Source organism: Euprymna scolopes, chromosome 22, assembly GCF_053919585.1.
Source record: "Euprymna scolopes isolate OS-2025 chromosome 22, ASM5391958v1, whole genome shotgun sequence".
Taxonomy (NCBI): Eukaryota; Metazoa; Mollusca; class Cephalopoda; order Sepiida; family Sepiolidae; genus Euprymna; species Euprymna scolopes.
Window position 1 is genome coordinate 33,395,855 of NC_136503.1, and position 72,089 is coordinate 33,467,943.

The following is a 72,089-nucleotide window of genomic DNA, read 5'->3' on the forward strand; positions in this document are numbered from 1 at the left end:
TACGAATTTTTGCCTATTTTTATTTAACATGATGTACAAACCAGCAGAATACATACTGTCTTTGTGCAATAGCAGCCGCAAAAGCTGTAGTGAACCATGAAGGTGAGTGGGGCTTGCTATTATATTTCCATGCGGAAACATGTGCTCCAATGCTCGTTTTTAACCATTCAGTTTTCTCATACGCACACTTTTCAGAAAGAAGGGAGAAGATATCAGTCCATGGAGCAGTTTAAGTTTTTATAAAGTAGTTACCGCTTGTTTTATTTTTGGAACATTTATTGAATTAGATGTAATTAGAAAATGGCGAAACCATAATTGTGTATGAAAATCGAAACATTTTTACTTCGCTTTCTTTTATCAATGGATTATCGATGGTTATTGCTTTGGGCGTTCACATGCTTGAATGACTGATGTGTTGATAAGAAAAATAAAATATCGATTAAAACTTCATAAATATATCAATTAGTACTGCTTAACTGCGTCAGCTTGACAGCATTTTCTTTGAATGTGTTCGTGCTCTCGTAGTGTTGCATGGAGCCTCCCCTTCAAGTGATTCAACGAAATAATGGAACCCGCGTCGATTTCTATAGTTTCAATGTTTGTTCTCGGATATATTCCATATATATGTATATATATATATATATAGATATATATAAAAGTTTGAAATTATATTTGCATCGTAAAACGGACGGATTGAAGTACATGCATTTTTAACAATACAATTAAACTTTAAAACATTTCTGTTTGATACCAACACAGCCACTTGTTTTATATTATTCGAGGAAAATAAGGAAAAATACAATATTTCCATTTTTAAATTCTAATTCTTCATCAATTTAATGGAGGTTGTTCCGCTTTGTAAAGAGAAGAGAAAACATGCACCACATTCATCTACAATAACAATGTATTTCCTGGCTTTTATAGCCAAGACATCGGCTTTCAGTGCCGGAACCGAAATGGGCGCAATGTCGGCGTCCATTTTACTCATCCAGAACATTGCCTCTATGCACATGACTCCACTTTGGAAGCAACTGATTTTGGCGGGAGCTATGCCCAGCGCCGCCATTTTCTCTGTGATCGGAGGTTGCTTCAGCGACAAATTTGGTCGCAGGAAATGCGCAATGTTTTCCTGTTTCTGTTACATTTTAGGGACAATCATCACAGTTGCGGCCAACAGCAGGGAGGTACTGTTGATCGGACGTTTTATAACTGGAGCCGGAGTAGGTACGTGCATTTTTTAAAAATATTTGTAAGTATTTTCTAAGATGAGGAATTTTCATTATTATTTAGGACTAGCTGTACTTATATAGCGTTGGATTCATAATATTATTTTATTAAAAACTCTTTTTAATAAACTTTGCAAGTTATAAACTCCGTGTAAGGGAGATAACTTTTATTTATTTTTCAAGTAAAAATAGTACCTCCCTTATATTTTACGGTTTGAGGATTATAATGTCAGATGCACAATATTATAACACTCTTCTTTATAGGAATAAGTATTAAAAATTTATTAAATAATTTTTAAATTAATTTTAAGATAAAAATAAATTAAACAAAAAAAAAATGAAAACAGTTTTGGAAAAAAAATAGTTTCAAAAATTTTAATGGGAAGAGATATATTTAAGTGTATGCCAGACTTATTGATTAATTAATGGTTATCATTTTTGAGCCATGTGAGGTCAGTTAATCCAATTCCCGCCTTCACAGTAGTAAGGTGAGACATATAAGTTTCTATTCTATCAATACATATCTAAATCTATAGCAGAAATCTTAGAAAAAGATATTTTCTAACCTTATCGTTCCAAAAGGAATTAAGTAAAATTATATTCAATTCAAAATATATTCAGTCCGTAATGGAATAACGTTATAAATAGATAGTCACCGTTAATGCTAACTAGTAGGGGGCGCCCGGCCATGCTGGCCAGAAAATACGCTTAAATATATTTTAATTCATGCAGAATTAGTATTTATTATTAAAGAGCCAATTCTCGATAAATATATATATATATATATATATATATATATATATATATATATATATATATGAGAACAATAGGAATGGCAAATTGATTCACAAAGGCTATATATTGGTAAATATAAATTGGTTCATTTATTCAGCAAGGGAATACAAACAATTAGTTGGGGAATGGAATCATCAGATGAGAAGCATTAGGCTTCGAAATGCCTTGCCATAAAGAATTCCTTCTATCCCCAACTAATTGTTTGTATTCTCTTATAGAATAAATGAACCAATCTATATTTGCCAATATATAGTTTTTGTGAATTCATTTACCATTCCTATTGTTCTCCTATATAAGCTCCAATGATACTTGTCGAGCTTTATATTGTCCCGCTAAGTCTCCTCTTATAGAATTGAGCTCACTCTTTTCTTCTAATGCACTAATCTATATATATATATATATATATATATATATAATATATATATATATATATATATATATATATATATATATATACTAGCATGAGTACCCAGCGTTGCTTGGGTTTACATACAGTTCCGTTTGGAACACACCTGCTACACTAATCATTTTCATCATGGGTAACATGGATACCCTCACAACAATTCCATAACTAAAAGAACGGATAAAAACATGTAAATTTAATCGTTCCTTAAAAGAAGAAGTACCTGATACCCTTTCCACCAGATATTTCGGCAGAATGGATACAGATAGAAGAAACTATTTCCCGGATATTGAGTATTATAAATACCCACCCTAAAAATAAATAATTAAAAATAAATCATTAGAACTTTTGTTTCACTAAAGATAACAGTGAATGCCCGCGTGATCGCAAAAATAAATAAATAAATAAATAAATAAATAAAAATAACCAAGTAGATAGAACTCCTAAAAAAATGAAGATCTATCAACAATTAATTTCAAAACAATTAAATTAAATTTTTCATCATTTTATGCATCTAATGTAATCTCCCTCCAAAATAACAAAAATGAATTTGTCATATGTTGGGTTCATTTTGTTTATAAAAGTGTAAGGTGAAAGTACAGAATGGTGTCATAAAAATTAATTAAATTTATAATTATTTTATGTTTCAAATGTAATTCCCACGCCCACCAAACAAAAAAAAAACTGTATTTGTCATGTTTTGCCCCATCCATCTCGATCGCTAAATTTGAAAAAAAAATGCTAGAGATGATATATCTCGTTGAATGCTGTGGCCAAAAATGGGTGTTCATTTTTACGTTAAATTTATATAGAAAAGTGATACCCCCACTTTAAAATGTTAATTTTCTTTTTTTCGAAATTACTTCTTTCATATTATTTATAAAGATTGTTTAAACGTATTAGGGCCCAAAAAAGTAGGTCCTAATTTTTTTAGGGGTTAAAAGACGCTGAGTCACGTCGTAAAATTTACCTTTTTTTTTAATTAGAAATTAAGTTTGTAATCGATGAGATTAACGTGAAAAAAAAGAAAGAAAAGTGTAAATTGTGGAATTCAGAGAGGGCAGTAGATTCTATTTTTTTAGGTATTAAACAACGATGGGTCACATCGTAAAATTTGCGATTTCTGTATAGCTGTTTAAAGAATAATAAAAACAAACAAATGAAATGATCGGAAGATTCTAAGGGGCAAATAACTCTAAAAGTTTTTTAAATATTCGATGTTGAAATAATAATTCCCAAAAATATAAATGTTATCAATATAATTATTGTTTAAAATGTATTAAAAATAATTTTAAATAAAACACTGAAAACAATTCTCTCGCTAGAAACATTAATTAAGATACCGCTATTTAATAAAATCGATTTTTCTTAATGTCATATGCAAATGACATAATCTTTTTATTGTATCTAGTTTCCAAGAATGAAGCTATATATAGAAATAAATGAAAGAGTAAAGTAAGGAAACTTTTGTATATATTAATCAAATTGGGAACAAACAAACAAACAGACAGGATTACGGATTTATATATATAATATATATATATATATGTGTGTAGCTTTAATTTCAAAAGTTTAAAAATAAATGACTTCGGTGCCATTAGTAAGAATCGAAATAAAAACCTTTAAGCACTAGCCGTATTCGCTACCGTTCGGGCTAACAGATAGATTAGGAAGTTATAAAATACAATTATTATTTATGCATGCAAAAACTGGTTGAAATGTCGGCAAGTTGAAATGAATATTTTAAATTTCAACTTGCTGACTTCTGTACGCGTTATTCATTCAGCTAAACAAATATTTTACTCGTTATAAACCATCCTTTCTGTATAAATAATATTCTCTGTTAATGTCACTGTACTGTCATTAGTAGTGTAAGAGTTTATCGGTTAAATATTTACACACTGACAAATTTACACACGTCTACTGTTTTATTTATATAGATAAGACTACGCTTCTTGGCTTTAATAATTACAGCTTCTTAGTCCCGTACACCAAGTAATAATATGCCTTGTTTGGTATAAACAAGAGGCAAAACATGCCTTTGAACGTAGTCGGTGGCAGCCAACTCACAATTTTTCATTTTTCCCAGATACACACTATCATAGACAATTGCTTATCTTTATCTCGACGAAGTCCTTCGGAGGGCAGTTTCGAAAATAGGCCTTACTCTTTTTGCACTTTATCTTTGTGGTTTATGTTGGCGTAACTGTATTGCGGCAAAATTCCCGAAAATGGAGTACTGTTACCGCATCTGCTGAGGCGCTGCTCAGAGCACACTTTCGTGCCTTGATATGATTCAAAACCACGTACGAAATCTAGTAGCTGATGTCGTTTCTACTTCCTGCAACCCTGTTTCTCACAAAAGATACGTGGCGAGTCTATCTCTATATTTTGAATAAAAGGAATAATTTGAAATTCTGAAAATGTTATCCACTACGATAAGACCACTTAGCAGAGTCCACGACTCTTTCAACTGTACAACAGAAGTTTAACAATCTAATCGGTTAAGAAATAGCAGATCAGTTAGCACCTCATCTCTATAACAATAGGCAAACCATCATATTATCTAATGTACGACGTGGCTTCAATAAGTTTCAAAATATTTTTCGTTAGGGCAGTTTTCTTGATAGTAAGCATATGAAACACTGGTCCCCTTCAAAGTAGTCTTCTCCAGCTGAAATGCACGTATTGTCCCGTTCCGATAACTTCTGAAAGCCCCATGGAAATCATCTTGTATGAGCGTGTCAATGACCCTTGTCACAACCTCTTTCATCTCCTCAATTGTATCATAACATTTCATTGAGGTTGGGAAATAACCAAACGTTACAGGGAGATCTGAACTATAGAGAGAGTGAGAAATTGTCATGATGGCCATCTTCATCAAATAGTCTGTGACAAGGATGGAGTTGTGGACGTGCAGCCCCTGTTCAGTTTCTCGTAAATAAATGTGTGTACAGTTCCCACACTGACATCAAACTGTTCACGTATATTGTCTCTATAGACACACGACGTTCCTTGTTCAGAAACTTCTTTATTTGACCAATCAACTCAAGTTTTTTGACATTCTTATTCCTTCCACATCTCTCATCATCCCTCACAAAATTCCTGCCTTAATTGAATTTCTTACGCCACTCAAAAGCATGCTCGATTCATACAAGATGGTCCAAAAATAAAAGCATTATAAAGAATTGCGTACGTTTTTTGTGGCTTTTTATCCAAATTTAAAACAGAATTTTTTTTTCATATCGTTCTTCTAAAGTTTCCTCACGTCCAGATTGTATTTTTGCAGTCAACCAGTTCTGACAATCAGGCTTTAGTAGGGTGTATTCCAATTTCTGTTGTAGATGTTCATTTGAACCTGAAATCATAAAATTTGGCCACTCATTTCATACGCTGTATAGCAATAACACATCGAAATTTTCAAGCGGCTACGACAATTTTAATGACTGTACAAAAAAGTCTGGAAACTTATTCAATGCACCTGATATGGCGGTCAAAAGATGTTTTCAGGAAGTGTGTAAGCAGTTAACTAATTAGTCTGTAAAGAATATTGTAAATTCATCATTTTCTGTCGTGTATAATTACTTTAAAAAAAAAACATTATTAACTTATAAATGTTATACACCTATAAAACTAATTTAGAAGTCAAATTGTTTAATGATATACACGGGTGTTAGTCCTTCTCTCGAAAAACTGTCGCTCCATTTCTATTTAAGAGCTTTTCTTTATGATTATTTATATATTCTCACAGACGAGAATTGAACTTTCTAGCAAGGATTAAAAATATCGGTAGCTACTTTGTTATCAAAATGCACATACAGTCTAAGATTGCTATGGAAGTACTGTTGCTGTTTAGAGTGATCTCTTTATGCAAGTCAGAAAGATGATGTCAAGGTAAAATACATTCCTAATTGAATATACCTTTACTTAATTCATTTTGTAATGACAAAAATATAAGAGTTTGTTACTATTGTTACTGTTACGATTAGCATTTAGAGTGATCCTTATTATGTACGCCAGAAAGATAAAGTCCAGTTAAAGTATATTTTTGATTAGATACCGAATTCATTTTGTAACGAACAAGTTAAAAAATATATTTAATTAAATATAACTTAACTACATTCATTTTGTAACGATCAAGTTAAATATATATCTTGTATTAAACATAAGTTTACGTAATTCATTTTACTGACGGGACTTGTGGAAATTCCACAGGGGACTGATTCATATGTAATATATTGATGTTGGCATTCTGTAGATGTTCAGTGTAAATGGAGACGCTCTGATATTATTGTAGCTTTTTTGTTAAAACTGTAAAAGAATTTTTTTAAGCTAGTAGGGACACCAGACATAGCCCAGTCGTAAAGTACGCTTAAATATGATATTTTAATTCTTGCAGATTTCGTACATGTTATTATAGAGTTAATATTCTATCGATTTGTATATATTATAAAGTTGTGGAAAAATGCCCTGTTTTACGATTGTTGTAGAAATGGAAGGGGAATGTTAATTTCGTTCTGTTTTAAATTCGGTACATTTTTACATTACGTCCAACTCATCGTTCACATCCGACGCATAAACTTTCATAGGTTTTGGGGTATACTGACAAGGTTGGGGGTGTCTATTCTGAAAGCCGTTCTTTGTTTAATCGTTGTAAGCATATCCGAAAACCTATAAAAGTCGACATTTCCTATGTGAACGATGTAAAAAAAATCAAATTGACTTTTTTCGTGTAAAAATTAAATGATTTCGCTTTCGTTAGTAAAATGTAATTTTTATGAAAAAATCTTTCGGTTTTTTTCTTTTATATATATAAAAAGTACGATTGTTGAATGTTATTCTTTTGATTACTTTCGTTTTTTTTTGGGGGGGGGGCACAATAAAAAAAGATTAAAACAAGACACCGCCAAAAATGGCCGAAAAATCAAGTTGTTGTTGTTTTTTTAAGCGAAATTACATTTATTAAAATCCATTATTTCTGAGTAACTTGTTTTTTTCCAGACAGATAAAATCTTGAATTTTATCATATAGAAAACAGAATAATGTAAAACTTTTTCTACTATTTTTAATTAAATTTTAAATGTTAAATTTTCCCCAAAAGTTAACAATTGGCATTTTTTGTCTTGCACAAAAAACGTACATAAATATTTTAAAAAAACAGGTTTTTGAAATAATTAATTTATTTATTTGCCGTCTAACTAAGATTTAGGATGATTTTCCATGAGAATATGCAAAAATATTATAATATAAGTACCTGGGTTTCAAATAATTCCACTTATTCATATAGGTAACCAGTTACTTCGCGTCGATCTAAAGTCTAGATCGACAATGTTTACGTTTGTATTTGATAAAAAGCAAACTATGGAAGACCAAACAGGCAAAAAAAAAACTTATTTTTCATTGACGAAAATTTCAATGTATTATTAACGCTGAGGCTGGCCAGTACCAGTGACCATTTGTATTAGTTTAGTTTTTAATGTGTATGTGTGTGAGGGCCAGGCTCCCAAAAATGGGGGGGGGCAATTTAAAGCAGAATAAAAAAAAATATTTCAGCGCGTTTGGTCCACCGTAGTCGAAAGGCGGCAAACGTTTTCAAACGGGATCGAAAAAATGATGCTATTTTTAACACAAAGGGCACAATATTTATCGATTTTTTTATCGATTCTTCAAAGCATGCCATGTTTAATAATGGTCATACATTATTCGGCTCGCTAAAAAAATTGTAAATTTATTTATCAGAGATTTAAAAATGGCTTTTTTCGTATAAATATTAAAAAAAAATTTTTTTGTTTTGCTTAATTATTTTACTTAACGTATTCACCGAATTTCACACTTCAAAACTCAAAAGCGGGATAATTAAACACAATCGAAGTTCTGATATTCAGACGTCAAAATAAGGTATGCAAACAATTATTTTTTTAATCTATAATTCTGTCCCTTACAACAACACAATATGTTGTGTTCAGTTTCAGATGATTATTTTAAGCATATTTGTACCCCCTCAAAACAAGGGGGAATTTTGTAAGAAAAAAAAGTATATATATATAAATATCGCTTATGAAAAATAAGTACAGTGTTATAAAGTTCATTCTTCTCTTAATAATCGCTGAAAATTTCGAATTGATCGGATAATTACCTGATTTTTGGTAGATTTTTAAAAAGACGATCCGTCAAAAAGTACTTACCTGCCGCCCTCCCAGTTTTGGCGGTGCCTGATTAAAACGGAATGAAATTTAAATTTCCGTTGCATTTTTACAACAACCTTTAAACAGAGCATTATCCGCAAGTTTTATCCATGGAGCGGGCATTTATACGAGACGATATTAAAACATGACGGAGAAGCTTGAATTTTATATTACTACTCGTCATCATCTCTGGTCCGTATTGAAGGGTTTCTTGTCCTTTTTTTTACATTTTTCGTTTTTGCAAGTATTTATCTATCGGTGATGAATATTCTAAGTAACGTGCTTCCAGTGATAATAATAAACAACTTGCTTTTCTGGTTCGAAGAAGACATGGTTGTGAGCCTTATAATGGAAGCAAACATATTTTTAATTTTTCGAAAACTGTTCTCACAGACATCGAAAATCGAGTTTTATCTAAGGGATTAGATTTTTGTATTCCCTCCACTAGTATAAATAAATAGAGAACACTCGCTTCTTTTGATGTTTTTTATTAAATATAATACTCTCTATTTCCTGGAAAATATTTCTGGAATGAAATGGAGTTTGGTTGACTTAGCACACTCCTGTTGATCACAGCGACTTTGTTTGGAATAAAACGCAATTAAAAATCTATCAAAGCGTTGAAATCAAATGCCGATATTTATATGTGTAAACTAGACAAAGGATCAGGAGTTGTGATTATGGATAAATCCGATTACATGGAGAAAATGCTATTTATTCTTTACGATGCTTCTAAATTCCGGAAACTTGTTCCTGTCGAGTTGACGGATAATACTTGCAAAGACGAGGCAAAAATCAAAGATTCTATTTGCATTATTTAAAAAAAATGTTTTTTGTAAAAACGTTTGTGGCTAGATTTGACCCTTTGGGTCACAACGTCCCAGATTATATGGTCTCCCTAAAATCCATAAGCAAGGTGTGCCACTGAGACCTATTTTATCTATGATAGATTCTGCTCAACATTCTTTGGCTCAGTGGTTTGTCGAAATATGGCAGCTTGTGCGAGAATTATACAGCACGGACTGTATTCCTGATTCTTTTCGGTTTGTTGAATATCTACGTGGGTTATATTCGAATGCAGAGACATCCTTTATGTGTTCTTTCGATGTCTCTGGTCTCTTTACTAACATAACGTCAGATTAGACGATACATATTTGTACCGACACGCTTTATGGTGGTCGCCTGACTTCTTTACGCTTTTCCAAAGAGATATTTATTGAACTCAGTTTAATGTGCACCAAATCAGTGGAGTGTAGCTTTGGTGGCATTATGTACTGTCAGGTCGATGGGGTTTCAATGGGGAGTCCGTTGGCCCAAATTTTAGCTGATATTTTTGTCGGTTACTGCGAATCCGTTTTGTTTAATTCTGAAACAATACCCACCACATATTTCAGATATGTTGACGACACTTTTTCTATGTTTTTATCGCAAATTGAAGCGTTAGTATTTTATAGGTTGAATTCCTTGCATGGGACTCTTTAAGTTCACTATGGAAAGTGAGAAGAACAATTCTCTTCCCTTCTTGGATGTTCTTGTTGAACGTTCAAGAGGGGGCTTTCTCACTATTATTTATAGGAATTCTACTTTTACTGGCTTATATGTGAACTGGTCGTCCTTTGTACCCAAATCACGTAAGGTTGGCTTAATTAATACGCTGATGCACAGAACTCTCATGATATGTTCACCTAATAGATTAGACTCCGAACTTGATAAGATCAGGGAAATATTTATCAATAATGGTTATCCTTTAGACCTGATTGAAGACTGCATTGACAAGAAGGTTGATGATTTTAAATCCCCTAAAATGTTTAGACCTGCGAAGTGTCCGGTTTATTTAAAATTACCGTTGATTGGGGACAAGAGTATTAAATTGTCAAAACAGATTGTTAGAAGTGGTTATAAGTACTTCTACTCTGTTTCCTTGCGTTTGGTTTACACTATGTGACCTTCTTTTCCGTCTTTTCGGAAAGATAGTTTGCCTTACACCCAAATTAGTAATATTTTTTATCAATTTAAATGCCAGTGCGATGCTGATTATGTCGGGCGAACATCGTTTCATTTGCTAACACGTATAAACCAGCACGTTCCATCTAAATCAGACAGGGGAGGGTAGGATCTGGTAGTCTTCCTCCTTCCGTAGCCTTGGACTCTGCTATTAGGCAGCATTTGGTTGACAAATATAAAATAGAGTGGTTCGAGGTTTTACACAGAGCAGACTCCAGTGTTAATACGTCTTTTACGTAGCTCGCCGCGTGGAGAATTATCAAGCCACGTGGAGTTATTCGTTTATTTAAAAGTAAGCCTTTCTTTTGAAGTCGCTGTCGTTATTGCTTTTATGCGTTGTTGTTGTTGTTGTTGTTGTTGTTGTTTTATATATTGACTGTTATTGTTAAAATTTTCATTTACTATTATTGCCGTTTTTAACGGGCTTCGACTATGGCCGTGGCAGGCCTTACGCCGCCTCCATTAGACAATTATGAAACAGGGATGGAAGTTGCTCTTCCCACCCCTACAAATTCGGAATGGAACAAGCCGCCGAAAGTAACAATTAATGTCACTGAATTCGTCGAAAAGGCTAAAGGATACGAGCATCTTGTTGTCGACAATGGTTTCCTCGCGGACTTACCAAAGTTGGGGATTATTAGAAAGAACAGCCTTGTCGTCTTCGTGGTCGACAGGAAGACTAAAAATGTGATTAGAGCAAGCTCGGAAATTGTCCTAAAGCTGCTGGCGACAGTGGGGCATAGACCCCAGCGTATCATAAAATGTAAAGGTTACAATACCTGGAATGCCCTTTTTTCCACGGAAGACGAGTGCGTTAATATCTCCCAAACAGAGATTATCACACCAGAATACGTTTACGCACTGAATACATGGGGAAAAGAAGGACACCAGTTTCTGTCTTCAATGTACCGTTCATGTGAAGGGTGAGCACCTGCGCGCATTCCTCCTTAAATTTGGTGATATAGTGGCAGTAACAAATGAGGAGTACTGGGTATTTGGACGTTTGAGATTTTACTGGACAAAGAAAGGTTTACCAAAATCCCTTACCACTTGGCTGTGGGGACGAGAAACTCCCCATTATCGTTGCGGGAAGGCTGCCGCTTTGTTGGGCGTGTGGTGAGGTAGGACACATCATGATGGAGTGTCCCCAAAGGAGACCGCAACCAAACCCAAAGACTAGAGTGGGACAACATTTAGTCCGTGAGGAATCCCCGCCCTCTTCCCAAAGAAATTGCTAAAGAAGACGTTACCCCGGAGGATCCTGATCGTGAGCCCTGGCAAATTGTATCCTGGAGGATGACCGCCTTACTCTAGACCAAATACGGGAGGAGGCCATGTTAATAAATGACCCGGATAGGGATAAATATGTCGAAGTTGTTAACCTCAAAAAGAAATTGGATGTTTTAAGATTGGACACTCCTGAACCCCGCATCAATCCACAATCAACTCTCCCCTCCAAAATTCCACAATCCCCAGTGAAACCGTCGACATCCAAAGACTGTACCCAGTCCCCTACAAAACCAAAACTTTGTTTACCTTCAAGAGTTATGCCCCCGCTTGTCACGGCCCCCATACCGCAGAAGCTCCCCAAATTAATCCCCCTTAATCCTGTAAAAAGAATAAAATCAGCCCCTCCACTGTTCTGGATATTTTCGTGACTCCGTTGAATACTCCGCATGCACCCCCCGCCAAGTCCCTGCCAGTGGCGCAGACTTTTAAAAACACTGAAAAGCTCACCCCTTCCCAGAAAAGAGCGCGGATCTCCTCCTTGGAAAACAAAAAGAAAAGGGCACTTCACCTTCTCGGTAAAAACATTTTTTCGGTCAACGAGCCACAGATTTACAATACGCATTACTTTAAAAATGCTGATCTGATGAAACTAATCGATTTGAGGGAGGTGGCTGGAATGCCAGTCGAAGACCTCTGCAATTTTCCGAATGCAAAACGAGTATTGACTGTCATCCGGAAGAGAGAGGAAATTAATGATTTGTGGGTAATGCTGGAGGAGACAAAAAAGCTTTTGAACTTTTACCTCCTCTAATTATATTCAAAGACTCTGACATCAGAAATTTAAGGAAATGTTGTGTTGGGCGGGTCCCAGTAAAGATGCATCCTTCCCTGTATAGGATAGCTAAACTAACCTATCTCTTGCATGTTGGTGGTATCTCCCGTGACGGGCTCATCGATGCGCAGATGGGTATCTATTCACTCGGGAAAGCCATCGGCACGCTGACGACGGCGATGTTTGTTTCTGGAACGCAACCCTGAGGCACCATAATGGATCTCAAGCTTACCAATATAAATGTGCGAGGGCTGACTCGCGAAAATTTCGACTAAACTTGGATCTGCAGCACGTCGGAGTGGATGTCTGTTGTGGCCATTTGAGTGCGCTGTCTAGGAGCTATACCGCCTTCTCAGCGTACTTTAATTCTCGCTCGAGAGGTGTTTCTTGGCTAGTGAAAAGGTCTTTGGATGCGTCGTGTGACCCGTGATTCATGGATCCGGAGGGAAGACTGTGCGTTTTGGATGTTACCATAAACGTGATGTAGTGTGGACTTGGACAGGTAGCCGCGGCTCCGGTACGGTACAACTTTCGAGTTATATCGACAGGTTCTTAGGCGAGTCGATGTAAGTGTATTAGATTGCCCAAGTTTCCATAACATAGTTTACTCGGATCACCGACTTGTTCACATTCGGCTAAACTTAGATAGACCTAAGCCTAAGTTGGCCGGTTATTGGAAGCTCAGCCCGTCGTTGTTTGATGTGCAGGGCTACTGGGACGGGTTACTACTAACTCTACAGTGGGAATTGACGGGAGCTGTTATTAGAAATAGATGGTGGGCCAATCTTAAGGATGCCATTAGGTCCTTTTCTGCCAATTTTAGCAAACGACTCAACCAAGAATCTAGGGCAGCTAAAGCGACACTAGAGTCTAGTTTAGGTCGGGCGGTGGATGAGGGGTATATTGTTAATGTAAACATAATTAAGGCACAGCTTGCCTCCTTGACAGAAAAGGAACACAAAACTTTAGCGATTAGGGCTACGCTATAAAGAATGCCCCAGGACGTAACAAACATGGCTGCTGAATTGCGTGTAGAGGAGCTTCAACAAGCGGCCGATCGACACATCCCGCAAGTAACATTGCCGGATGGACGAACCATGACCACAAACGAAGGCGTTCTGGAGGCATATAGGTCGCACTTTCAGGAGCTTTTTACCAGGGAACCCGGTCTGTCATTGGAACAGTTCGACACCTATTTGGCTGACTTTCCTCGCCTGTCAGCGACTGAAACGGCTAGATGCAAAGGAGAATAACGGAGGATGAGGTCATCGAGGTCTTGAAGTGGGTTGTTCTTAAGAAGTCTCCGGGGATCGATGGTCTGCCTTACGAAGTGTATTTGAGGATGTGGCACATCTTTGTTCTCTTGCTGGCAGTTTTATTTAACTCATGGTTGAAGAATGGCTCAATCCCCAACCACTTTACCATGGGTATCTTGAAGCTGTTACGCAAAAAGAAAGATGGTGGGTGTGGGTTAGATAATTATCGGCGCTTAACAATGCTTAATACAGAGTTGAAAATTTGGGCCAAAGTTCTTGCTAATCGTCTGCAGATTGTCCTGGCTGGCCTAGTTAGCCCTGAGCAAACTTGTGACGTGAAAGGCAGGACAATTCAGGATAATCTTCCTTCTATACGCTTGATCATAGAAAAAGTCGACACTGAAGCCGCGCTGATCAATTTAGGTCAGTCCAAAGCCTTCGATAGGATGGACCATCGTTTCTTGGAGACAGTTCTATCAGCGGCTCGTTTTGGCCCGCAGTTTTGCCCTGGATTCACCTCCTTTATGCTAATCCCGCGGTTCTGGTAGAAGTGAATAGAAGGAGATCGAAGCCTTTCAGTTTATCCTGATTCACTCGTCAGGGATGTCCATTATCACCATTGCTCTATGTGCTTGCGTTAGAGCCTTTCCTGCGTAGGTTAAGGGTGAATCCGGCTATACACGGTATCACTTTGCCGGGCGCTTCTGCCACGGTAAAATACTCTGCCTGTGCCGATGAGATTAGTGTTGTTGGCACAGAAATCAGATTATACGAGACAGTCGCAGGGGCCAAAATTAACTCCGACAAGTCCTGTGGCTTGCGAATTAGTGCCTGGAGAGGAGTCTCCCTTCAAGGGCTCTTCAGCTGGAGTGACGGGCCTTGCAAGATACTCGGTATCTGGTTCGGCCCAGATCTTAAGCTGGAGAAGAATTAGTCAGAAGTCCTGAAAGCTGTGCGCGCTGCCGCTAGTCGGTGGATCTGCAGAAATCTTTCATTAAAGGGGAGAGCAGAAGTGTGTGTTTCACACTTATATCCAATATTCACATACCTTCTTTCCATCCTTCCACTCTTGTTGAATACACTTCTCCATTTGTAACGGGCTCTGTTTAAGTTCTTATGGCTTGGAAAGGCCCATATGGTCCGTCGTGAGCTTTGTTTTCTCCATCCTTCTGAGGGCAGTCTTGGTGTGCCAAACGTGGAGATTCGTCAACATACACTTCGTCTGTACTTCCTTGATCGAATGTGTCTGCAAGTTGATGGAAATGGTGGCTTCTGGAAGGAAGACACCCAAAAAGCCTTCCTGACGTTGAGAAGTTTGCACTTGAGTGAGAGAGAGGCTCACAGATTACCCAAAGGTGAATGTTCCTTCTATCGAGAGTGTCGCCGTGCTTTGAAGCTCCTTCTAAAGGCAAAAGAACACCTTTCTGACACCCTGCTGTTGTCCCGAAAAGCATTATATCAAGTATTAGTAAGGGAATTCGTTGGAGAGGATACAATTGAGGGGCTCCCTTTGACGAGGGGGGCAGCATAGCTCGATCTGGCCTTGGGCGCCTGGGTCGGTGTGTCTCACTAACGACGAGCCATCTTTGGCCTGGCTGTAATTCGAAATGCTCTCTGGATCAGTAAGAGACTTCACTCAGCTGGCTTGGCAAGTTCACCTATTTGTAAATGGTGTATTTGTAAACGGTGTGGTGATGAGGACAAGACTTTAAATCATGCCTTCTGCTATTGTCGCATCATTGCGCAACTGAGTGAGTTTTTTGCTGGGCTCGTGGTTCGCATCCTGGGCGTGCCGTCTTTCAACCTGGAACCTATTAATGTTTGTAACAACAGGGTTCCGACAACTGATCGGCTTAGAAGACAAATATGTCTAACCTTGCTATCAGTAATGAGAAGTGTAGTATGGAGGTCTCGCATCAAAGTGGTTTATGGAGCTGAGGACTTTGCTCCTCTCGACCTTGTTCGAATTTTTCGTTTTTATTTGAAGGTTCGTATTAGAGTCGAGAGGGTTAGCCTCTCTTTGTCAGAATTTGCTGAAAGGTGGGTGTCTGTTGCGCGTGTCTGTCGCATAAGGGGTGTAAGACTTGAGTGGTATTTGGACGTGCCTTAGGCTGGAGGATTTTGGGTCCCAAAAACAAACGTCAACCTTGACTCGGTTCTCAAAGTCAAATATATAGTTTAGCTAAAGTTCTATTTTTAGACACTTCAACTTAATAACTTAGCTAGTATGTGAGAGGTATCTTCAATCCCCCCCTTTTTCCGACCCCCAAGTAGGTGGCAGACGATGCGATTTGCCAGAGATGTGGCTTCCCTTGCGATATTTTCGTAAGAAATGTTAGTAATGAAGCGATCGGACCCGCATCACCTTTGTCGACTGGAAAATCCATGTATCTGCCACAGTTTTATAAGGAGGGGTGTCTTATTACTAACACCATTCCCTTTCTTTTCATTGTAAATATAACGTTTAATTTTATAATTCACCTCCAGCCCCCCCCCCTTTTTACATATTGTATTACATTGGGTTTAAGTAGGTTAGTCATGGTATGAGTTTTTGGTGATTGAAGAAGGATGTATACGCTGATGGATGTATAGTATAAATGAGATATTGTGATGAGAGTAGAGTGAAAGTAGGATCTAGCTAAGTTAGCTTAGGCAGCATTAATTAGTCAAGACCGACCTTTCCCCCATTCCCCAATTTTTCGGGCTTGTGCCAAATTTTTCTTTAAAAATCATGTATTTTTATTGGAAATAAATAACCACAGAGCAGACGCCAAAAACCATTTAAAGATTTTGGAGTCTGTCTCTATTGCGGTTCGAAAACCTTCTTTATGCCAACGAAACAACGAAAATATGATTTCTCTTTGGTGAACTTTGACCCATTTCTCCCTCGTTTTTTCTCCCTCGTTGTGCCAAGTTTAGTCGCTTTTAAACGCCGTATTTACAGATAAAATCTTTTTTTTTAATCGTTTTTTTTTCTTAATTTTGCACATCCAAATTCCCCTGTAGTGCTCTTTAATTTCGCCAATAATATTGTTTTGTATGCTATCGATTTTTTCCTGTCGAGATGATAGCCGAAAGAGCTCTCAAGAAATTTCCGCACATTCTATTTAAATCTTTATATAAATTTTGTACCTCTGAACATTTATATATATATATATATATATATATATATATATATATATATATATATATATATGTATATATAATATAATATAATATAATATATATATATGACTTGTGTACATCAGCTTGAATTGAAACCGAATTGATATATATATATATATATATATATATATATAATTATTTACTATAATAATTATTAAATACCTACAGATACTAGTGTTTCATCCTTTTGGAATCATCAGTGCCGGGTGTCACGATTAATACGAGTCGATAGATTCGAACCCGGCAACAGAAGCCATCTCTGGCTTGATTACCAAGGACCTAATTCATTCGGATACCGTTAACCGTGATAAATACTGTTGAAATTTTAACATTTATTCTTTTTAAATGTTTTTAACGTCTGTTAGGGTGGTCTAATCATTATATAATGATTAGATCACTGTGACAGATTTTAAAAACATTTAAAAATATATATATAACTTGAGTTCTTCAACTATAATCGAAACCGAAACTAAAACGTATGAAGAATTCTACATAAAACAATTTATAAAAAAAATAGATTACTGGAGTACTATCAGCTATGATCGAAACCGAAACCAAAACTTCTTGGTAAAATTATTTTAAAAAAATAAATTACTTACGACTAAGTGTTTCTGTGCCCTGTTTCGGGTGAATTGACAATAAAAAACTATATTCATTTTGTAAAGAAAGTATTTAAATATATCTTGTATTAAATATAACTTTATGTAATTCATTCAGTAATAAAAAAGTCTTAATATATTTTTAATCAATAACTCTACAAATTCATTTTGTAACGAGCAAATATAAATAGATCTCTAATCAAAGATAACTTTGCAAATTTATTTTTAACTTACGGGCAAGTTAAAATATATCTTGAATCAAATATAATCAAACTACATTCATTTAGTAATTGTCTGTATTTTTGAGATGAGGTGTTTTCATTGATTGAAATTGTCGGACTGACTTCCTCATCTTGGTTGTTATTGTCACAACGTTTCGGCCGTTTTGCCCTCCGTTTTGAGAACATGACCAAAAACTGCATATACTCCATCCCATGCAGTTACAGAAAGGTTTACAAGGGTGAAACATGCCGCCCCCTTAAAGTAAGGGCGGAAGAACACCGAAAAGCGGTAACTAAAGGGGAGACGGAAAAATCGGGTATAGCCAACCATGTCTGGATTGAGAGGGGGGATCATCGCCCCCTATGGGATGAAGTAAAAATAATAAACAGAGAGACCCACTGGAAAGTGAGAAAACTTAAAGAAACAGCTTACATGCTCGGACATAACAACCTACTGAGCAAACCAAGCATAGAGCTGAATGCAATTTGGACACCTCTGATAGAGAGAGAAAACCTTGAATAACAACATAGGTTTAACATTAACAAAAACCAACTAAGAATTGTCCTAGTGACATATGGCCGAGTGGTCCTAGACGTTGTATCAAAGTTTACAGTTACCCGAAGGTGCTGAGTTCAATCCTGAACGAAGGCAGTGAAAAAAGTAACATTGAAAACAGAGAATCAGCAACTATGTCCCAAAGCCTAGTTGGAGTCCGAACATGGTACCCCCGTAATAATAATAAAGGGTTGGGTTCGAGACTCCTAACAAACGGTTCCCCAGTTCGATACAAAACACCTGACGAAGGCCGGAGGGCAAAAACGGCCGAAACGTTGTGACAATAACAACCAAGATGAGGAAGTCAGTCCAAAAATCTCACTACATTCATTTAGTAAAGAACAGGTTAAAAATATATATTGTATTTAATATAAATTTACTTAATTTAACATTTTCAACGGAGAATAAACCCTTAGAAAAATATATATTTATTTACACATAACTTTGTGTTTTCACAATAAATAAGCAAAATACCTTCTATTCTGTACGTACACAATTTTCTGTTGTATATCGATCTTTATTACTTGTCTAAGTCAATTTTTTAAATTATAAACATTGTTGTGGATCCTTCTCTCCAAAAACAGTCGTTCCACAGAGCTGCTTCCTAGATGACTACAACGTGGTAGTTCCAAGTCCAAAACTAATAAATTCCTATTAAGCCATCCTCTTAAACAATCAAATTCTGTCAGTGAATCATTAGCACCTTACCTCTCAAAAAAGGAGCTATTCCTTCCATCACGAATAAAAGCTATAATTTACGGACCTCAGTTTCGAATTCTGAACATTCACCATTTTTTGTTTCGTATCATTCATTTATCAGAAATTTATTGAATTATAAATTACTAACAGGATGACTCGACGCTTTCCAGGATTAAATAAAGATTAACGAATGTTTCACCTTCCCACATTTTAATTGTCATCGAAATCGGTAGATATCGCTCATGTTTCAATAAAATCAATTAATTACCTTTTCTAGTGTGGGAACCGCTGCGGTTGCATCTCCGCAATGGCTTAATTTACAATACATTGTAGTTTGAATTGCACTGTAGAAATCCTACAGTTGGATTTTTTAAAAATAAAGTACATTTGTGTGAAATTTCAAAACAATCGGCCCAGCCATTTAGCAGTTCATAGGGAACAAACACAAACACACAGACAAAAATTATTTTATATAATAGTAGAGATTTACATTTATATAAAAAAATACAAATTGTTTAATTATATAAACTTGTTGTTGATTTTTTTATATATGCCAGGTCTCTCTACCTGCACGGCGGTAATGTCTTGAATTTAAATTCAAAATGCACAAGTCAAGTATCATGGTTTAATTGTGCTCTAAACAGAAACATTCATTTAAAACTCGTCCCTGTCACATCAAAAGACTGTTGGTGATGTAAACTTTCAGACTATTTTCTTCTTTTACACATCGTACTAAACAATTACTTTTTTTAAATTATTACATTTTCGCCCCAAACAAGGCACATTGCCACTTTGGTGTAGGGGACTACTATCAGGGGCGACAACTACTGGGGTACTATGTAGGGATTTCGGCAGCAAGATGTCGTTCACATTGCGCTTGAACTTCTGCACATCAGTACAGTTGGGGAAGCAGGGACCTGGAATGGAATTCCAAAGTCTAGCGGTCCTGGGGAAGAAACTACTTGAGTAGAAAGATCATATATGAAATTATTTTATCACCGAAAAATTATTGTTTATTTTATATGCCGGGCCCTTCCGCTTCTGCAGTAATAAAACTTCTAAAATTTACTTGCGATGTTAAGCTGTAGAAGGCATAAACTTTAGTCAAAGTCGCCTGTTTCCTTGTTTCATCGGATTTTTTTCAATTATTGATACTTATCGAAGTCATTCCCATACAAAACCTATCTACGAACGTCGCCAGGCACATAAATACATTTGTATGAAATTTTAAAACAATCTGCCCAGCCATTTAGTAGTCTATAGCGAACAAACTCCTACACAGACAAAGTTTCTTTTTATATGAAAGTAATGATTTTCTCCGAAAACTGTCGCCCCGTGTTAATGTTTATCTTCGGGATTATTAAAAAATTATAATGAACTAGAATTGAACATTTTTTCGGTGATAAAATAATTTCCATATATGAGAAATGGAACAATTGAGAACACGGATTTAAATGTGTTCGCTGACATAAGTGGTTAAAACTGAAAAAAAAGTATTAATAAAACAATCAGGAAATATTGGAAAACGTGAGAAACAATTGAAAAGGCTGGGAATATGAAAAAAAATGAAGGTAAGAAGAGTTGAATGGTGTGTGTAAAATTAAAATTGTTTAAAATAATCTAAGCGTGGGCAAGTCCAATAGGTGAACGCCCGAATTAGTTCAAGCTGGTGCTGATGTTGATGCGAGACGATTGAGGTTTGTTCTGTTCTATTTCACTAGTTCACATAGAAAGGCACCCCTACTAGTGAACTAAAGTAGAATAGTCGGCAACTGATCAATATAAACAACATCTCTCGTACGAACTACACGATACATTAAGAAATAATCCTTCTAAACTAAGGATACTTTTGTTTATTTATATATTCATTCCAATCCAGAATGCCCGTCTTTAAGAAGAGCTGCCGATATATTAAAAACTGATATTACGTCTAACTTAGTAGCTAACAAGATCCTGACCAAGTATAGAGTTGTCTCCCTTTATCAACTTATCTCCATCTCTATTATTATTTAAGAGTCACTTTGTGTGTATGTACGAATTTCTTCCTCATAACCCACGAGGGACGAACTCACACACATATAATGGTTGAGCCTTTATTTTACAAATTTCACACTAAGGCTGTGTATATGTCTGGCAGTATTATTAAATATGTTTTGTACATAAAGCTATCCGATAAGTATCGAAAATTGAAAAAATCCGATCGTAGAAAGTTTTTCTTCTCTTATAGAAATTTTAAAGGTAAATATTTTACGTTAAACCAGCCTGTAAATATTCCTCTTTTTATCTATAAAAAAAATTAAATTTAAGATCGTCAACCCAATTATCACCTGACATTATACTGTAATTAAACACATACGGAATTTGATGACGACATTATCATTTTTTTTCTTTTGAAAATTAGTCGATCGGGCAAATTATTCTACGTAATATATAATAACCAATAGAGGATTGATTCTATAATACACATGTACGCAATTTTCATAAATTAAAATATCATGTTTAAGCGCATTGTATGACCGGACAATGCCGGGCTGCTAGTTAGCAAAAACATAAAAAAGAGTGTCGCGTTGTCTAAATAGAGTTTTTCGAAGCGGTAATAAACATTTAGAGTTATAGCTATGTTTATATATTTTAATCGATTCGAAAACACTCAAAAATATCAATAAAACTTAATACAGTAGATGTTACTAGTAGATACCAGTAGGCGGTATAATACATTTGACATACCAGTTTCCGTTTGACTACCAAAGTTAAGCACCGTTGATCTTCATCGGTAATATGAATGATAAAATGGGTGATCATTTGTGAATATCAGGTGTTATGTGTGATCTCCGCTTATCGGCATTATTTCCAGTCGTCACAGACCATTGGAATCAAACACTGCCGACTCAGGAGATTAGCTGTTAAGGATCGCGCAAATTTTGCCTCACAGTTACACGTGTGTCATCCGTCATCCGTCCAGGATGATCAGATGGTCATTCTTATTCTGAGCAACTAAGCCAATAAGACTTATTAGAGGCGTTCAAAAATGTATAAACAGTTTGTATTATTTCGGCCACTGATCTTGTCTTTCATGTTATTCTCAAAACATTTCGGCCTCTGTAACATTCTTCGAGTGCATCTGATCGGAATTAAAAAATAACGCCCCTTATTTTTTTTAACTCAGAATTATAATGATGAAGAGCTACGAAGACGGAAGTATATCATTATAACAAGAAATCTTTTGTGCTCCAGAATTGATTATTTACATTTTCACCACCCTTCTCGGTACACTTTTACCAACATCTTTTGATGCCGCGGTTGTTAAAGTCCGGCGCACATTTTGCCACTCACATCTCTGTTACTTCTCTGAAATCGACGAATCAATCTTCTAACTGAGCAGACATCAACTGCATCGGCTTCGTAAATTTTCAACAGGCGCCGGTAGATGTCGATCGGTTCAATTTTTTTTCAACATGGAAGATTTCAGTGACGCATCTCTGCTTCTATGACAGGAATTGCTTTCTTAGAATCTCACATTGTCAATATCTTCAATAGAGATATTAAACTTTCAGGTTATGGATGCATAAGTTTGGTCATCATAACAATTGAATTTGTAATCCATTCTGATCCATTCGGACATAATTTTAATAAATAGGAGACATTATTTTTTTAATGTCTCTTGTATTTTTAATGTATAGCTATAACTTGTGTACAGAACAGGACAATTAAAGTTTATACGCTCGTTGTATTTACTATAGTATCCACTGATAACAAGCGTTATAAAATACTTCTAGGGGCAACAAACTACTGCGAACATATACTAGTATGTATAAAATCATACAGATACACAAACACAACTACACAAACACAAATACACACACACACACACACACATATATATATATATATATGTGTGTGTGTGTGTGTGTGTGTGTGTGTGTGTGTGTGTGTGTGTATTTGTGTTTGTGTATTTGTGTTTGTGTATCTGTATGATTTTATACATACTAGTATATGTTCGCAGTAGTTTGTTATATATATATATGGAGAGAGACACACACACACATGTACATAATACATACTGTTGCGTTGTGAAAATACGATAAAAAAATAAATGAGTCTGTATTCCAGAGTGATAAAAGCTGAGGGAAATACACAATGAATCAACCAATAAGGTTTAATGTAATAACGGTACACGTATAAGGGTCCACAAATTAAACACTAAGATTCATACGTGGGGAAGTCCGTACATCTACTTTCTTTCCGTAGTAAGTCAAATGCTATAGTTCGCTGTGTGAAGTCGTATTCTGGATGATAGCTCAACGTAAGGGGTAACAGGTGCTTCTATTAAAACATCTCACCTGAGCGAAATTCTTCGTTTGAATATTACTTATCGCTTTAGTTCTTTTTCAAATAAAAACGTATACTTCTCTTTCTTTTTCTGTTATCTGATTTTCTCTCATTAATCGTAGTTTTGCCCTTTTTTTCGGATTAGTTTTAGGCTTTGATGTCGTTCGCTGAGTGACGTCGTGGTTATAATGAGTGATGTCTCAAGAGATCACCGGTGTTTCCATTACAACACGTTTCTCTGTGCGAAGGTTTTCGTTTGAATTTGGTTTCTCACTTTAGCTCTTTCTTTCGATTTAAAAAATGTAATTCTCTTCTTTTTTTGCTGTTACTCGTCTTCCTCTCATTTTATTTTCATAACTTTTAGGCTTTGATGTTACTTACTACGTATTTATAACTGGTGATATCCATCGGTACTTAAGTATTTGGGGAAGGTTCATATTTAAATGTGTCGAACAGCACTTCCGTCGGAATTTCGTTTCTTTTCACCGTTCGTACTTGATTTATATGACTTTTACATTCCTTTCATTATTTACATAATTTTCCTTATCTTTTGAATAAGTATACTGTCTTCCTAAAAAGTTTTCCAGCACAATATTTGTGATTAAATGCTTTATCGCTCACCTTGCAGCTTTTTAATTTTTTCTTTATTATTTTTGAACAAATTTTCTTAGAAATTGATCGCACTTAACGTCCAAACATCATCTTAAATTGCGCAACTATATAGTTATTTGGTATTATCCTAAAAATAGTCAAAATTTGCTGAATACTTTTTTATTTAATATCCATTTTTTTCGCAAAGTTCACATAAAGGTATCAACAAACCTTTCAACCTGACCATAAGATCTTAGTTTATATGTCAAAGTCACTACACGTTCAATTTCCAATGATTTATAATATTGTTCAAATTCTTTTCCAGTGCACATTGTCTAATTATCATTTACTATGGTCTTTAGTAAACCAAATCTTTTGAACATTTCGTCTAAAGCTTTTATTGAATTTGCCGCGGTAGAGTGTTTATGTTTATAAATTTCTGACCACTTTGAGCAACTATCTACTATTACTAGGTAGTGATATCCTTTCAATGGACCCACGTAATCAATATGTAGTCGTGTCTATGGGACATCAGTTTTAAGCCAGGGATAAGCTTTTACTGGTGGTTTTTTGGCGGCTAATTGAAAACCTTTGCAACAAATACCTTGGTTCATATTTGGCGTTCATTCTATACATTCTAAGATGACCTAAACGAAAATCTTTTAAAATGATTTTCTGAAAGACACGAGCAATAACTACTTTATCTACATACAGTAATGTATCATCACAAAATTGAAACACATTCACTCGTTTTTTTGTGTTGATATATTCATTTTTTTTAAATTTTACTACGTACCCATCCATACTCGTTGATTACTTAATATCTTCTACCATAACTGGCAACTCATTAATTATATTCACGAGTATTTCCGCTACTTTTCTTCTTTAAGCGCAATCACTGTGTCTTCCAATAATCTTGGATTCTTTGGTTCAGTTTTTTACAATAGAAAATATAATATTTTGAAATCATATTTCACTAAGATAATACTCCATCTTAATATATTGCTCGCTGTATAAGACGGTAATCCCTTCTTTAATGCAAAAATGACACAAAAGATTATGATCCGTTTACAAAATAAACGAACTAAAGTAAATACATATATATGAAACTTTTTAACTGCGAAAAGTATAGCTAAACTCTCTATGTTTTATTTTAGCAATAATATTTCTTTGAAACTAGCGCTCTCGAAGCAATTAGTTTAGTTGATCCGTCATTTAACATATGCAAAAGTAATACACCGAGTTGGTTTTCGCTTGTGCCTTATGAGACAATGAATTTTTTATCTTATCATAGTGAGCTAATGCTAGATCTGATATCAAATACTTTTTTTTTTCGAATGGATCTCGGCATTTTTTGACCAACACTATTCTTTATTTTTCTGTAATAATTCATTTAATGACGCCCCAAGTCGTATAATTTCAGAATGTATAGATTGTAATAGTTTACAAATCCAAGAAATGAGTGTAACTTTATTTTATTGTCTGGAGTGTGCATATTGTTATTGCTTTACGTCTGCTAGGTTTGGGCTTTTTTCTTTATTAATTATTTGTCCTAGATATTCTATTTTATCCAAGCATAAATTACATTTCTCTGACGAAACTGTAAGCCAGTATTCTTTGATTCTCATGAATATTTCCCAAACGGGGATCTTATGTTCCTCTATACTTTTACTTTTGATGAGAATATCGTCGAAATATGCCACCGCGAAATCTAACACAGCCGACATGTTATTCACTATTTGTTGGGGGGGATTAGCGCTACTTTCAAATCAAAATGTATTCCTTTTATCAGTATAATCTGTTGTGAGTATTAGGCGTTAAATATTTCGTGCATTGTTCGGCAACGTTCGCTTGCAAATACGTCTCTTACAGATCAATCTTCTAAGACAGTAAGTGGGTAACTATAGTCTTTTATACAATCATTTAAACCAGTTGAAGAATTTGCACGATTCCTACGGTGCCAAGCGGATCCTTAACTAGGGCGAGGATGGCATGCGCCAATTATATCGCCTGCCGTCAAGGCAACCAAAATCAGAGAATTCCCTTTCATACAACTCTAAAAACCCTAACAAGGTATCTCGATATTACCACTCTTCCTATGGGAACATCTAAACTGGTCAAAATATCACTCGTGTCAGAACCATTGATTCTACATGATCGTCACACCTGAGTGTTCGCAATATCATGGTTCTCCATGCATAACGTTGATCCCCAAGAATGAGCTTTCACGATCACGATAATCTCCCGTCATATCACGCGCTTCCATAAGCACATGTCTCGTAAGAGATACAGGACTTTCCTTATAACAATACGAGAGCATTTTCCAATGCCTCCCGCCGACTCGACGCTAATTCGGAGAAAATTCCTATGAAAAACAAAAATATTGCCGACCACAAAAAAAAACCAATTGATCTTTTGACCCTTCCAAAATTAAGGATAAACTCGTGTACCCCTTAATCATTACCCGGTAGGCTGTTTATTTTTCGTCTTTTTCCTTTTTTATGTGTTTTAAATAATATCTTATTATTTAAATATTCCCACGACCACAAAACACATCGGACTCAATCCAGTCTGTGACATGATACGATACAAAAACACCAATACAATACAAAAAATACAATACAAACAACAACAATACAAACAATAACAATACAAACAATAACAATACAAACAACAACAATACAAACAACAACAATAAAACAATAACAATACAGACACTAAAAATACAAAACAACAACAATAAAAAACAACAGGGATACAAACAACAACAATACGAACAACAACAATATAAACAATAACAATACAAACAATAAAAATACAAACAACAACAACGCAAACAACAACAATGCAAACAATCACAATACAAACCACAACAATACCAACAATAACAATACAAACAATAACAATACAAACAATAACAATACAAACAATAACAATACAAACAACAACAATATAAACAATAACAATGCAAACAATAACAATACAAACAACAACAATACAAACAATGATTATACACACAACACCAATACAAACAATAACAATGCTAACAACAACAATACCAACAATAACAATACAAACAATAACAATACAACCCAAAACAATAAAAACAACAACAATACAAACAATAACAATACAAACCATAAAAATACAAACAACAACAATACAAACAACAACAATAAAAACAATAACAATATAAACAATAACAATACAAACAAAAACAATAGAAACAATAACAATACAAACAACAACAATACAAGCAATAACAATATAAAAAACAATACAAACAACAACAATATAAACAACAACAATACCAACAAAAACAACACAAACAATAACAACAAAAAAATAACAATACAAACAATAACAATAAAAACAATAACAATATAAACAAAAACAATACAAACAATAACAATACGAACAATAACAATACAAACAACAACAATACAAACAAAAACAATACAAAAAACAACAATACAAACAATAACAATACAAACACCAACAATACAAACAATAACAATACAAACAACAAGACAACCAATAACAATACATACAATAACAATACAAACAAAAACAATACATACAAAAACAATACAAACTACAACAATACAAACAACAACAATACAAGCAATAACAATACAAACAATAACAATACAAACAATACACAACACAAACAACATCAATACAAACAACAAAAATACAAGCAAAAACAACACAAACAATAACAATACAAAAAATAACAATAAAAACAATAACAATACTAACAACAACAATACAAACAACAACAACACCAACAAAAACAATACAAACAATAACAATACCAACAATAACAATAAAACAACAATACAAACAACAACAATAAAATCAAAACCAATAAAACAACAACAATACAAACAACAACCATATAAACAATAAAAATACAAACAATAACAATACAAACAACAACAATATAAACAATGATTATACACACAACACCAATACCAACAATAACAATGCAAACAACAACAATACCAAAAATAACAATACAAACAATAACAATACAAACAATAACAATACAAACAAAAACAATAAAAACAACAACAATACAAATAATAACAATAAAACAATAACAATACAAACAAAAACAATAAAAACAATAACAATACAAATAATAACAATACAAACAATAACCACACAAACAAAAACAATACAAACAATAACAATACAAACAACAACAATACAAACAATAACAATACAAAAACTAACAATACAAACAACAACAATACAAACAACAATAATAACAACAAAAACAACACAAATAATAACAATACAAAAAAAAAACAATAAAAACAATAACAAAAAAAACAATCACAATATAAACAATAACAATAAAAACAACAACAATACAAACAATAACAATACAAACAACAACAATACAAACAATAACAATACAAACAATAACAATACAAACAACAACAATACAAACAATAACTATACAAACAATAACAATACAAACAACAACAATACAAACAATAATAATACAAACAATAACAATACAAACAACAACAATACAAACAACAACAATACAAACAATAACAATACAAACAACAACAATATAAACAATAACAATAACAACAATAACAATACAAACAACAACAATACAAACAAAAACAATACAAACAAAAACAACACAAACAATAACAATACAAAACATAACAATAAAAATAATAACAATACAAACAACAACAATACAAACAACAACACATACAAAACAATACAAACAATAAAAATACAAACAATAACAATACCAACAATCATACAAACAACAACAATAAAATCAATAACAAGAAAACAACAACAATACAAACAATAACAATGCGAACAATAACAAGACAAACAACAACAATACAAACAATAACAATACAAACAATAATAATACAAAAAACAACAAAATAAACAACAAGAATTCAAACAACAACAATACGAACAACAACAATATAAACAATAACAATACAAACAATAACAATACAAACAACAACAATATCAACAATAACAATACAAACAATAACAATACAAACAATAACAATACAAACAACAACAATACAAACAATAACAATACAAACAACAACAATATAAACAATAACAATACAAACAACAACAATACAATCAATAACAATACACACAATAACAATCTAAACAACAACAATACAAACAATAACAATACAAACAACAACAATAAAACAATAACAATACAAACAAAAACAATGCAAACAATAACAATACAAACAAAAACAATGCAAACAATAACAATACAAACAACAACAATACAAACAATAACAATACAAACAACAACAATAAAATATAAACCAATGCAAACAATAAAAATACAAAAAACAACAACACAAACAATAACAATACAAACAATAAAAATACTAACAATAACAATACAAACAATAACAATACAAACGATAACAATACAAACAATAACAATACAAACAACAACAATACAAACAACAACAATACAAACAACAACAATACAAAGTATAACAATACAAACAACAACAATACAAACGATAACAATACAAACAATAACAATACAAACAACAACAATACAAACAACAACAATACAAACAACAACAATACAAACAATAACAACACAAACAACAACAATACAAACAATAACTATACAAACAACAACAATACAAACAATAACAATACAAAAAATAACAATAAAACCAACAACAATACAAACAATAACAATACAAACAATAACAATCAAAACAACAACAATACAAACAATAGCAATACAAACAACAACGATACAAACAATAATAATACAAACAACAACAATACAAACAATAACAATACAAACAACAACAATACAAACAATAACAATAAAAACAATAACAATACAAACAACAATAATACAAAGAATAACAATACAAACAACAACAGTACATCAACAACAATACAAACAACAACAAAATTCTGTACAAAATGGTGCAAATTCATATACCGTCATTGGCAGAAAAACGATTCCCTTAAACAAATCATTTAAATATAAATATTTCACAAAGTTACATTCCGTTTACCGTCCTTTTTGCATTAGCAATAAACAAACAGCAGGTCTGTGAAAATCGGAACACAAACTGTTCACGTCAATAAGATTACCTTACGTTCACATTTCAAACGTCCCCATTGTTCTTCAAAAAGCAGTTGCTATTATTTTTTTTATTGGTAAAAAAATCTTTGTGAGTCGCCACTACCATACGAAAAACATTGCTAACCCATCCCTGAAACTCGCGCGCTCGCACACATACATGCCTAATGTCACCATTGCAGCGGACCGCTAACTGCGAAAAAAAAAACTCTTCCTATCTTTCTTTCTCCCATCAGTTCGCGCATTGACTTTTCATCCTCTCTTTTTTCCTTTTCTTATTTCGCTCCGTTTTATAACACACGTGGCTAGGCACTTGCATTAAAAGCAAACGATATTCTTATAACAACAAAAAATAAATCACTAATCATTTTAAACCAATTATGAATAAGTTTTTCTCTTGCCCTCACTTTTAAATACACATTAAAAAAAAACGATTCTTTAAACTCAAACTTTTCATTTTTTTTTTCACAAAAAGAAAAAAACGAATAACCTTTGACCGTTTCTCTTTCTTCGCTTAGATAACACAAAAAACACCGCCTTGTCCATGTTCCATTCTTTCGACACACCGTGACACAGTGTATTCATTTTCGATTCTGACTTTTTCTTTCTTAGTTCTTTTGTTGTGTGAGTGTGTGTTTTTTTTTGTTATTTTTTCTTACTTTCGTAGTGTATTCTTTTTTCATTATAAGTGTCGTTTGTCTATTTCTGCTATTTTTCTTTCAAAATGCGACCCCTCTGTATTTCGTTATGTAATGGCCTTCTAATGATAAGTCTCTTATAGTTCTTCACTGTGCGTGTGTTTATATGTCTTTCCCTTATTTTTTTAATCTTAAATGTTAATTAAATAAAGATCTTCTTTACTTTTTCTTTTTAACAACAAAAATACAAATTTAGAAAAACATACGCATATAACTGTGAACGAAACAAAAAAAATCTCATATCCATTTCATAGACAGTTCTTTCCGCATAGAAAAAGCATCAGATTATTAAAACACAAAAATCAGCTTACATGTGCGGCATCTCGCTCTTTTTTTTTCGACGTAGTGTGTGTGTGTTTTCTTTTAATAGTTTTGTGGACTTATTTTTCTATGTTGATCTTCGCTCTATATTGACTGCATGTAATCGGTTCTTTTGTGGTTTGCTGTCACGAATTGGTCATCGAAGCACCAGATGTTATATTATGAAAATGGTCTCGTTCTTGTCTAGCTGTGTGTCACTTATCTATTCGTGCATTTTCTTTCTTGTATTTATCAGTTCGTTTACATCTTTTTTTACGTTCCGTGATCGTCTAGTCTCAAAGTGCCTGTCTTAACAGCTGTGCTCATCTTGTCTCTGAATGTGAGTACGTGTGTGAGAACTTATAGCAACATATACATAACGACATACCCGTCTTCTGCTGTACCTCTGGGTAATTCGTTAACGTTTTGGTGGAACTACTTCTTTTACAACAAAGACGCATGCAAGACAGGAACCCAGGACGAATGGTTGCTTTTATATATTTTTTACTTACCCCTCCAATATTTCGTCACAGCAGAACGGAGTGAATCACGAGTGAATCACAATTCAACTCTGTTATTTACTTCGTAGATAAACAATTAGATAGACAGATAGATAGATAGATAGATAGATAGATAGATAGATAGATAGATAGATAGATAGATAGATGAATAGGTACATCGGTAACTGAATAAATGCTTTTTACCCGGCGATTGCATAACATTTGATCAAAATCAAACTGTTGAAAATCTAATCGATTTTTTTTATACAAATATAAGTAAGAAAATTCTCACAAACATAAAATACATCTGTGTAAAATATTTTTTTTAAATCGACCCAGCCGTTTTTAAATCCATAAGGAAAAAACATATCCACAAACGCCTTCCCTTTATAATAAGATATATTTTACATAACCAATTAATGAATATAAATAAATTAACTTGTAATTTTTTTAAACATCTGAATTGCATCTAATTTTTTAGTAAAGTGATTTTTGCGCATTTAGTGAGTTTCTATTTTGTTCCCTATTTTTTTGCATTTGATTTTATGAAAAAAGAATCAACAATTGTAGGTTGTTTTAAATAATATGCATAGTTTTTTATTTTATTACTGGGCAATTCTAAAAAATTGCTAAAAACATTTTAGTGCTAATGTTGTATTCTACATGTCAGCCTCATTCATAAATGGCAGTCGCATGTTTGCCAGGCCCAGTGTAAGTATCGGCATGTAATAAACCAATGAAAAAAGTGTAAGACATATTAAAAGAGAAGAATCAAAAGAGGAAGAAGGCAGAATAAAAATGAGATGAAGAAGTAGAAGGAGGAGGAGAAAGAGGAAGATGCGATAAAGGATGAAAAGAAGACGTAAAAGATGAAGATGGCTCAGATGATAGGAAGAGAATTAAAGAAAGGAAGAATAGAGAGGAGGACCAGAAGAGGCAAAAGAAGAAAGAGTGGAGAAGGAGGAAGAGGCAAGGACGAAGTATAATAAAGAAGATAGAAAGAAGAAAGCTAGGAAGAGGAAGACGAAGAAGAAGATGATGATGATGATGATGATGATGATGATGATGATGATGATGATGATGATGATGAAAACGAAAAAGAAAAGACAAGATGATCTACCAAGCTATTTACCTTTCTGCAAAAACTCTCTTCTTGATTCATAATACGCTTCTTGCAACGAGCAACGAAGAAGATGAAGATGGCAAAGATGATAAGAAACAGAAAATTGAAGAGAGGAAAAATGGGAAGGGGGATCAGAAGAAAAAGCAAAAGAAAGAAAGAGGGGAAGAGGAAAAAAAGGTAAAGGTGAAGCATAATAACGAAGATAAAATGAAGAAGAGAAGTTGGGAGAAGAAAAAGAATAAGAAGAAGAAGAAAAAGAAGAAACAATACTTGATCTACCAAACTATTTACCTTTCCGCAAAAACTATCTTCTTGGTTTACGCTTTTTGCAAAGAACAAAGGCGCACTCTTTTAAATTGTGTGGATCGGATACATGTCCATCTAAAGTTAGTGACGTTAAAAGATGATGGTGCCATAACATCTCTTTGTTTGCTTTTGATAGGTACTGGTGCCTCAAATCCTTCTGTTTACGTGGCCGAATGTTCTCCAAGTCACCTGCGAGGATTATTTATTGGCATTGGCCTACCACTATTCACGGGAGGAATGATAACCGCCGATATCATCGCAGTCGCCTTCAGCAACGACACAACAAACGGATGGAGGTAAGGGTTTTTCGGTTGTCCACAATGGTTTTCGTTTCGCACAAAAACCTGCGCTGGCACATTACAATAATATAACTGAAAGACTCCTGAGTAACGCTGTATATATAGGCAGGCGATTCGGTATAATATGTTGTAGCTTAAGAAGATAAACTAAAGTATCAGTTGTCCGATATATATATATATATATATATATATATATATATATATATATATATATATATATATATATATATATATATTCTTGTTCACCCCCAAATAAGGCAATATGCCACTTGAACGTTAAGGACTACTATTTGGTACCATGTTTACAGGAAACTATGTATGGAGATGAGCAATATGTTTGTTTACATTACATTTAAACGTCTGCATATCTGTACAGTCAGTGAAACAGGAAGCAGGGAAGAAATTCTAAAGTCTAGCAGTCTCCGAGTAAAGAAGCTATCAGAGTAGAAGGTTTTCTGGTATTTAAGTATTTCTACAATGAAGTGGGTGAGATTTTGTTTGTAAACGGGTTTGTTGGGGGAGGGGGGTTGAACGTCGAGAGGTTACAAGTGTAATGAGTTTACACATTCCAATTTTTACCTCTTTAGTAACAGTTAGTGAGTGTTTATCGATCGCTTATAATCATTCGCGCTCAAAACTTTTATTCATCTCCTATATAATATTTTGATTGCAGAAATTCCCCTTTTCGTCGCAAACCTAGTGTGCCAAAATACCATAGATTTGCAACAAAAATGCCACATAAAAATTTATCCTGTCTAGACTATTAACCACTATCTTATATAACTTTAGAACGCCATTTTAGACACATTTTTCCTGATAATAAAATCTTACATTCCATCCTAGGAGCACCATCATCATCATCGCAAACATCCGTGGAGGAAGTAGTTGCTATTTTCCTTCCAAATAACAAGTTTTCTTACCGCTCCCAGTCATTACCAGGAGGTATTCTGCACTTTAGATAGATATGGGGTTTCACTCTTCGAAACTGGATCGTAAGCTCATTGACATAACATAATCTTTCCCATTTCCGTTAGAAAAATAATAAAGTCTTCTCCCCCCTGACTATTTCCGTATGTAGGATGTTGTAGCCTTGGATGAGTGGGATGGCGTATTGTCGTGGATAAAAATCAATTTGTGGTGAATGCTCATTTAAAAATAAAATATAAGACTAGCTTGTAAGTTTGACGCATAGGTCACTCGAAATGGTCCAATTAGTTCATCGCAGATTATTTCAGCCAAAAGCATGACACCGGCGGAATCGACGAGGGGTGGGGAATCCAAGAGGACCTACAAACTTTGGCTCACCCATTTAGTCCATCAAGGGTTGCTCTGGCGTCATCGGTAAAAAGAACGTTTTCAAAGCGTGTTTTCATGTATTTCTGAGCCACAGCCAAACGTTTTTTCGTATGCGTTTTCTTTAAAACAGGTTTAATGCGTCTTGTAATTTCGTTTAAGACATTGCAGCGTCTCTTTCTGGTCAGAAAAGGTATTCCTGCTTTGTCAAATATATCAGCACTGTTGCTTCCCGGCTGCTTGATAAGTTGACGGCGATTTTTTTAACGTCACAAGCAGAAACTGACTCTCTTCTGTTTTTGTTCTTCCTTTGTTTGATGTTTGGATTTTTAACGAATAGAGACAATGTTTTTCGATATCTTCTAAGCTCCTTGCCTAGATCTATGAGAGATAAACCTTTTGCAAGGCCTGCAACAACACGTTTCTTTTCACTAGCTATCAATCGACCTTTTCTAGGCATTTTGGGATACCTGAAATAAAGGGATACACACTTTTCAGAAAATAAAAAGATTAGCATAATTTTCAAAATATTTGTTCCATAAAAATCAGGCAAATATGGTCTTCAAGTGTACCAAATTTCACTTTTCTGCGTTTCATAGCAATTTCAAAATTAATAACATATTCACCTGCAATAAAGCGATACACTAGCATTGTCAGAAGTCGCCATTACAAACTAGTGAATAAACATTTGATTTTTTAAACTCTCTCTGTTTCGAAGCTTATAACAATATGGAAATGTAATTTCAAACACTAATTGTTTTTTTCAATAAAATGAGCAAAGACCAAATGTTAAAATAATGAAAGGTTTAATCGAAAAAATTTAATTTTTTTTCTACAGTTTTCTTTAAAAAAGATTTCACGAAATTCAACGAATTTTTACTTAATCCAAATCTAATAAATATATATAAATGCCAAAAAATCACTTACCTATAAAAAATATTAAGCAATGGGTGCTTCCATTCTTCCTTTATAAGAATTGTCCATATTTATATTTTATATTCCATGTATTTTTTTTAAATAAACGGATTTTTTAAAGAAAGTATCACAGAAAACCGCATTTTCGCAACTCGTTATCCGCCTTTAGCCAAAGCAGTGTTTCTACGATTTTTCAAGTTGTCAAATACGGAGGCCTCAAAGGGACATAAACAATTATTTCCAAAACGTAAAACCAAAACATTAGACCAAATGCATTTCAAAAGTATTCTCGATATTGACTATATGAAGAAACAAACATTTAATTTATCTCCCCTAATCTCCCCTTTGTAATTAATTAGATATCTGAAGTCAATAAAGTTGGTCGATACCGGTTACCGTATGTAAAAAATGATCACATTTCACTCATCAGTTTTCGCCGATTAATCGATTTTTTCTTCTATCAAAGAAATGCATGAGTTTTTTATGGAGTGAATTTTTTTTTAATATAAAAAAACATCGAATTAAATAGAAAAAATTGTCGTAATTGTACGAAATTTTCTGGACAATATAACAAGATTATAAGGTTTCACTTTAAAAAAATCAACGTGTGTTTTAAAAAAAGGTTTTAAACTTTGGACTTTACAGGTAAATATGCAAAGAACTATTCTTTTTTATTTATTTATCTTTTATCTTCAATTTGTGATATAAAAATCTGAGGTGAGAAGGTTAATTATTTTCATTTTAATAGACATTTCAAAATGGGAGGGGTAATTTTTAAAAACAATGCTTATCTAGAATATTATATTCAGTTTAATAGAAAGAGCATAAAATTTCGCATTGACCCTGAATATATCGTAAAAATTGAACCAACAGAAAAAGTTTGATAGATTTTTAAATTGAAAAAATTGAAATAAATTTAACATGTACAATTCAATTGATTTTATTACGTAGAGAAAATGGCTGCCTGAACGCGCGCAAGCACTTTGTAAACACCGTCTTTTAAAAAATAAAAAAATAATATTTCTATTATTTTTAAACAACTTTAATAGTTTATTTTGGAAGTATATTCCATAAAAACATGAACAAACCACTTTATAAAGAGAAATTACGAGTTTATTTTTAATATTTTATTCGCAGTTTTGTGTTAGGGTTGTAACAAATTCCAAAAATATTCTAACATACCTATCGATACACAGGGTTTATATATATATATATATATATATATATATATATATATTATATATATATATATATATATACTCTTTATTTGTTCTTACATAAGCAGTAATATATTGCTACATGGTCATGAGCATGTTTCGGTCAGCTAATTACTTGTAACTAGAGACCTCTTCAGGCGTTACAGCTATATGAAAGTAAAGTTTTCAATGAAAATATCAGGTCTTCCTCATCAAAGGGGGTTAATATCAGGAGATTCTGCCAGATGTTGTAAAAAATAAGATCTGAATATATGTAAAGACGACCCAGTAGGGGTGCGGATATGTGTTTGTGTTAGGATATATGAATGATTAGGAAAGGATAGCGGTTAAATACCGAAATAAAAGTAATGAAAAGCTAGAAAGAATAGTATTCGTATGCGTGTGTGATCGCCGCCCTAAATCCTAAACATATTAATGTGTATAGATCCAATCAGCAGGGAATGTGAATTTGAAATATCTATGCTAAAAAGGTTTCAGATTTTAATTTGACGAAAATTTTTACGTTGTCAGAAAATGTGCAACTATCGTTGTATATCCTCATCCCATGCTTTCATCGCTACATACATGAGTTAACAGGTTAAAGAAATACGGAAAAAGGGATAAGACGCAAGGGAGAAAAGAAGAAAATAAAAAAGAAAGGAATAATTGAAAGAAGGGAAAGAGGAAAAATGAAAAGGGGAAAGCATTTATATATATATATATATATATATATATATATATATATATATATATATATATATAGAGAGAGAGAGAGAGAGAGAGAGAGAGAGAGGTAGATAGATAGATAAGAAGTTCTTGGATATGTTGAAATAAATAAATAAACTACTCGATCGCAAATACTGATTATCTATTTAAAAAGTATATTACATTTTCGAAGACGTAGCATGTAGGCCGGTTAATCTGCTAAAGTGTTCCGTTTGAAGAATGTACCGTGTCAGTGAGAGGATTTTATGTCAATACGGGTGCTAATATATATTTATACGTTCACACACACGCACGTGTATATATATATATATATATATATATATATATATATATATATATATATATATATATACGTGAACGCGACTGTCTGTCTGTCTGTGTACATTTCCCTTCGCAATAACTCTGTTAATTTTTAGTCTACAGATTCGAAATTTGATATACAGGGTACTGAGATTTGGGAAAATCGATGTGATCGGTTTTCGGCCAGAAATTTGGCTGTTAAAGGGTCAAAGTTCAACGAGAACTCTACCAAACTCCTCCGACAATTTCAGGTCTAAACACTTGAAATTTTAGATATAGGTTCCTTGGACATGGATCTAACTTAATAACTTTATTTGAGCCCAAAACAATAAATTTAAAAGGGGTCATAATAGGGGTCAAAGTTTTAAAAAATTGACCGCTTTTTTTTTTTTTTTTTTTTTTTTGCTCAACATACACCTCCAAATACCCGAGCCGGGCTGAAATTCTTGTATATATATAAAAGTGAACGTGTCTGTGTGTGTGTGTGTCTGTCTGTGTGTCTATGTACATTTTCACACGCAATAACTCTGTCAATTCTTAGTCTACAGACTCGAAATTTGACATACAGGGTACTTAGATTTGGGAAAATCGATGTGATCGTTTTTCGGTCAGAAATTTGGCTGTTAATGGGTCAAAGTTCAACGATTTGACTTTTGAGAACTCTACCAAACTCCTCCGCCAATTTTGGGTTTAAAAAATTGAAATTTTAGATATAGGTTCCTTGGACATGCATCTAACTTAATAACTTGGTTTGAGCCCAGAAAAATAAATTTTAAGGGGTCAAAATTGGGGTCAAAATAAAAAAAATGACCTCTGCGGTTTCTACCAAATTACTCAGCCAATTTTTGGTCTAAACATTTTAAATTTTACATAAAGTATATTCAGATACAGGGCAAGCTTTTTAAACGTTTTTCTTTTGCTGAATCAAAAGATTTACATAAAGGGTATTCAGACATGCAGCAAGCTTTTTAATCCATTTCGAGGCGAAATTTTGGCTGGCAAGAGATCAACGTTTATAGAGTTGACCTTTGCAGATTCTACCAAACTCCTCCGACAACTTTCGGTCTGAACACTTGAAATTTAGATATAGGTTACTTGGACATGGGTAAAACATTTAAATTTAATTTGAGCCCAAAATAATAAATGTTAATGGGTCAAAATTGGGGTAAAATGTTTAAAAATTTGACGTCTGCGATTTCTACCAACTTTTCTCTATGGTAGTTAAGGATGCCTATTATATAGAAAGGCATAACCGTACATATTCACACTTTTTAATATATACATATACACATAAAGTTATGATCAGTGCATAGGGCCCGAGCAAACCCGGGCGGAACTTCTAGTCTATATATTTATAAAAGTAAACGTGTCCGTGCCTCTGCCTGTGTGGCTGTGTCTGTGTATCTGTCTGTGTACATTTCCCTACGCAATAACTCTGTAAATTTTAAGTCTACAGACTGGAAATTTGATATACAGGGTACTGAGATTCGGGAAAATCGATGTGATTGATTTTCGACCAGAAATTTGGCTGTTAGTAGGTTAAAGTTAACCGATTTGACCTTTGAGAATTCTACTAAACTCCTCCGACAATTTTAGGTCTAAACACTTGAAATTTTAGATATAGATTCCATGGATATGGATCTAACTTAATAACTTTATTTGAGTCCAAAATAATAAATTTTAAGGGGTCATAATTGGGGTCAAATTTAAAAAAATTGACCGCTTCTTTTTTTTTTTTTTTGCTCAAAAAAAAAAGCGGTCAATTTTTTAAACTTTGACCCCAATTATGACCCCTAAAAATTTATTGTTTTGGACACAAATAAAGTTATATATATATATATATAATATATATCCGATCCCGCATTTTGCTAATTCCTACCCTCTGATGAGAAGGAAAGTATTTCTTCGAAACTCCGCGGATTAAGGACTATCCATTTATCTAGTGTTTACTTTTCAGATTAAATATATTTTTAACTCATTTCAAAGTGTTTTTTAACATATTTCATTAACTGTTTGCACACACACACACACATATATATATATATATATATATATATATATTATATATATATATATATATATATATATAATATATATAAGACTATAGTCATTTTTCCATATGAAGAAGAGTTTAAGTCAAAAAGATTTATTTACTTTCCAGATACATTTGGGGATTCCTGGGAATCTTCAATTTTTTCCAGTTTGTTTGTTTCCAGTTTTTACCAGAATCTCCAAGTTGGTTACTTCGTGAATCTCGACAAAAGGAAGCAAAAGAATCGCTGCTCAAACTCAGAAAGAACAAAGACGTCGAAGAGGAACTTGTGGAAATCGAAGCACATTACAAACAAATGATGACATCAATTTCAAACGCAGGTAAACCGAGCCAAGTATTTACTTATTATTTACAATCACGTCGCAATAAAAATTATCATTGTGTTACGGCCTTCTAAAATAGTTTTGGCGGACTACTAAACAACTAGAAGCAAATACAGATCGACACAAATACGCTTAAATATGACAGTATGATTAATGCATATTTTTTATTTATTATTATATTATATTGTACGCAAATATATAGTAATGATGTAAATAAAAAAATAAAAATGACTCGTGCGATACGCCCGAGAATCGAAACCAAAACGTTTAGCTAACGATTTACTTTTTTCTTTGAAATTAATGACTGTACTATAAAGAACTGTTTACTGCAAAGTTAAAAATTAAAACATGAACCAATAGCTATTACTTCACACATGTATATTCGTAATGCCATCGTTCGAGGACCGATTTTTCTCGGCTCAAACCCAAATATAATGTTTCGCACGGCCTCGCATATCTTATATAGGAAGTTTCATGCCTATAGATCAAAAATTGACGGAGAAGTTTGGTAAAAAAAACATTTTTAAACAAACTTATAAACGCATAAAAAAATATATATATAAAGAGATTTTGTTTACTATAACCTTTTTACGCAAATATTACGCAAGTATAAATCATAATATCTGCATGGATATAAGTACACGTGATACTTCACTCAAAATGATAATCCTATAAGAAAACATAAAAACTAATAGGAAATTAATGTTTAAAAGAATATGCAAATTAGCTAAATCTTTTGCAGATAAATGAAATTCAACGACCCATATATAATAAAATTATATTTTCTCTTTAAATAAATAGAAAAAATTCTTGCCGTTTTTGACCTTCGGGTCGGGAGCGCTCGAAACCCTTTGTTATCTCTTGGTCGGTTCGTCAGGGTTGTCCGCTGTCGCCCCTGCTATACGTCCTGGCTTTGGAGCATCTGCTTCGCAAGCTGAGATGTGGGGAGGCAAATTCGGCCCTGCGCAGAATTGCTATATCTGGTGGTTCAGCCACCAAGATACCCGCGTTTGCCGATGACGTCACGAGCTTCCGAGACATCGAGATCGTGTTAGAGGCGTTCGTTCGGTACGAAAGAATTACAGGAGCCAAGATAAACCGCAGCAAGTCGGTCGACTGCGGTTGGGCGCCTGGAGTGGCAACGCAAACCTCCCAGCGCCCTTCAGCTGGACGGATGGTCCGATTTGGATCCTCGGCGTGCGGTTCGGACCGGATCTCCAGCTTGATAAAAATTGGTTGGAGTTACGGTCAAAGTTAGAGGCTTCGTTCAACTCGTGGCTTCCTAGGAAACTTTCCTTAAAGGGTAGAGCTGAGGCATGCGCCACGTACCTCTTTCCTCTTATCCTTTACCGACTGGCCGTAGTAGCAGGTGCTTGCACAACACCTAAAAGCTCTTATCGAACTCTTGTTTTCGCTCCTTTGGGGCAGAAGAAGATACTGGGTGAATAGACAGGCCTGTATTCAACATCCGTATAAGGGAGGCTTGGGAATGCCGGACTTGAAGTGTCATCGAGACGCTGAGAGGCTGGCGTTCCTGAGCCGCTATATGCAAGACGGTCAGTCGTGGCACCTCATGGTTACTGTCGCCTTTCCCGACTTCGTTTCCGACCCCTCTGTCGACAGCCGTCGCAGGCCGCAGGGAGAATCTGCCTTCCTAAGAGAGTGCCGAGCTGCGCTAAAACAACTACCAAGGTCCAGCGACCTTGTGACTGCTACTCGTAGGTAACTTCATAGGGATATAGTGAGAGGGCCGCCGACAACACGCTATGCGCGCGTTTGGGTTGGCAGCAGAGTGAGATCTGCGTGGAGTTGGGCGCCAGGTTCGCGTCATCTGAACAATCGGAGTTCTCTCTTACCTGGCGACTAGCCCGAAATGCACTTCCACTCAACAACATACAATACAGTTCCAGTTTTTTGGAGACGCCTGCTTGTCCCCGACTGATCACGTTTCATCGATTGCCGCGAATTCCGCCGGTACTGGTCGCATGTCAGGGAGGTGACAGCTTGCATCGATCGCGAGCATCCTCGCCCGATTACCGTATCCAATATCGTTGACAACGTGAGGCCGCGGGGGGACAGGGAAAGACAAATGGTCTACATTACGATCCTGACCGTGGCGAGAATGGTGATTTGGACGTCGCGTCTGCAAGGTGGCCGGGGGTGTTGTCTTTTTCAGATCAGGATCTGATCGCTTTCTTTAAACACCAACTACGGTGAAGATCAGATGTGATAGAAGAAGGCTGCATCGCGCGGCATTAGACAAAAGATGGATACATGTAGCAAGTCTTTGTGTACGAAAAGGAGCCAAATTTGAATACGTGTTCCCCGCCTGCAGTTCCGTCAAGTGTAATCAATTTTAGCCTCTTAGCTAGCTGAGCGAATGCTCCATCCCTCCCAAACTAGAAAACCTCCAAGACCCCCGCCCTCTCCTATCTTCAATTTTTCTTTTCTATTCCTCACTCTAAATTTCACCCATCTTGGAGAGAAAGAAATAAATCACTAACATCTTCACCCTCACCCAAGGATTTTTTTCTTTTCTCCGTTTCGTCTCATCTAGAGGCACCCCCACTTAGAGACTGTCACGCAGGAGCTCAGGTTCCTTTACAAACCAGAGCAGAACGAGTATTCTATCAACTAGAAGGGTTTCGGAGGGTCCTACTAATCACCTTTGTATTTTTTATCTGCCCTCTACTCAAATAAACTATTGTACCATTATTGTTATCCTTTTTGTTTTTACACGTAAATAAAAAATGTTTTAAAAATTGGGTGCTAAGTAGGTACGAAAGGGTGAATACGATATTATGGTGAAAGAAGATCCTAACTAAGAGAAAATTTTGTTTAGTTCTGGAGTGACAAGGATGACCAACAACCCCCAATACAACCCCTTTTGAGTTGGCCTTGTGCCTAAGTTTTAGCCCGAATAAAAGATTTAATATCTCAAAGTGTAGTATCTGTCCCGATGCTACTCTTAAGATAATTTGTCTCGGTCAGTGGAGGGGAAACCCTCTATACTGAGACAATTATTATTTTTGGTCCCTACCAGAGTGCCCCTTTTGACTTCTTTTCGGAGATATTAAAAACGACCTTGTGTCACATTTTGCTTTCGTAGGGAAGCAAATAAATACTAATAGAATAAAGGGTTTTAATATAAGTAATCAATACGCAAAAAGAACCCAAATCTATAGGAATATATATATATATACATACATATATATATATATATATATATATATATATATATATATATATACACACACACATATATATATATGAGGATAATTAGAGGGTATATGATTTTCTATATAAATATTACACGCATTTTGAGTTTGTGTCTTTTCTCATCCTTTTGTGTAATTTTGGAAAGCGCATTGTAGATCTGAAAGAATATTTTAGCTCTGATAAAGGTGGATTCACTTTGGCCAACTTACGCTTTAGGTCTTCGTATAAGTACTTTAACCCTCACGATCTCGGTTGTTTTAGGGACACCGGATTCAGTGTATAATTTATCGCAGGTGTTTATCAGTTTGTTTTTTTTTAATTTTATGATCGTTGTTTTTTATGTGTATGTGTGCGTGTGCATGTGCGTTTGATTTTTTAGTTTAGTGTATTTTTTCGATTTTCTTATTAATTTGCTCAGACTGGAGATGGAGCATCCAACTAGACACCAAATCCAATTATCTTATATATTAATACCGAGAGATCTTTTTAAGCTTCTAACCATCCAATTAAGTGCAATTGTTTGAATCACTCTTGCAGTAGTTTCACCGAGTGTATTTTCTATGTTGTTTTTGAAATTCTTTTCATAAGTCTATTTCCCTTTTAATTACTGGAATGATAAAGATCTTCCTAAGATTCCAGTTTCTTTTCATGTCATACATAATATATCGTTATCTTTTCCTCTCAGCTATGTGCAATCCCTCATCATTGAGGTTACTAACTTCTAATTAGGTTGCTTCTTTCATTTTCTTGTCCCATATAATTTTGTCAGGTTTAATAGCTCCGTTTTCTAGGTATGTAGCTATACGAAGTGCATCGTCATAATGGATTGCGTATGACTTTTTTCCAACAGTTCTTTCTAATATATGTTAACAGGACTTGCTGCTACATTTGATATTCAACTTTTACGGATCGTCCAGTGGAGATATTTATATACTCTATTGTGTCTCTTTGTATAGTAACCGCCTCCCAGCGAAACCTTATAATTGGACGTCAGATGGTTCACACTGTCTACTTCTGTGTGTAGAATCTGCACGTCATTACTAAGACCACTCATATATTTGAAAACATTAGTCGCCAAGACTAGATCTTTAGCAGTCATTATTATCCTCTCCTGACCTTGATGGAGCGATTCTTTTTTAGCAAATCTATAGCGCCCTGCTTATCTATATTGTCCTAGGAGAATTCACCAAGAAAATACTTGATATGTTGTACGTTATTGGTTCGCCCATTTTTCCAGTTCTTGGCAATGGAACATGTTGGTCTATTTTTGGCAATCTTTTATCTATTTCTGTAGCAGACTTATTTTTTTGATTCTGCCTCACTATGTAAGACGTACAAAATATTTAACCAGTTTCGTGATAGTTGTTCTGCTTGCTTTTGTTTCGTGATGTTAATGTACAAATCTGAGGTTTTGATTTTGGAAGCTCAACGGACCTTCCCTGGTGCATACAATAGTGGAACGATCTGATGATCTATTTCTGAGACACCCATATCTCTTGCTCCTCTGGGCAGCTACAGCCTAGTCAGACACTAATTGCTGTATATTATTTTGTACAGTGTTAACATTTTCCACGTTTAAGTGTCTAGGCTTTTTATGCCCATTTATAGTTACTTAACAATGTCAAAGCTGTATGTGATCACAAGCTAGGTGGTTATTGGCAGTTACCTTGTTTTGTTGGTAAGGTCTTATTTATCCTTACATGGCGTATATATTCATTGCCATTTTTTCTGTCATCTTGGCATATTAAGTTGAATTGTTCAATTCTATGCCAAAGTATTTATATTTTCCTTGTTCTCCAAGGTAGGTCTTTTACATCAGTATCTTAATCAAGCTGTACGTTTTCCGTTTGGATCTATTAGTTTTGGTTGTGTATGTGTGTGAGTATGAGTACGATAGTCAAGTCATGTCATATGCTACTGGTACCATGTAACCCAGTACTACCTGTCTCATGGTCGGGTCACCGGCGACTAAACTGGTTCCCTCACCAGACTTGTTTAGTGAGGAGGGTGGCTAGTCTCCCTGAAGGATTAAAAACAAGACCTTCCAAAGGCGAATGAACCATTTTCGGGGTCAACTGCCAACTAACACCGTGTATATTTGTGTGTATATATATATATATATATATATATATATATATATATATGTGTGTGTGTGTGTGTGTGTGTGTGTGTGTGTTGGGTGGAAAGGGCCCCCGTAAGCCGTAGTGAAGGCAACCCTTTTAGGAGAAGCAAATTTCTGATTAAAAAAACATAGAGCGAGAGACCAGTACCCGTATTAAGCTGGTCTGCAGTATAACTTGTTGCTGGCTATCTTGCTCTTGCTTGTTGCTGGATCTAAACATTTTGAACCGAGAGAGAGGATTGGGAAGCCATCAGGGAGCTCATCAGAGATGCCCCATGGCAAAATATCTTTACTCTTCCAGCGGAACAGTGTGCAAATGAGACAACTGAATGGTTCAAAACTGCTATTGAAGCACATGTTCCCGCACGGAAATACTATAGCAAGCCCCACTCCCCCCAATGGTTTACTTCTGCTTGTGCAGCTGCCATTTGTCAAAGGCAGCATGCGTTCCGCAGATTCAACCGACATAAGTCCAGCTCAAATAAACAGACGTTTATAGAAGCTAGAAATAATTGTAAGAGAGTGATAGACACAGCTAAGTCAGATTACTCTGAAACCACCAGAAAGCGCATCGAAGCACAGAAATTAGGAACCCGGGATTTTTGGAAAATCTACAACAGCGTAGTTAATAATGGACAGTCAATTATTCCCCCACTAACAAACAACCATGAGGTTGCTTGCACGGCAACTGACAAGGCTAATCTGCTTGCCAGTCGGTTTGCCTCAAACTCCACACTGAACTCGGTACACCACTCACTCCCTGATTTTCCTCTGCGAACAGACGCCACACTTGACGATTTGAAAATCACCCCTTCTCAGGTACATGCTATTATAAAAAACCTAGACACCTCTAAAACATGTGGACCAGATCTCATCCCGGCTGTGCTATTAAAAAAATGCTCTGCCGAGGTTGCTCCAGTTCTGTCCAAACTTTACAATAAATGCCTTAACGAATCTTGTTTTCCCGACTGCTGGAAAACCGCCTCTGTGGTACCAGTCTTCAAGAATTCTGGTGAAAGAACTGACCCACTAAATTATCGCCCCATTAGCCTCCTCCCGCTTTTCGCCAAAATATTTGAGTCCTTAGTTAATCAAGTCCTAGTCCAGCACCTAACAGCTGCTAAACTCCTGACTGACAAACAATATGGATTCAGGCAAGCCCGTTCAACAGCAGATATCTTAACTGTAGTTTCTGAACGTATATACCGTTCATTGGATAAAACAGGGGAGGGTAGAGCGGTGGCCCTTGATATATCTAAGGCTTTTGACAGGGTATGGCACGATGGTCTTCTAAGGAAAATTAGATCATATGGAATCACTGGAAGAATTCATAATGTAATTAAATCCTTCTTAAGTAATAGAAAAATCAAAGTTGTCCTCGACGGACGTACATCCAAACAACATGACATAAATGCGGGAGTGCCTCAGGGGTCTATCCTTGGACCTCTATTGTTCCTGATATTCATAAACGACCTCCCTGATAATATTGTTTCGGAGATGGGTATATTTGCCGATGACACCACTCTCTATAACAGATATGAAGGGAAAACAAATGAACACATATCCAAGAAAATGGCAGAAACACTAGAGGATGACCTCCAATCCGTAGTGGAATGGGGACAAAAATGGTTGGTCTCATTCAATGCTGCTAAGACTAAGCTTGTTTCCTTCAATAACTACAAGAAACCTTCTCTACCACCAATAGCAATGGCCAAGAACACATTGCCTGAAAGTACTTCTTTTAAACTCCTCGGCCTAACGTTTACAGGGAATATGAACTGGAATAGATACATTGAGAGCATTGCCAAGGCTGCTGCAAGGAAGGTTGGCTCCCTCTACCGTGCTAGAAAACTACTTACGCCTGCCAGTATCCTATACCTCTATAAGGCTACAATTCGCCCATGTATGGAGTACTGTTGTCACATCTGGGCTGGTGCATCTGCTGCTTGTCTCTCGCTCCTGGACAGGGTTCAAAAGAGAGTCGCCAACCTGATAGGTCCTGAACTGTCATCTAGGCTTCAACCTCTGTCCCATCGACGAGATGTTGCATCCCTCTGCCTGTTCTACAAATACTTTAATGGTGAATGCTCTGACGAACTGCAAACACTTGTACCTCCCCGACGTAACTACCCCCGACAAACCCGACAAGCTACTAAGTCTCATCCCTTTACAGTGGAGATCCCTAGTTGCAAGAAAGCCTTTTACTCCAATAGTTTCTTCCCCAGAACTGCGGGTCTTTGGAACTCCCTTCCGGGATTCTGCTTTCCCAACTGCAATGATATGCAGAAGTTCAAGTGCAATGTTAACAAACATCTTTCTACTCTTCTCCCTTCATAATGACCCCGCAAATTAATTCCCTAATAGTAGCCCCCTACTTCAAAGTGGCACTGTGCCTTGTTTGGGGTGAAAATTGAATAAAAAAAAAAAAAAAAAAAGCTGTCGTACAAAGCTAAAACTCTATAACATAATCTTTGAACAGATACTCCCTCAGGCATTTGGGATCATGGACATTAAGTGTCTGAGGGAGTGGCACTCGTCTGACAAGACGTTGCAATCATCATGAGTGCGTATATATTTTTTGTTTGCACAAGTATACGGATATTTCATTTCGGTGTGGGGTGCTATATAATTTATGGTTAGTGTTAATCATTATTCTTCTACGAAAATCTAATAAACAATTTCTAACAGTTATTTAAGATATTATTATATTTTATTATCGGGGAAGGAGGAAAAAATGACAGGGGGAATTTTACCCCACACTATCATTGCTTTGACGAGCGATATATGGTCACAACACTGGCAAAAAACAAAGCAATTGGTACTAGAATTATTATATTTCCAAAATAAATACTCAATATATTTTAACTTCCTGTTTTCTCTATATTTGCTAATAAGAACAACGAAATAATAATAATACTTTAAACAAATATGTGCAAATGTTGATCAGCTTATAAACCAGTTTATGACAAAGGTGCTTCCTAACAAGTTCGGTGCATTCGACCGGGTACTTTTGGAACTTGTGTACGACCAATCAACAGGCATACATACAATAAATAATCAATTGTAATATTGATGATTTTCTTAGATTTTTTGTTTATTATATTTTTAACGGAAATCAAATATATTTTAAATTAATCCTCAGTATATTTGAACACCATATTTCTCTATATTTGCTTGTATTAATAACAGCAACAACAAAATAATAATAATATTTTTAACAAATATGTAAAAAAAAAAAAACATATCACACACTTTGTATGACGAGAGTGCTTACTAACAAATCCAAGTACATTAGTGTGATTGATCCGTGGATCTTGGCAGGTTACCCATCTGGGAGAGTGAAGACTCTGATGTAAAGGCTAACATTTTATTAATGAAATTGAGCTGAAACACTGGGGGAGGGTGCGTCTTGAGTCACCGTTGACAACCTTCATAGAGGTGGTGACTAACGAATTCCCCAGTTTGCAAAACGATATCAAGGAGTAGGTAGGCCATGCCTATTGCCTAACTTCAATACTTATCCTTTGTTTGCAGTTAGGTATATGTAGGACTTACTTGAGACAGTCTGTTCCTGGCCTTAATTCTTGACTAGAACAATGAGTGCCAACTCCCCTTTTTATATATATTTATTTCACAAATGACTTTGCTTACATGCTACTTGTATTCACTTGACTGGTTTAGACTATTATTGTAAGGTTTTTGCATAACGCATTTAAATTTAATTTCTCATCTTTATTTCTTGCTAAAATATGTTATAAAATAAAATAAAATATGAATTTCTATGAACCACAAAATAACCCTAACATGCTGAAATGAAGTACTGATCACAGGTTAAAAATAAATAGAAACCTAACTGAACACAACGTGTAGTCGAAACAAATAATTGTAAGCCTCTAACTTTTAATTACTTAATTGCTTTCTAGGTACCGTAGAATGGGGGGAGTTGGGACAGTTTTGTGACAAAGTAGAACTTTTACAAAAATCTGTGTGGGCTATGTCTTTAAGATACATATGTGAAAAATCCCTTTTGGGCAGTTACTTTAAAATGTCAAATGCAAGAGTTTGCTGTGCAATCTGAGTTTGGAGCATTTTAAAACATCTGTGTTGCCCAAATTCACCCCGGTTCCGGGTGATTTGGGACAGTGAGCATTTTACTGTTGTCTCAATTAACAAGGATTGGGGGTGTATTGGGGCATTTAAAGCCTTTTAAAATACAAGAGCACAACATGCTTTAGTTTTATCAGAATACACAAGGTTTACTGCCAGTCATGTCCTTGTTTCTTTTTCTTCATTTAGTCCCTTTAGTTCACTCCATAAACATCTTCCATCCCACTTTACGAAGAGAAGATGCCTTCTCACATTTAAACACCTTTTCGTAAAACATAGCATGGGTTTCAGGCTCGATTTCCGATAGTTCTCAAACTTTTAGAGGCTTTTTCAGGCGGCATACTTTTGCTTCACTTCCTGACACAACATCGACTTTGCCGTAAAAAAGCTCTTGTTCATATTCCATAATAACCCACACAACTGCTGTTTAGGTCATTCTAGTCAAGACTTGACCCGAAGCCAAAGGCACTTCCCCCAGAATTTTTGAAAAATGGCAAATTCTTTATAAATCGTGTAGATTTCGGCAATTTTCTGAACGAAAATGGGTAGTTTGCCCCCCAAAACAGAATCTTTTAGTGCCGGGCCTGTCCTGGACAAACGGGAAGCGATTATACCAGTAACAAAAACGAGAATAATGAAAAACAGAAACCTTATATAGAACGGCAATGAGTCTCGTATGACTAAAGTGCTGTACCATATTACCTCGCTAAAGTACAATGCAGTAAAAAGTGCTTTCTTGGTAAATTTCACAAATGTTTTGTTATTGGATTATGATGATTTTAGTTGCTCTTCATAAAAATATCACCTCTTTCGCTTTTGGGGGACTAGTGCAAAGATTTTGACATGCGTTGGAAAAATGATTTTCTGAAAATTACATTTTTTCGGAGAAAATTGAAGAAATGCATAAGAACACTATATTTTCTTGTTTTTTTTTTTTTGACAAAGAATACCCCATTTTCCGAACAGAATTGTAAGAGTATTGCCAAAAATAGCCACCTGACATCGATAAAATGAAAAAACGCAGAACGCTGAAATTTGTGTCCCAATTCACCCCGTTCTATGGTATTGCAAAGTTATTGTTTAGTCACCAAAACATGTTTTCCTGTACTTAATTACTGTTACTGGTTCACTCTATTTGAACATGATAAATTATCATTCTATGACTAAGTGTATGTTTAAATATAAGACATATACTGGCCTTATGTATATGATTACTGATATATTATACTAATATAACTGGCAGAAATGTTTTTGTAAATGTCGGGTTTAAATGGGCGAGTTACTTTGGCTTTAAGACGATTGGCTGTGTCTGTTTTGCCTGATAAACATTACAAATCCTTATACTCCTTAATCCTTTTCAAATCTCTGTATATCCTAATTGTATAATAATACTGTATTCTTGTAAGTATACCATCTCTTCTGTTCGGACTAGACAAATAACCAATTGCTCTTCTCCCCAAACTGTTATAAAATCACATACTTTGCACGCACCTTGGGAAAAGGGTTTAACTTCCGGTCCTTAACTTTAGAAGGTTGATATTTTAAATATCGATAAATACTAACCATCTATAGTTTTCGATTAGTAAGGCATTCAGTTGCTTAACTTATATTTAAATTCCATGGCTTATCGATAAGCCATAGTTTGTACTCAGATTTAAATTGATCTTTATTAAATAACAACTCTAATTATTCTTTTCCCTTGGATGGATAAAGGTACTCGTGATTGTCTTTACATGAAAACTAACACCTAAAGTACATTTCGAATTGTACCTTAACTCTTTATACTATATATTTTCCAATGTATTTATTAATCCACAAACCATATTTAATTCTTACTGAATCCTAGTACACATACATACTTCCACTCAAAACGTGTGGATAACAATTCTATTTTGAGGAGTGTAGCTTCAAAGCAGATATTAATTATCTTTGATACTAACTAGATTAATCCTAACTATCCATGCGTGGACGTAGAAATACCTGGCTTTGAAATCAGGCGCGAGGATAACCTTGGTGCTTATGGACTCGTAGATCTGGTCAGCTTATCTATCTAGAAGAAAAACTCCGATATGTAAACCTGTGCCACTGACCTCATAGTCTTGACACCAAAGGGTGTAGAGAGTCCTGGTCGAAAAGCTCCCTAATCACCGGTTTGTAAACCTAAACTGCTTAAGGAGTATGTAGGCTCTGCCTATCGCGCGGCTTTCATACTTCTTCTTTGCTTATTAGCCAGGAGCAGAGGTGCGATCATGGGGATTCATGAGAGTCGCCCAGTGCTTAGCCTTGTTTTCTGACTAGGGCAAAGAATGCTGTCTCTCACAGCCGCCTCATTCCTTTCTTCACTTTGTAGTAAGGCGCTGACAGACACATGCTCGAACTTGGAGTCTATATTCGTAACACCCTCCGCATGACTAGAGATTCTAAACTAGAATCAGATGACCAGCCCTTCATGTACTTTAAGCTAACTTTACAACATAGCGTTAGCTACTTACATTTTTGTTATCGCTCTTCGTCGACCCAAGACTGTACTCTAATCAATTGTATCTCTTTAACTCTCATCACAATAATTGGCTTCTCTAACTATACAGAGACAGCAGGTAGCAGCATCCATCTTTTCTTTCTTTTTCTATATGCAAATTCGGTGACACAGACAGTAACATCCCCGACCCGTCTCTCAGATCGTCATAATAAGCAAGCCTCACTTCTGGATCTGTTTCTGACAACAGTTGCTGAGGATTGTGTAACAAATGCCCATTGCCTACTGGGGAATTCTAATCATGCTCTGATAATGATAAACATCACTCTAAACTCTCAACCCACAGTTGAAGAGTCATTGCTGTAAACGCCAAGGTATTACAAAAAGACTGGCTAGCTGGGATGCTATTCGAGATCACATCAGAGATCCCCCATGGGGAAATATTTTTCTCTTCACCGGAACAGTGCGCAAATGAGACCAACGAATAGTTCAAATGTTTGAAGCATGTTTTCACCCGAATGGTCTATAGTAAAATCTACTCTCCCTAATGGTTTACTTCTACTTGCGCAGCTGCTATTTCTCAGGGGCAACATGCATACCGCATTTATCCGTTCAAACTCCTCGGTCTTACGTTCACAAGGAACATGAGTTGGAATAGATACATCGAGAGCATTGCCAAGGCTGCTGCGAAGAATGGAAGGAGCTCTCTGTCATGTTTGAAAGACATTTATACCTGAAAGTATGCTGTACCTCTACAAGGCCACCATTCGTACATGTATGGAGTATTGTTGTCAAGTTTGCGCTGGTGCATCTGCTACTAGTCTCTCGCTCCTGGACAGGGTTCAAAAGGGAGTTGTCATTTAAGCTTCAACCCCTCTTCCAGCGACAAAATCTTGCATCTCTCTGCCTTTTTTTGCAAGTGTTTAATGGTGACTGCTCCGATTAACTACACGGCCTTGTACTCCTTCAACGGAAATACCTCAGACGAACCCGACACGCAAAGTCCCACCATACACAGTAGAGATCCCTAGATGTAAGAAAGCCTTCTACTCTAATAATGTTTCGCCAGAAATGCTAGACTTTCTAATTCTATTCCTTGTTCCTGCTTACCCAACTGTACTAACATGCAGAAGTTCAATTGTAATGTGAACAGACATCTTGCTGCTCAACTCCCTATATAGTATCCCTGCAACTTATATTCTTGATAGTAGCCCCCTACATCAAAGTGGCACTGTACATCGTTTTTGATGAAAATGTAATGAAAAAAATCAACTGGCCTACAAAACAATAAATACTCAATTGTACTATGTATGATTTTTCTTTAATCTTTTGTAGGTGGTGGCAATTTGCTTGTGAAAATGCTTAAAACCGGCTCCATAAGGCGAACACTGATTGTCGGTTGTGGATTACACGTATTTGCAGAGTTTTCTGGCGTTCATAATATGATGTAAGACATAATTCACTTTTTGTGCCCATGCATCACTACTTATCGAGGTCAAAGACTATCGAGGATCATCATCATCATCATTATCATCATAATCCAAGATTCTATTGCTGACATTGGCTCCTGTGAGACAGCGTGAAGGTTGCCAACAGACTAAATAAAAGTGATTTTTGTAGAACGAACAGGATTCGAACTTGAAACATCTAGATGCTCATTCCGTGTCATTGACTACTTGACCACTGTAACCACTCGAGGATAAGGATTAATGAGTTTTTCGGGTTTTTAGCGACCATGTTGTAGCCAGCTATGAAGCAGTACCCTTGTGCTATGTTATACGTCCTTGAAAAGACAACATGTTCTTGGAGATTCGATTTAGGTCAAGGTACACATCTGTTAGGTAATGATGGTGATTCACGTATTCGTGACTAAATAGACTATTCCAACCACTAAGCATAGGTTTGATTACAACAAGTCCAGACAAAGGCTCTCCACAGCTTTAATTTCGTAAAAACTTAACCCGACCCCGACAATCAGCCTGACAGAAACTGGAGTGCCTTTAATTATTTTGTCGATTTTAGAATTTGTCGCCACGTGCATGCGTTTGTACAAAATTATTTCTCAGTACGTACGGCCTATATGAGCAAAAGCATAACAAAATATGTAAAGTCTTTATAAGGCTCTATAGGTTTTCTGTGATTGAAAACATTGCAGGTATTAAACACAGTGTCATTATCATCACAATTAGTATAATTTTACTCAGTCGGATTCACAGTGACTTTATGAATAAAATGTATATCATTGTCTTTATATTTATTATGTTTAATTAATTCCTTCTTTTCTCATTTAATATCTAGATACTACAGCAGTGTGATCATTCAAATGTCTGGCATTGGTGACGTAACATCCGCCACGTTCGATACTGGACTTGTTAATTTCGTTACCCTTATGCTTTCATTTGTCGGAATGTTGTTGATACACCGTGTCAATAGAAGGACTCTATTAATTTTTACTCTGTTTGGTAAGTATTATTTTATTATTCACACTGGTTATAAAATCCGTCGAGGAATGCCAGTAAGGTGAAATGTGCGATTTCGATGACTGATCTGATCTATTTCTGTTTCTTCTTCTTCTTCTTCTTCTTCTTCTTCTTCTTCTTTTGCTTCTTCTTCTTTTTCTTTTTTCTTCATCTGTTTCTTCTTCTTCTTCTTTTGCTTCTTCTTTTTTTTTCTTCGCCTGTTTCTGTTTCTTCTTCTTCTTCTGTTTCTTCTTCTTCTTCTTCTTCTTCTTCTTCTTATTATTATTATTATTATTATTATTATTATTTACTGATTAGGAGTAATCACAAGCCATCATTAAAGATCTCTTTTTGAGAAAAATGTGTGGTGTTGTCTGAGTGAAAACAAGTCTACCCAGATATTTGGTACTCTTCACTTTTTTTCGATAAAACTATTGGTCTTCACTGAAAGTTACATGTGTTATATACTGGGTCGTATGAAGATGATGTCTATTCTGTTTTGTTGTTGTTCGTCTTAGGAAGAGTCTTAGTGTTTCATCTAGAGACAGGGTACATTCTATTGCATTAACACCAAGCCTATAATTTAACTATAAGAGATTTTTGAATATCTCGAGAGATAGAGAGATAGTTTGTTTGACATTTATACACATATGCTTGTTGTAAGCGTCTCTGATTGGAATTACCCTGTTCGTTTATCAATGAATAACAAGACACTTGTTATAAACAAACTTGGTTCATTTGACAAACATTCATATATACATAATGCGGAGGTGGAGTGGAAGAGGTGGTGGTGGGAGAGGTGTGGTTGTGAACGTGACAGGCAGTTTCTCGTCGTCTGTGTCTCGTTTCTCTCTCCGCGTCTCTCTGTCTGTTTTTTGTTTACCATATCTCTTTTATGGATTTTCGACTTCGTAACCCATTAACCACTTTACGTCATCGACCCATATTCCGACCCTCTCGGTGTTTTCTTTTGGTCTTACCTACGGCCGAATTACGTCATCTCATTCCCAGGTTTCATTTTTGTCCTTCGAACTTTGCTCCATTCAACGGCCTGACCCATAAAACGACTTGCGTCATAGAATCAGGTCATCCAATTCCCAGGTTCCATTTTTGATGGCCCGGATTTCGAGTTCATTCGCACCTTGCCTCTCCCTAACACATGGCAATAAGCCTCCCCAAGGTTCCATTCCTCTTTGCACTCATCCAACAGAGGTCTGGCTACTGCATTCTATTCTCGGCCTTTCCGTCTTCCTTAACCTTCCTCGTTTATTTTGCGTAACGTCAGTTGTTGGTGATACACACTAAAAATTATTGTTATTATTTACTCGCAGTCACACAAGACATCAAAGATCGCATTTTGAGAAAAACTTGCGGTGTTACCTGGGGTCTGAGTAACAACAAATCTCCCCAGATTTCCAGTACTCTCCACTTCTTTCGATAATCTTTGCAAAAGAATTTGTGTTATTGCAACAGCTGCTTACCATTGATTTCTCGTTAGAATTAGTCTTCGCTGAAATCTGAGTGGCATCCACAAAGTCCTCTTTGCACTCACCTAGCGGAGGTCTGACTAGTGCATTCTCTTCTCGGTCTTTCCATCCTCTTTGACCCTCATTATTTGGTGTGTTGCCTGTATGTGGTGACACAAAAAGGAGACAGTATCTTACAATTACACAGTTTCATTTTTTTACGATTCCATGCGATATTCCTTTTTGTTTTGCATCTGTAGCCTTTTCTGTGTCCAGTTTGGGTGTAGTTTATGTGCGATGTTAGTCCCCACGTTCAAGGTCTTTCCTTAATATTATTGCAGTTTTCATTATTGGAATTCGTTGTATCTTCTCTGCCATCCCTCTGGCTCCAATCTCCTGCATTCTTTTTCCAGAGTGTTTCGGTATCGTCCCCCGTGCTCCTACTATTAGTAGTGTTATCTTTGCTTTTTGTAATGCCCACATCTTTTTCAGTTCTGTCATCAGTGCCGTTTATTGACTCAGTTTCTCTGATTTTCACTCTGTGTATGCTAGAACAGAAAATCTACAATCTGGCAAACTTTTCTTTCTTGTTAACTATTATGACATCCGATCTTCTTGTTTGGATGGCTTTATTCGTTTGTATGTTTATGTCCCATAGGATCTTGTGATTTTCATTTCCCAGTACTGCTGCTGGTTTGTGCTTGCACGATTGTCTGTGTGTTCAAGATGCAATTATTTGCATAATCGCCAATGCACTACCTTTCCCACTTGATCGTGTCTATTTTTATATATTTTGGACTAGTTTGCTGCATTCACCTATTATGTCGTTTATTGTTTCGTCTCTTTGTCTGGAGAGTCTGCATTTGCTGTTTCCTTATATCTTGTCGATCATTTCTTTTATGTGATTGGTTTTAATTGCGTTGTCTTGTGGAGCTGTTATTAATGATTCAATTTCTCTGTTTATGTTTCCTTTTTGTAGCCATTTCCAAGTTTTTTCGTGGGTCTTTTCTTTTGTGACCCTCTTATGAATTGCCCATGTAACTGTTTCTCTTCCCATTTTTGTTTCTTCATCTTATTCCTTACATCTTTTCCTATCGTGTTTGTTTCTTCCATGTCACTTGCTGCAGCAATTATTCTTTCGGTATGCCTGCATTATGTTTTTTTTTCTAATTCTTTTTATGTGTGTGTGTGTGTATGTGTGTGTATGTGTGTTATTCACAGTCTTCTATACAAACATGCCCTCTTCCTCCGTTTTTACATTTCACATATAGTCGGTCAGTATCATCCTTCGGATGTAGTGCATTGTGTACTGTCATGTGTTTTCTGGTTAATTGGGCAGTATTATACCTTCAGTTGCTTCTAGATTTCACCTCATCATGACCAGCAATTCGTACTTTCCCATAGCGAATTCCATTTGGATATCCTGGCTAAAGAGTCTTGTCGTGCTTATTAGTGTTTCTAGTTCTGCTTTTGTTTTCGCAAATAGTTTCAGGTAATCCATGCACATTAGGTGGTTCATTCTTTCCTCTGTGTACGGGAACTTGTATCCGACTTGGCATTTTCTTAGAATGTTGTTCAGGGGCATCATGGCTATAATGAACAGTAATGGTGATAATGAATCACCTTGGTAGATCCCTTTTTGTATTTTTATTTCAGTCATGTATTGTCCATTAGCTGTCAACTCAAGTCTCCCTGTTTTAATTGCATTTTCTATCAGATTAGTTACATTACCTGGTATTTTGTACATTCTCGCGCATTCTATTATCCATGATTGTGGGATTCTATCATATGCTTACTTATAGTCTATCCATGCCATGGCTAGCTTTTGGGTTTGTTTTTTCTACTTTTAACATCTTTCACAACAATCTTTTGGTCTATATATAATAGGGCATGTGTTCCTCATTTTTATTTTTGGCATCCTTTCTATTAATCTGAGAGTAGTTCGCATTTATAAAGAGACTGATAATTTTTTTCTCCTAGTAATGTAATTCTCCTAGTTGTAGTTGTGTAGTTCTACATTGTAGGTAAACAGGTTATCGGTCTATAGTCGCTGGAGATGGTCCCGTTTTCTGTGTCTTTTTCACTAGTCTGGTTCTACTTTCCGTTATCCATTCTGGTACATGTGCTTCGTGGATGCATCTTTTCAGTTGCTGAACTAACCTTTTATGTAGCGTTGTGAATTACTTAAACAAATAGGCATGTATTTCTGTCATGACCGTGTGTTCTCCAGTTGGACATTTTTCGTAGGGTTGTTTTTATTATTATTATTATTATTATTATTATTATTATTATTATTATTATTATTATTATTATTAGCTCATAAGATTTCACACAGGTCATAAAGGATTTCTCCTTGAAACCAGCCTATGGTGTTCCCTGGAAACTGAGTGAAAACAAGTCTCCACAGTTTTTGAGTGCTCTTAACCACTTCTGATAGCATTTGCAAATGAATTTGCATTATCGTAACAGTCGCTTACCACTGATTACCACTAGCAGCGGCCATTGGTCTTCACTGGAATTTGAGTAACAATAAGCCTCCCCAAGGTCCCAGTTGTCTTCGCACGTGTCCAGCGGAGGTGTAGTCATTGCTTTCCCCTCGGTCTTTCCATCCTCCTTGACCCTCCTCGGCTATTTGGCATCGTTCTTTTGTGGGGAGCAGTGATTGAGTAATGGGAGAGGATAAGGGGATAGAAAACTTATGGATATGTATCTTCAGTTTTCTTTCTTCCATGTAATTCGCTTCTTCATGTTTTGTCTCTGCAACAGTTCGTCTGGTCCGCACACGTGGATCATGTGTATTAGTCCCCGCATTCAAGAGGTTTCCTTAATATTTCAGTTGTTTTCATTATTGTTATGCGTTGTATCTTTCTAGTAATTCCTCTGAGTCCAATTTCTCCCATTCTTTTTTCAAAGTTTTTCGAAATTGTTCCTATTGCTCCTATTATAATAGATACTATCTTAATTTTTAATCATCCAATTCCCTTTCAGTTCTCTGGCTAGCTATCTGTACTTGTTCTGTTTATCTTTTTTTATATTTATCCTGCGGTCTACTGGAACAGCAAAACTTACGATTTTCTTTCTTGTTAATTATTATGACATACGGTCTTCTTGCATGGATGGATTTATCCGTTTGTATTTCCATGTGCTATAGGAGTTTTCTTGTTCTGCTGAGGTATTCCTTCCCGATTCTCTCTTTCATTTCTGTTGCTTTGATGGTGTCTGCTTCCAGAACACCCAGGTAGTCATAGTTCCCTTAGTGCCCTCATCTCTGTTTGGTTGGGTAGTTTCATGCCTTCTGTCGTCTCCAGTTTTCCCTTTAACTAGTAGTGCACATTTTTCCATACCAAATCCCATTTGGATATCCTGTCCGAAGATCCTAGTTGTGTTTAATAGGGTTTCTAGTACATTTTCAGTCCTTGCGATATATCAATGAATATCAGGTGGTTCAGTTTTTCTTCCGTGTAAGAGAACTTGTATCCGGTTTGGCACTTTCTCAGTATATTGTTTAGGGGCATTGTGGCTACTCACTAGGATTAATCACAAACCATCATCAAACATTTCTCTTTGAAAACAACTTGCGGTGTTTTCTGGAGTCTGAGTGAAAATAAGTCTACCCAGATATTAAGTACTCTCCACCATTTTCGATAAAACTAGCAGATTAAATTGCGTTATCGTAAGAACTGCTTACCATTGTTTTCTCATTGGCAGCGATCATTGGTCTTCACTGAAATTTACGTGACAATAAGCTTCCCCAAGGTCCCAAATCTTTGCATAGACACTGACGACAGAAATCGGGTAATTAAATAGAGCCACGCTCTGCTAGTACCTAATAGAAACCATGATTGCATCATAAAAAATATTGAATTCAGATTTTGGTTTTTACAATTCCAAGCTTTTCTGATTGACGACTGCCGCTTTGTTTGGAACAAGATTTGCCTTTTCTTCTGAAACCAAAAATGGCTTTCAATTCAAAACAGTCGAAGAACATTGTCATCGTCTCAGATAGTTTTGCTCAATGCATTAATTACCTAACGTTTTTCATTGTGAAGAACTGTGCAAATAACGTTGTATGAAGTAAATGTGGTTGGATTGAACACGCTTGGAATATCGCCATTCAGTGTTTGAGAGTAGTGAGACGGGGGGATGCTGAGCAATATAAAGCCTTAATTGCTCGAACAAGATCACTTGATAATTTGTAATTGTTATTTAAAAGATGAGGTAGAGAACGGGTAAGTATTTCTGATATATTCCTTTGAAGTTAAACACTTGAGGATAGGCACTAGGCTGGCATCCAGTTAACTATACATCAATCGGCTATTGTTTATTGAATTAAATTATATTCAATATATCCTACGTCATAATTGCCGGATAATTCCACAGTAAATGTATTTGAAAGTATCACCCAATGAAAATGTGTCATTATCCAAAAAACATAAAAGGTATTCATATGACGTTTGGTGGAAAACGACGTCAGCAGCATTCGATACTTTTCACAAAAATGATTAAATGTTTGCAGTATAATGATTTTGGTGATTGTAATTTCTTATTTTTCCAAATGATTCGAATATTAAGGTAAATTTTACAAAAAAGCTTTTCTTGCAAGAAAATGCTTCTCCAAGCCTGCGCTTTTCTACGATACATTTTTGAAGAACTATTGGCATATCTTCTCTACTATTCCGCTTCGGTTTTGCTGTTTCTCTTTTCCACTTGTCAACTTTTCTTGTCCCCTTTCTTCCAGTCATACTTGAAAGGGGCTTGGAATTTTTTTAGATTTTCTACTTTAATTAACAGCAATGATGTTAGTGCTCATTGATTTGCAAGTCTGGAAAATCAAAACAAATAGAACATCATTTAAAGAAAATCTATGGTCTGAAGTATCTACATTTCAACGGACGTATATCAAATATTCAAACACTTATTTTCACATAAATACTTGAATTCAGCAATGTTTTTTTTGTGAGTAGATTCTTGTTAATATTCTACATGTTTTGCGACAAAAATCTTAAAATTACAACTTTGGAGTCTTACGTCGTTCTTCTACCGAACGCGTCATATGTCCAATGAATTAAATAAAAAAGACAAAGTCACTAAATCTCAGCGTGGTTTCGAGAAAACAAAATTCTGTTTAGCCTTAGAAATTGTTTGTTTAGTTTGTAATATTACATGCAGAATCTTTCGGAATTAAACTCTCTTGCGAAATACACATTTTTAGTGAGAAATACACAGTTTAAATATCTATACATTAGGGAATAAATATCGCGTTTTCGGCTTGTTAATGTAAAATGCGAAACGCCGTGATTCGGATTGGAAAACGAAACGAGGTACCGCTTTCTAGAATAATGAAGAAAGTGTTCGTTTCGTTTTTCGGTTGATTTGTGTAGCCATTAAAAATTTAGAAAAGTATACCAAGAAATTAGATAAAGAAAAGTAATCGAAATTTATTTGTTTTATTTTAAATTACTAAAATGATTAACAGAAATGAAATACCAATTAGTTAATTTTGTGCGAGAAAGCACATCACGTGACAAATTATTCTTTAATAGTGTAAAGTATATTCAGAAGAGAATTGAATAAAATAAAAATATCTTGGATGTATGAGAGGCCATTTTTACTTTTCTGATTTTTTGTAGCGAATGTTTTTACCAATTTTAGTCGCCAGGAAGCGGTGCATATAGAAATATGTATATCTTATTTTTTAAACCCGCCGTTGCTGTAAAAGTATAATAGTGTGTGACATTACTAGAAGACTACGTTAAATTTTTTAAGAGTCAGCTTCTATCTGCATTAGAAGAAAAATCCCATTATATATTGAATGATCCTTTTGTGTTTATTTATATATTTATATATTTATATTCATTTCTTTTAATTCCACTGTTGCTGGAAGAGCAAGAATAGATGTTAGAGTTTTAAAAGGTTTATTTTTATTACTAAAAAAATATATTGATATGTGATTAAAAAAATTTACCAGTTTCTCGTTTGGATGCTGACGATTACGCGATATTCTCATTTTGTCTAACATATATTTCTACAATAGAAAGGGAGAAACGCTAATATTCATTGAATCGAAAGCAGGTCGTTTTTCGCATTCAGGATCACTGAACCTTAGAATATACCTCCAAAAGAAGTAAAACCACAACAATTTAAAGTGAATGTTGACAAATGCGACTGTATCCACTTGTGTGTTAATTTCTACCAACTTTTTTCCTACATGGCAGCTGAAGTAATCTTGTTTTATTTATATTGTCAAATAAATTGAATTGCATTGGAAATTAATCCAGATTAAATATGAGATGTTAGCTTCCTTCAGTCTTGATAGATTATGGATACCCACTGTAAGAAATCCTTCGCGTAGAGTCGGCTTTGTTAAATACCAGTGGCAAGTGAAGGTTTAGGACGACTGAGAACAATGCCAAAGTAGGCACATACAGCGCTTAGAATTCACAAATGGTCACCCATCAAGTACTTGCCAGGCTCAACGTTGCTTAACTTCGGTGATCTGACGAGAACCGATGTGGAAACATGATTATGCCGTACATAATCGATAAACTGTATAGAAAATAAATTTATTTTATTTCAAATTTATAGCAATTTTGATTTCTACATCAGGAGAATGATTGTGCTTATTATAAAGTATTGTTTTTATATTCTATGCATATTCGGAATTCCAGGGGTTTTTCGTGCCAAACGTTGCACAATTCTGAGCAATTGTTTCAAGGTGTATCCATATGATGTATTAGTAGTAGTAGTAGTAGTAGTAGTAGTAGTAGCGAGTAATAATGGGGAAGGAGGAAGAAATACGCATGATGGCACAAGTTGTCATTTCAAATATCCTGCACTTATGATGTATAATTCTAGAGAACCTGAGTGCCTAGTCATATCGATTTTATACCCTAAACACATTTGACACCCCAAGTGTTTTCGTACTAAATATGGCACAATAATAAGCAATAATTTTAAGTCTCATTCGTGTATATTTTTCTCGGTAATAGGCGTAATATCAACAGCAACGTTTATACCCACCGCCACCATATAACAAGGATTTTTTGTGATATAATTTTCGTTGATTTATTGAGTAGCAATGCCGCTTATAAGTGACAGACAGGTTTAGAAATATTGCATAACAATATCGATCATACGTAAATCTAGCGATCTGTCCGTAGAGTCGTCTGCCGAAATTAAATTTGAAGAAGCACCTTCATCGCGAAACATACCGTTGAAATTCTGTCTGTCGGTCCCGAAAACATTTAAAATAGAACTTTCACGTTTAATCGTGTGTAGGGAAACGCGTGACTTACCTAACTAGCACGTGTTCAAATTCAACGGGTTTGTCGTGGAACGAAATGAATGAAGAAGAAACAAAAATGGATGCCTTATCTCTTTATATGCCTGCAATGTGACCACCCGATATGCAAACGAGATGCTCCTGGTTGGAGATAAAAGAGGGTTGATTTTTTAGAGGGATGCTCATTTTGAAGTTGGATTTCGAAGAAATACGTTGAATTAGCAGAAGTGCGTTTGGAGTTGAGAGAAGGTGCGTAACGTATACAGAAGTTTAGAAGTTGGAAGTTTGGATAACAGTGTCAAACTTGCCCAGGAAATTATTAGTGTGACGGGCAGAAAAAATAACACTCAAGTTATTGAAATGGTATTTTTATCAGAATACGCGTTTTATTTCCATATACACGTATTATCCCTCTGGTATCTAAATTTTGTCTGCCTCTAGGTTGCACATACATTTTAAGTATCGTTTTCAGCTCGTGAAGTGTTGAAATTAATGTTTTAACTCGTCGAATAAAAAAAATCCGTCGTTCGTACTAACGTCTACAAAAACAGGTACTTGTACAGTTTAATCAAATGAAAATATCGAAAACAGGTTACATTGTACATATCCGTTTTTGAACTGAAGATAGAAAAAAAATCCATTAATTTGATCAAATAGTTTTGTTTTTTGTACATCTACAAAAACACGTTTTTTTTATGGGAGCGCGTTGAAGGCAGATATCTTGGATGTTTTGTAAAGTTTTATTTGAATTTTAGAAACACCAGGGGAGATAACTCCATGTAAAGCGCCGACACTCCCTCCCTATTTTTATTACTAGCTTTTCTTCCTAAAAATCGAACCTTTTGCTCGGTACCATAACAAATTGTTTTTTCGCTGTAAAAAAAAAGATACTTGATGAAATTAAGTGAAATTGTTTTCGGAGAAATTCATTCCATAACGGATACGTACAATTTAAACTATTTTCGATACTTTCATTTTTTTAATGTCTTGATTAAACTGTACAAGTACTCCAAAAAACTCCCATTGCGTAAAGCAATCTTCTCTTGATTTCTCAACTCGTCGTTGTCGCAAAATCACGATTACATTCCGACCCTCTCGCAAAAAAGAATAACGTCAGTAGATACAGACTTTAAACTGCGACAGTAACACGATTTGCACATCTTTCTTCATTCTCCTGTTTGCCTTGTACTGGACGGATTCCGGGTTCGAATGACGGCGGTTCTTGTGCACATCATTTTGTAACCTTATTGTAATTCCCTTCCGCTACAGCTCGATAGACATTTTATTTTTAGATGAATAATTGTCTCTTTATCCTTCAATATTTTAATCGATTAATGCGCAAATTAAATAGTCCCACTTATTTTTTTTATTTTCTATCCTTCCTTTTTTGCAGGTTTGTTTGTAAGTAGTTTTTGTTTGGGCACCACATTTCTCTTTGCTAACATATATTCCCCTTGTGTGAACATTTCCAGCATTCCCTTTAACAACGTCTGTTCCACATACAGGTAAGTAAATATTTAGTTTTTTATAAAATTTGTAAGCACACACACATGTATATATATATATATGCATATATATATATACATACATACATACATACATACATATGTGCATGTGTATGTATCTATATTTATATACTAGCATTTCAGCCCGGCGTTGCCCGGGTGTTTGGAGGTGTATGTTGAGCAAAATAAAAAAAAGGTGAATTTTTTTAAAGCTTTGACCTTAATTATGACCCCTTAACATTTATTGTTTTTGCTTAAATCAAGATATTAAGTTAGATCTATGTCCAAGGAACCTATATCTAAAATTTCACGTCTTTAGACCCAAAATTGTCGGAGGAGTTTGGTAGAGTTCTCAAAAGTCAAATCGTTGACCCCTTAACAGCCAAATTTCTAGCGGAAACTGGATTACAAAGATTTTCCCAAATCTCAGTACCCGGTATATCAAATTTCGAACCTGTAGACTAAAAATTGACAGAGTTATTGCGCAGGGAAATGTACACAGACACATACACACAGACACACACACACACACACACACACACACACGTTAACCTTTATAGATATACCAGCATTTCAGCCCTGCGTTGCCCGGGTGTTTGGATGTGTATGTTGAGCAAAAATAAAAAGTGGTAGTAGGAAGGCAGGCTTGAACCTGTACCGCTAAAGAGGAAAAGAACGGGAAAAACCTGACGTCTATGCTGTTACGACAACCGCCCAACCGGAAGTGACATTTTTTTTAAATTAAGACTAGACAATCGAAAGCAGAGGATGACTTTCAAAAATATCGGCGAAAAAGCGCCCCCCCCCGTAGAAAAGTGCCCAGTTTAAGGGGAAGATATTCATGCTTTTAGCCAATTTTTCGATATTTGTCATCTGAAAGGTCGCACTTCAAAACGATACTGATCCTGAGAAAATCCGTCTCCTCTGTCGAAAGTGTTGGGCAGACATGCAAACATACATACATACATACGTTTATATATTGGTAACTAAAAATTTTCGACACAAACCAATGAAAAAGCTTGCCCTATCTCTGAATACCCTTTATGTAAAATTTCAAATCTTTATACCAGAATTTGTCTGAGTAATTTGGTAGAGACCGCAGAGATCAAATTCTTTTAAACTTTGATCCCTATTATGACCCCTTAAAGTTTATTTTTTGGGGCTTAAATCAAGTTATTAAGTTAGATCCCTGTCCAAGGACCTGATATCTAAAATTTCAAGTGTTTAGACCCCAAATTGTTGGAGGAGTTCGGTAGAGTTCTCAAAGGTCAAATCGTTCAGATCTGACCCCTTAATCGCCAAATTTCTGGCCGAAAACCGATCATATAGATTTTCCTAAATCTCAGTACCCTGTATATCTAATTTCGAGTCTGTAGACTAAAAATTGACAGAGTTATTGCGTAGGAAAATGTACACAGACACACAGACAGACACACATACACACATGCACGTTCACTTTTGTAGACATAGATAGACGTGTGTATAAAGTTAAAAATCAATTAATTTATTCAACAAATTAAATTTTCGATTGCAGTTTAAATTATACGCACTTGAAAGTAAATAAAAGATGAGAGCAGATGCCAAGTAATTTGAAAAAAAAATATTCTTACGATCGTTTTTTGATGTGTAGAAAATATGTATCAAGATGAAAGTTAATTTAAGGATAAAAAATTAAAATAGAAATGTATCAGAAATGTTAACGCAGCAATACTAAGAACATAAAAAAGTGAAGATGATTTTAGTGGCATCACGTGATTTTCATGTTACGTCAGTTCATCAAGTAAGGAAATGGATTTTGATAGACGTGCAGTTTTGTTTATAGTTTGAAGTCAGACTGGAAAATTCAGACAAGTTTACACGAAAGATATTGTCTCAGCTGTTTGAAAGCTGGGATAAACGCGACTTTAGCATAAAGTAGAAAATTACAACCTCTTGCGACTCCGATAGGAATTCAACAATACAAATACAAAATGTTATGATTTAATTTGTTGTTAAGAGTTATCCCCCTTGGGATTGACATTCATAATAAAAGCGCCCTCTGTTTCATTTTCCGGCTCGATCCTTTCAAGAGCGTACGTGTATTTTACAGTTAATAAAACCTTTCTAAAAGGCAATTCTTTACTTACCGATACTATTCACTTCAATTTTATTAACTGTAAAAAAAAAAAACAAAAAAAAATAATGGATCGAATCTTACGTCCCGACAGATTCGAGGTGGAACCTACATGCCCTAATTCCGAAAAATCATATAGGCATTGGAAATTAACCCTCCAGAATTATATCCGCTCACATAATAACGGATTAATCGAAAACACTTCAGATAATTTCTTTGCCTTGATCAATTGTATTTCAGCCTCTGTTTTCGATTTAATAAGCGATAAAACCGACTACGATAGTGCATTAAGAACATTGGACGCCGCTTATTTAAAACCTGAAAATATTGTTTATAATAGATATCGATTGATGACGACGAAGCAACAAACAACACAAAATATAGATGCCTTCATACTACAATTGGAAATGCTTGCCAAAACATGTAACTTCGAAGCGGTTTCTGCTGAAGAAAACAAAAATCAATACATTCGGGAAGCTTTCATCGGCGGAATTTCTTCTTCGTCCATCCGACAACGACTGTTAGAAAAACCCATCCTGACTTTACAAGACACGTATGCCACGGCCAGATCTCTTGAACAAGCAGAAAAGCATTCGATAAGCTACGCAAATAACTTTACTGTAGCAGCTACAAATAATCCTTCGGGCTACAATCGTATAGCTGTGACTAAAGAAAATATGCATCCAAAAGGGGTTTGTTTTTTCTGTGGAAAATCACGTCATCCTCGATATTTATGTCCTGCACGAAACGCCGAATGTAAAAAATGCAAAAAAAATGGTCATTGGGCTAAAGTGTGTAAATCTTCTATTTCTAACACTCATACTGCTGTTCTTTATGACGACTCTGACTACCCCTCACCTTCTCTATCCTGACTAGGAACTAACTCCAAAGATGTCACATTCACTCAATGCCAAATTAACGGGCACTTCGTGAACGCTATGGTGGACTCCGGCAGTGTAAAAACATTCATTAATGAAAATACTGCTAAAAAAACTTAAACTCTTCACAATACCTAAAAACAAAACTATAGCTCTGGCTGCTTCCGATCAACATGCTAAAATAACTGACGAAGCTGTCGTGGATTTAATACTGAAAGATAAAACCCATTCTGGAATAACAATTGAAATCATTGAAAACCTTTTCATTGATTTAATAATCGGAAAAGATATTTTAAAAAAATATAAAAAAGTAACACTTAAATTCGACGGTCCTAGAGACAAACTTATAATTGGAGCTATAAACACGAATAATTTTTTTCCTACCATAAACGTTCCATCCCCTCCTCTCTTTTCTAACCTTTCTCCTCATACTACTCCTATTGCGACAAAATCCCGACGTTACACTTTTGCCGCCAACAAATTCATAAAAGAAGAGACTGCTAGAATGTTGAAAGAAGGCATAATTGAACCTTCGATATCTCCGTGGCGAGCGCAGGTTCTTGTAACTTCGAATGAGAATCATAAGAAAAGAATGGTAGTCGACTACAGCGATACCATCAATAGATTCACGGAACTAGACGCCTACCCAATGCCTAATATCAATAAGATGGTAGACGACATCGCTCAATATATTATCTTCTCTACTCTCGACCTAAAATCTGCTTATCACCAAATACCTATAAATCATGCTGATCGTAAATTCACTGCGTTTGAAGTAAGTGGCAAACTTTTTCAATTTACTCGTCTTCCTTTTGGCGTCACCAATGGAGTAAGTGCTTTCCAGAGGAGCATAGACTATATTATAGAAAAAGAAAATCTAACCGATACCTTTGTGTATGTTGATAACGTAACTATATGTGGGAAAAATCAAGAAGAACACGATTACAATCTTCAAAAATTCTACAAAATTGCTAAACAATATAACATCACTTTAAATGAAAATAAAAGCATAATTTCTTCTAGTTCTATTACTCTACTCGGCTACACCATAGAAAATAATCAAATAGCTCCCGATTATCAAAGACTAAAACCATTACTCGAAATGCCACCTCCGCTGAATCTTAAATCTCAAAAAAGAATAGTTGGAATGTTTTCCTATTACTGCAAATTCATTAAAAAATTTTCTGATAAAATTTTATTACTAAATCAAAACAAAGAATTTCCACTACCTCCATCTGTATTAAAATCTTTTCAAACATTGAAAAATGATCTAAAAGACGCCACTTTAATAACGGTAGATCCAAATAAAGAATTTGAAGTAGAAACGGACGCTAGTAACTATTGCATTGCTGCAACACTAAATCAAGAAGGTCGTCCTATTGCATTTTTTTCAAGAACTCTCAATACTAACGAAATTAAGCACCATGCAGTAGAAAAAGAGGCAGCCGCTATTGTAGAAGCTCTCCGTAAGTGGCGACATTTTCTACTCGGCAGGCACTTTAAAGTCATCACAGATCAGAAGAGCATCAGCTTCATATTCGACAATAAAAGAAAATCTAAAATTAAGAATGACAAAATATGTCGTTGGCGTATAGAATTATCCCAATACAATTTCACTATAGTTTATCGACCTGGACCTGAAAATATTGCTGCTGACACATTCTCTCGCATCTCTGCTCTTACTTACAATCTACAAGATCTTCGTGATTTACATAAACAATTATGTCATCCTGGTGTTTCAAGATTAAGCTATTTTATAAGAACGAGGAACCTCCCTTTTACTTTGGATCAAATTAAGAATATTACTGACTCTTGCTCATCCTGTCAATTACTGAAACCCAAATTCGCCAATACCAATGGAGGGACTCTCATTCAAGCCATATTACCTTTTCAACGATTAAATCTTGATTTTAAAGGCCCTCTACCTACTTCTATACATGGCAACAAATATCTACTTACTCTAATTGATGAGTATTCCCGTTTTCCTTTCGCTTTTCCTTGCAGAGATATGACAAGCAAAACCATTATCCACTGTCTAAACAAACTCTTTTCAATTTTTGGTTTGCCTGACATGATACATACTGACCGTGCTTCTGATTTCTTAGCAAGAGAAATAAAGGATTTTTTACACAAAAAAGGAATTGCTACTTCTAAAACAAGTAGATATCATCCTGAAGGTAATGGACAGATTGAAAAACTCAACGGTACCTTATGGAAGGCCATTCAAACAACATTACATTCTAATCAAATGAAACTACCTTATTGGGAAGACATACTACCGGACGCACTTCATTCAATTAGATCATTACTTTGTACTGCCACTAATATGACTCCCCATGATAGACTGTTTAAATATAGTCGTAAATCTGCTTCCGGAATTTCAATTCCTTCTTGGGTTAAACCAGGCCCAATATATATTAGAAACCACACTAAAACAAGTAAACATGACCCTCCTGTAACGCCTGCCACCCTAATAGATGTCACCCCCCACTACGCTTATGTTCAACTACCTTCTGGTACTGAAACTACAGTCAACGTTCGAGACTTAGCTCCAAACTCATCAAATGAAGAAAACTCTAATAATAATCCTACTACTTCAGAGACTTTATTTGAACCTTCTACTAATGAAAACATTGGTCATGAGGAAGACAAAAATCAATCGTCTGATCTTGAAGAAAATCAGATTTCACTAAAAAATAATACTGAAAATCAGCATTCCTGCCAATCTGTGCGGAGGTCGTCCCGAGTTCGACAATTCCCTAGTAAATATAAGGATTTTGTGACTAAATACTGAAAAAACTGCAGTTTGGGTTCATATGTTATTTGTAAATAAAATGATTCTTATGTGATTGTAAAAAAAAAAAAAAAAAAAAAAAAAAATGTGTCTATAATTAATTACCCCTTACTTGAATACTTTAGGACGGGGAAAATGTTATGATTTAATTTGTTGTTAAGAGTTATCCCCCTTGGGATTGACATTCATAATAAAAGCGCCCTCTGTTTCATTTTCCGGCTCGATCCTTTCAAGAGCGTACGTGTATTTTACAGTTAATAAAACCTTTCTAAAAGGCAATTCTTTACTCACCGATACTATTCACTTCACAAAATATATAACCTATTCTTGTTTGTTTGGATTTTTCGGGGGGAGATGAACTTGAATAACGAGAAGAGACGAAGACACAACGGAGAAAAGTATGTTCTTTTTCCTGCGCGCTTTACATATTGAATGTTAATGAACTGATTTATTATATGTGAAAACCCATACGTACATACATACATATATACATACACACATACAGCAATAGAAGGACATTTTAACCACTAGACCTTACACTGTATATATCATAACGTTAAACAGATTTGTTAAATAGATGTTTTTATATACCGCCGACCATACAGCACAAGTACTACTAACCCAAATAGGAAAATGGTCAACGTCAATAGTAATTCAGGAAAACAACAAACATTAAAAATTAGTTAACTAAGTAAACATTAAGAAATAACAATTAATTGAATAAACGACCTTTCCGAACCAACATGCATGTATCAGAAAGTTTGGTCGCAACAAATTCCAAAACACCCGATCAAACTTTCTGATACATGCATGTTGGTTCGGAAAGGTCGTTTATTTAATTAATTGTTATTTCTTAATGTTTAAAATTGACAATGATCGAAAATGCGCCGCTGTACAACTCTTGCTCTCTATCAATCCAATTATTGGAAACAGGACCATTGCCAGCACACTAAAAATACAAATCCGGGCGTTTCAACGCATAGCTCAATGCATCGAACGATTTACAGTTATGGCTTTTCGTGTGATTTCAAGTGAGGTCCACACCCTGCCACCTCATATCCTCGAAGTTGGCTTGAAAGTCAACATCAAAGTGTACCTGTATATGCTGAAGAGTGTGGTGATCCCCTGGTGCAATCAGAACTTGGGTCCGGCCCACAAAGTCAAAGAGACCTAGGTTTGGCTTTAAAAGGAGTTCTATGACTTTGTACCCTTCTCTCACTGACTCCCCTCTTCCCCTGATCTTAACCCACTGGACTACGTCGAAATACATCACCAACATGACCTCCGACAACACCAATGCCAGCCTGATTTCCGTCATTCGCCAAGTATTCGCCGATCTCCCACCGGCGCTGCTGAAAAGGACATGCTCCTGGTTCCAGACCCGTATCGAGACGGTGATTGAAACTGGA